At 39.9% G+C, this 60,701-nt stretch overlaps 1 protein-coding gene and 1 long non-coding RNA gene across 2 annotated transcripts; one reads left to right on the top strand and one right to left on the bottom strand.

Moving 5' to 3' along the window:
- The first annotated feature begins 8,009 nt into the window (after positions 1 to 8,009).
- LOC116799141 lies at positions 8,010 to 9,715 on the top strand. Its single transcript, XR_004360999.1, has 3 exons — positions 8,010 to 8,121; positions 9,122 to 9,230; positions 9,618 to 9,715. It is a non-coding gene; the product is annotated as an uncharacterized LOC116799141 (long non-coding RNA).
- Positions 9,716 to 15,398: 5,683 nt separating this feature from the next.
- On the bottom strand, positions 15,399 to 60,334 carry ANKRD33B (ankyrin repeat domain 33B). The gene is made up of 4 exons (XM_032712015.1): positions 59,833 to 60,334; positions 30,705 to 30,834; positions 25,293 to 25,433; positions 15,399 to 18,542 (listed from the first exon to the last, which is right to left on the bottom strand). The coding sequence occupies exons 1-4, from the start codon at positions 60,262 to 60,264 to the stop codon at positions 17,701 to 17,703; spliced, it is 1,545 nt and encodes a 514-aa protein (XP_032567906.1). The 5' UTR covers positions 60,265 to 60,334; the 3' UTR covers positions 15,399 to 17,700.
- Between the last annotated feature and the right edge of the window lie 367 nt (positions 60,335 to 60,701).

Here is a 60,701-nt window from a genome sequence, read left to right as displayed (position 1 = left end):
CCCAAGTGTCACATCCATATGTCTTTTAAATATCTCCAGGGTTGGTGATCCCACCACTTCCCTGGGCAGCCTGTTTCAATGCTTGACAACCCTTTTGGTGAAGAAATTTTTCTTCATGTCCGATCTAAACCTCCCCTGGCACAACTTGAGACCATTTCTTCTTATCCTGTCACTTGTTATTTAGGGAGAAGAGACCGACTCCCATCTGGCTACAACCTCCTTTCAGGTAGTTGTAGAGAGCAATAGGGTCTCCTCTGAGCCTCCTTTTCATTCTAGATTTTTCAAAAGACGTCTTCTTTCATTAAAATTTTGGGAAAATACATGTGCATGGTGTCTGGCATGCTGTTGATTGAGTTGTCCTTAGTTATTTGAAATTCCATGACCTTGCTTTCAGCCGTGTTACAAATGTTATTAGTAATTAGAAATTAAATTTACTTCTAATGTCAGTGATATGGTTTACTCTTTTGTCACCAGATCTCTTGAAACAGAAGTCTCGTACTTTAATCTGCGGTATTGTGATCATTATATGCTTTTGGCTGTTTAATGAAAATATTCACAGCAGTCTTTCATACAAAGCTGAAGGGAATGAGTGGACATATATTTTTATCCCTTTGGAATAACTTTACTTTGAATACTCTCTATTTTCATGGAGGAGGGAGGTGTGGGCTTTATAAGCTGTTTCTTATGTCCCCTTCAGATTTGGGTATATTAAGTTTAAAAAGATATTTAAGTCTAGGCTAATACCTTATATATTGGATTAATACACATAATTGCATTTTAGAAAATGGGGTGTGTCAGAATGGATACAGTTACTTTTACAACAGAACGAGATGTTGCTGGTCAAATGCTGCGATGATGTAAAGAATTAAGACAAATCTCTGTTTTAGTTTAAATTCTTTGCACACTTCCCTCATAAAATAAAGATGCAAATATAATTGGCTACAGCTAACATCTGCTCTGTAAGGATGCAGAGGGATGTAGATCATAGTGACTGGAGGAGCCTCGATGAGAAGAAACTGAGTCAAGTCTACAGCAGTAAATCTTCAGATTTCTTCAACAGATGGGTAAAGTAAATCTGCATTGTAGCTGTAACCTTTGGTAAGCGCTGTACATGGTTGTATTATATAAAATAGTAAAGGTGATTTCTTAGGGAAGTAGAGGTTTGTATTTTGCTTGTTGCTGCATTCTTGGGTCTCCTTCAAGACGTGCATTTATTGATTTTCCTCATCTCCCATCAGAAAAGAGACTGCATCTAGTATATACCGTTTTTTGAATCTTTTCATAAAATGGAAGCACTAGTATTTAGATAGAAAGCCTAAGAGGAGAGGTGGAATGCATTGTATTTGACAAAACTCCTCATGAACAAAGTAATTTCTGTTTCCTTTTGCTTCAGAATGCTGATCTGAGGTGAGAATATGATACATTTTTCTGAGAATGTAATTTATTATTATTTGGAGCTGATGGGCATGCATGGATGCTGTTGATTTTTTGTAAAACACACTGCCAACACTGCCAGTGACAAAGCTGAAATGCAGATACAAAAGCCGTGGTAAGCATAGATCTCGCAAGTGACCTTGAAAGAAGCCCTGTAACATAATCTCTGCTGTCCAGCTTACATTGGAGGTATTTTTAGAAAACTTGAGTGTCTGGCATTCTGTAGGTCAGTCGTAGCTTTAGAAAAAGAAAAGCATTAGTAATCCACAGTAATTTTAAGGATTATAAAAATTGATCAGCAGTTTATTGGTCACTGTCACCATCAGCAAGGACACGTCACATTATCTTTAGTGTATTCTCACACTGACAGGACTAAAGCTGGTTCAGCAAAAATTTTTTTATCCTTTCTGGCTCAGAAATAAGCATCAGGTTATGAAGGTGTGTAAAATGACTTCTTACAAGCCGCTTGTAGTAGGCTGTCTCAGGTGTCAATAGGTATCTGATACCTCATTAAGATGGATAATGACATTGCTTTCTTGCAATTATTTCTTTCACTCAGTGGAGTGAGTTCACTGGGGAGCTCAGCAACTAACTTGGCTTCCTTCTTAAAGCAGAAGGGGCTCTTGAAATATAGAACAGTGGATTTAGTTAAAGTGAAAAGCAAAAACTAGCTACTAATCTCTGCATCTCTGCATGCTGGTAGTGGCTGAAATAACAAATATCTTGCTATGTTTCAGACATGACTGAAACCATGGGTACATTCAATGCCTTTCTAAGTAAAATTGCAGCAGCAAGCCAGTGTCTGGGTCTGAAGGAAGAGAGGCATCACCTTTCTCCTTGTTTTATTCTTTCTTATGAGCCTACTGTATTTAACTGAAAACTTTGCTTTGTATTTAAAGAAGTAATGAAAGCAGCCTTATTTCTAAAGTCATGTACACCTCATCTTAAGCTTTATTTAATTTTTCAAGTGATGTATCTCACTCTGCAGTGGGGGCACATGCCGGTGGAATGTTGCGCACTTCGTTTTAATTTTTGATCTGTTTAAATCTGTAGTGAACAGGAGCTGTGACTAGAGCAGTAACCCTTAAATATTAAAAATAAAATAGTAAATGGATCAGCATAGAAGTAGATTTAGTTGTGCTCTGTAAAACTTGTTAGAACACGATGACAGCAAAGAAACAGAGCTATCATATCATTTTAGAACTGTATACTGACCATTTCTTACGCTGTTCAGTGACCTCAATTTCCACTGCCTAATCACATACTGAAAGGACAATGATTTGTAAATCTGCATGTCTTTGAATCTTTTTGCTTGGGAGAGGCCTTTGAATGAGTAAAATCTGCAAATGCAAACTTTAATAAACTTCTGGTTCTTCTAACCTACAAGGGTTAGCAAAAAGAAATATGTATTATCTCGTCTTTGCCGCAAAAGGCAGCCCTAGGTGTATGTGTGTGTAGGATGTGGAACTGAGACATATTCTAGTGGAACTGAGACCTAATTATTATTCATGTGCATGAGTACCTACAAAGAGAGAGAACAGTCAATTTCAAAAACTAAGATGTAAGATTTTATTTACTCCAGAGGTTCTAAGCAGTGGCAGATCAGATACTTTGGAACACAGAGTTTGGGTGAACACTTATCCTTTTTGCAGCTAGCTTTTCACTGTGTTACATCCGAGTTGCTAATAGAAAGGCTCACATTAGAAGCTAATTCCTTACCTAATTCCTTCCCTCTGGATAAAAGATAATGAATAGCAAATTCAAGAATTCTCTTTTAGGGTCTGATTTATTATCAGAACATAATAAATATTAGCCCACTGCTGATGTGACAGTTGTGACAGCTGGAGGGGTTTGGAATGAAAGGCTGAAGCCTTAAGTAAGTGTTTCAACTGAGCTTATTATGAGGATGTTGCTTAAACGCTCGGCCTCGCTTTCCACCGCACCAAAAAGAGCTCCTACAACATGCACACTGGAAACTTCATAGTACGGGAGCTCTACTTTGCATTCTGATAGTTGGTTCACCCTCAGCCAGTTGTTGCTAAGGTAAATATTTATAGAAAGTATAGAGTGTGATTGGACTGTTATAATGACTCATCCCTTCCCCCCGGGGTCACACCTTTAGTTTGTTTACACACCCAGTTTGGTACCTAGCTGTCATGGTGTGCAGGCTGTGTCACTTTATGATGGATGGTCCTTCACAACAGGAATGATTTTGTTCCGTGGGTGCAGATTAAAAGACAGAGTCTTAAAAGGCAAAATCTATACATTAAATAGTATGGAAAATTTTACCAGTATCATCTAAGCAGATCTCTTCTGGGAGATTTAGGATTTCTACAATTGTAGGTTCCTTCAAGGCAGCTTATTTTCCATCCCCTGCAGGCCACCAATCTTTCAAATGATTTCTACTTTGTGTTTAGAGTCCTATTAACTTCAGTGATACTCTCCAAGGAATTGAGGTAAATTCAGATTTATTTTGCAGGATTGGAGTGTCAAACCATGAGGTAGGTAGGGACCTCCAAATGTCTCTCTTCTCAAACACTGTAAAGCCTATCAACCTGAAAAGTGGTGGAGGAGTACACTTGCAGGCAAATCCTTTCCTTTATGTGAGCTGTGTTTGTGGAGCTTTGCAGAGAAATGCTGGTGTTAGATGGTTGTGTCCCATCTTCAGTTATGCAGCTTGGTTGCTGCTAAGCCACTTTTTCACGGTCGATTTATGGGCTTTTTGCTGACAAATGGCTTATAAAGCCCTGGCTTCAGAGAGTGAAATGAAATTTGTCATGCAAAATATGACCCCAGCCTGTTGTTGTGTAGGTCCCATGATTTCCAAAATAGGAGACTGGAATTCAACAACGCTCCTTGAAAGATGGAGCATCTGTCTGTGCAGTGCTCCTTTCTGGAACAGCAAGTTTAGAAGAAAAGATGATACGAGTCAAAACTTGAGTTCTTTTGAAAACAGTAGAAAAAAATTCTTCAGAGTAAATTAGCTTACTAGATAGGAAGGGGGGGAAAAATAACTATTGTAACATACAGGTGTACATGTACATGTTGTATAATGGTAAACTTGATTTTAATAACTAGGGGAAAAATATGCTAATTTTGCCATTCCTAATAAACAAGTGCTCCTTATTCAGCAGAAACAAACATAAGCCCTACGACAGCCCTTTCTTGAGGTATGATATAAACATTATAAATAAACATATATTTTTAAAAAATATATTTTTAAAAATATATTTTTAAAATATATTTTTAAAAATATATCTCTAACTCAACCAGGGTTACTGGTCTGCAGTTTCTCCTTTACTTATGTGTTGCTTTGCCTATAATAAAGCAAGACTGCAAAGCAATCGGTAAGATGTCTGCTCAGCCTGCAGGTGCTATTGAAATGTTTTGAATAGTCAGATTCAAGCAGGAACTTCACTCTTGATTTATAGTCCTTTATGTTCTGAAAATACAAATATTTCTGTGGCTAAGATTATTGAGTGAAAAGATTAAAGCACAGCACTTCAGGGAGAAGAGATACACCAATTACCCTGAGAAGCAATTCTAAACAGCATTAGTGACCCAGCACTACTACTCTGAAAGGTGTCTAAATAAAGATGGCACCTTTGTGTTCATTATAAGCACTGCATTTTGATAGCTTAGCATTTGTACTCAAGGTAAAATGCTAGAGCTGATGTAAATGGAGAACATTACTTTGATAGCATTATAGTTCTAATAGGTAATATAAGCTACAAGAAATGAATATGAGTCCCGTGTATTTTCAGACATATTTGCTGGCATTAATAACAATAGAATTGAAGACTTTTTGCCTTTCATCAGCTGTGCAGCAGAAACTCTTCAATGTAAAATAAGAGGTGAACTTGGTTTTATTCTGCAAACTTAACAGAAATGCTTCTTAAGAAGGAATATTCAATCCCTTTACAGCTTGTTGACAGCATCTGCTGGAGTTGGCTGGAGCATTACTTCAATGTAATCAATGCAGATTTGGGTGAGACTTTTTCTGGCTTCACAGCCCTTCCCATCAGCCACAAAAAGGGAGGAAAGAAAGAGAGACAGAGAAAAACACCAGCTAAGGGGGAGGAGGAGGGACTTCACTTGTAAGCAAAGCTTGTTGGACCTGGAGTCACTCTGAGGCAGCAATATCTAACACATAGGTCTGTGTCATCTGTTGGCATCTCACTTTTCCAGTGCTGCCACTCTCAAGGACAGCCTATCATGCCTGGCTCCTGCATGTGCCTCGCAAAGCCACAGATTAAATTTGGTGTAGCAACTGGTACTGTTTTGTGGTAGGCTAGACTCCTTAGTGGTAAAAACTCATCCAGGTGTGAGGAGGTGACTCAAAGCAGTGGCTGGGAGAGCATCCTGGGGAGAGACCTCAGGCTGAACTCGCATCTTTTCACTCCCTAAAACTGCCACTGAATGTGAGAGTCGGGCAGGCAGTGGAGATTCACTGAGGGATGGTTTGGAAGACAAGCAGAATGTAGGGAAGATATTAGCAAAAAAATAATGTTGTGGTGCTGCAGCAGCTGGGCTGTTCTAGCCTTGATATTTTGAGAGGGAAATGCTACATTTCTACTTCTTAGAAATGCCTTGGAAGTGTTGAACCTGGGGCTGGAAGGAGCAGAAATGAGATCTCTTAAGGAAGGTGCAATTCTTAAAAGGAATGGATGCAGCTCACATAATTATGGATGATTACTTTGTCTAAGGCACTCAGAGTAAGCAAATCATGAGCATGTATGTTTTGGACACAACAACTGGGACGTGCATGAGAAATACACGCATGAGCACCTAGCTGTGCATTTGCTGTTGCTGACATCCCAGGTGGGAACCTCTCTGCAAGGGGAGAAATGGTAACACCAAAGCGGCTTTGCTCAGAAATTTCCCCTGGAGTCAGCTAAGTTGGGAGAGTCTAGGCATGACAGACATCGTACATCAGGGAAAAAAACAATTAGTTACTCAAAGACAAGGCTTTTCAAGGCTACCTTGGAGCAACGACAAAGCCTAAAAGATGTTATAAAGTAGCAGTGGTTTTGAGCGTTCTCAAGATCCTTTTGTGTTAGAGGTGAGTCTCCTGGTGTTGTTCTCTCCCAGTCAGTTCTATGGATGATGCAGTGCACAGCCTTGGGTCTTAGCCAGAGACCTACATGGAAGACCAGAATATGATCTCTGTACCTTTCCTTCGTGAGGGTCTCTGAGGTTCACACCCCAGTGTTACTGATGTAGGAATTTGGAGGGCCACTACCAGGGCCACTTTTCAGGACACTGCCTTGCACAGTCTTTGGGGGTCAGGCAGCTCAGGGAGCCCCAGCACATGAGGCATTTGTGGTGACCAGCAGCATCCAGCTGTCAGACACTACTCTTTAGGAGAATCTGGGAAGGCTTTTGCTGGTGAGCAGCTGACAGGAGAGGGGCCAAAAAATGTGTTTTCTTCTGGACCACGGGATATGTTTTGAGTTTATATCAGACATAAAATATGGGGTTACACACCGCATGTGACTGCGTCTTCTGGTGATGCTTATGAGTAACTTAAGAAAAGCACACACTAAGTCCCTCAATAAGCAGTGTTTACAGCAATGCCTAGAGCATGGTCTTTAGAATATGGACTCAGATTTTAAGGGATTTGGATTTCTAGCCCCTTTCAGTGAAAGCTTTTGTTATCTTTCATGGAAATTGATTGCTTACCAGTAAAATCCATGTGGTTTATTGTTACAATTTAATAGGGTTTGCCTGTGCAAACAGATGTGAAAAAGCCCTTAAATAGCTACACGTTCTGCCAGCATCCCAGCATTCACTGCCCAACTCAGTAGATATTTTTCTCAAAGGAAAGATGTGCATATAATTGAAATTAGCAGAAACACTTAGCAAAGAATCCTGGGAAAGGTATGAGTGGCTCCCAAAGAATTTCGCAGATGTAGACCTTGCTGTAGAGGTGTGGATGTAGTATGATGCTCAAGAATTCCTATTTAAACTCCTGCAGTGTAACCAGTGCAGTGATGTACAGGTTTTCTGACTGCCTAAAGCTAGCTTTAAAAAAAAAAGTACTCTTCACGTATCTTAATAGCATTGTTGGCTCCAAAACTCAGGGTTAGTGAATGACAACATCATTAAAACTGAAGCTGAAAGCAGGGTAAAACACATTCAAGTTCATATTAAAATAAGATGACTGACTCCTGTACTGACCATAGTATTAATTTTTCTATTTACTTCAATAACTTTGTATAAATCAGATGAGAAAGTGCTGTGTTTCCTCCAGCCTGTGACAGTGCTTGGGCGTAGCTGACTGGGTCATCCCCAGTGCCTAGTTTATCACCACCTGCTTCATGCTCACTCATGACTCTCTCTTGGTACCTAGAAAGGTTTTACAATCCCATCCAAACATCAGCATTCTCAACTACATTTCTGGACAAGTACAAAGGAACTGAGAAAAAGCTGATGCTTGAAAACTGCACAGCCTATTTAAAAAGCAGCCTTGCCCCAACTAGAATAGCTGCTATTCTCTTGAAACATTTATTAATGCATACTTAAGGAACCTTGCACTCATTTCATAAGTTTTGTTATCACAGGATTGGGTTGGTTTTGGTAATTGTGACATGACCAGCACGTCTGCTCTGGCACAGGGGAGAGACCTTCAGGCCCCAAAGGTGTCTTCACTCTTCCCTGGGTCTAGGAATCCAAAGGCTATTTTGAGTGGATATAAGTCCACAATTCTATAAGAAGACTCATGTCCATACATTAATGTGATTTTTAAATAACTGGTGGGGGATGATCACTGTTAAATTAGATCTTGACTTTGTTTGACTTACTGGTGCTTCTGGGTTACTGCTGCTGCCTCTCCCTCCTCTTTTTCCCTGCCTTGAGTTCATTTAATTCCTTTTAAGTGTCATCCTCTGATGTGTCTTCTCAGCTGGCACAAGGCTTTCAGAAGAGCCCAGCTAATGGGAAATGGCAACACTGGGATTTAATGGCATTTATACAGCACAGACCTGACTTTTGCTTTCATAACTTCATAAATCTGTTAAATAGCCCAGTAGAATCTTCAAAGGCTGGAACTCTTAACTCTTCAGAAAAGTAGGGCATGATGGTGCTATATAATGCAGAACGTTTTAGTCTTGCATTTCTAGGCAAAGCTTTCAGTGTACTTTTTGCTATAGAGCAAATATTCATTTACCTAAGGAGACCACTTAGTGGGAAAAACAGACCAAAAATACTATCAGTTTCCTATTATTCAGAGAGAAGTATACCGTTTTATTCCCCATGGCTTTTGAAGAAGGATACCTTTGATGTTATATATCTGTACTGTAGAGAATACATGAGCACTCCTGCCCTTCTTTGTCTCCAGAAACTTTATGGGTTCAACCACTCTCCAGCCATGAGCAGCACATGATCTACTTTCTGAGTGTGTCTGGCCTAACCATCATTTGACATCTGAAGGCTGCCACTGGGACCACCTCAGGCTCCACTCTGGCCCCTGCTGTCCAAACTGCCTCTGCCATCTGTAAAGAGCTTTACGTGGTTTTCCAAAGCCAATAGATGTCATGTGCTCTGTTTGCTTGACTGACATAGTTTTCATTATGTGGTTTTGTTTCTGTGGATTTTCCAATCCGTCCTTTTCCCTCATTACGTGATAACCAAGAGCTGACCTTATGAATTAACTTGGGATTTAGAAAAATATTTCTCTTTAATTCAGGGGGAAACTGAGGCACATAGGAAGTAAGCAAGTCTGGCTGGACCAAGTCCTGCACTTGATTCAACACAGGAACAGCTGCAGCTTTGATACTTCTGGAAATACTCAGATGGTGATGTTGGCTTTAACTTGTTTTCTTCCCTCAGTGTTTTCTTTAACCATACCTTTCTGTGGTGGTGGTTTTCTTTCTCTCATTCAACCTCACATTCTCTTTATTTTAGTCATATGTGAGTTGACTGGTGTACAACACAGCTCTTCACATGGCCTCATTTTGTTACTTTTTCAAGTTAACTAATTCTTGCCCTGAGGAAATGTGATTCAATCCTCTAATAGAGGAAGAGTGACCAATATAACATATGTTCTGTGTCCTGGGATAATGGGCTTAGGAGGGAAAGAACCAGAGTTTGCCTACCATATTTGTAGAACTTTCCTACTATATTTATAGATTTTATGCACTTTTTTTCTTTCACACATCCTGAAGCTGGGATTTTTTTTTTAGTGACTAAAAATGGCTACAGTTATGAATGGTATCTACACTTGAAAATTGAAGAGCATACCTGGAGATAAAGAAGGAACAGATGTCTCCAGACAAGACCCAAGTTTAGAGTCTGGCAGGTGAGCTGTTTGTCTGCAGTACATGGTTAAATCCCATGACTGGCTTCTGTACAAGTTGTGTTTTGTAGGAGGCGGCCTTGGGAGGCCTGCAGACAGGGAATTACTATAATCCAGTCTGGATGTCACGAAAGCATGGATTAATATTTCATCTTCTGCCTGTGACTGTTGTCAGGCTCACTTTGTTCCTGAGCTGGGGCTGTGATCTTCAAAAGACAGCCTTGAATTAAAGATTAAGCCAGTGTTTTACTTGATAGAAAAAGAACAGTTCTCTGCAGAGGATGGTGACAATACAGCTCTTAACCAACACTGCATGCAGGCATTTAGAGTTCCCCAAATCCCAAGGTCAGAGCAAAGCTGCAGCGTGGTGCTGGAGCTGGCACGAAGGGAAGGGTCCATGGCAGTTGTGAGACTGATAATTAGCCAAAGGTGAGCAAGAGGCACTAAACTGCTCCAGGAGATGCCATTGACTCTGCTGTCTGTGAGAGAGCTCATCAGTAACCTGCTGTAGAGAGAAACAAGTACCTTACTGGAAAAAACAAAAGCTGCAAGGAAACCAGCACAGGTCAGAAGAAAGCCCGGGTCAAAGCCTTCCCCCAGGTCGAGGATATGGAAAGGCAGCCCTCTTCACTGGAAACAATTTAGTTAAGCTGACACAGCTTTCTGTGTGGAAGATGATTTCGGAGTAAATAATTTATACTGCTTTAACCTCAAACTGGTTCTGATTGATTAAGTCAAGTGAATATTAGCCTGATTAAAACCAACCCAAGAGAGTTTGTGCACATTTGTTCAGCTTAATTTTCAGTTAAACCTGCTCAACTGGTTTTTCTGGTTTTGTTTTTAAATATAGACTAGCCCTTGTCATGATACGTGGCTATTTCCTCTTTGGACAGCTGACACACAGCACTTTTCTCTCAACTTTCTCACTAAGCACAGTAGCTTAGTCAATCAGGGAAACTCTAAGACAGTTCAGGATATTTAAGGCTCATAGGCAGGCAAATTGTTGGGCAAGTGATTATCCAAGAATGTGGAGAGCCCAGTTTGAGCATACAACCAAAACTAGTGCCCATCAGTTATCATGACCAAAACAGCTGCTGTCACACAGCAAAGACTGGTTTTTGAGGATCAGCTACTCAGCAGCTGACAGTTTCTTCTAGCAAAGAACAGGGCAGATATAGGAAATCCTATATAAGCCTAGATAGGCTCTTGCTGGAGGTCGCCTTGTACTGGCCGGGAGACCACAGGCAAACACCACTCACTGTGCCCGTGAACAAAAACAAGGGATAATGTAGTCAATCATGCAAAGAATAAAACTCATGTTTTTCAAAAATCACAAGTGAAAAATTGATCATGCAAAACATCCGCAAAGAATGTTTTTAACTGAGCACATTAGTTGCAATTGAGTTTACTAAACAAATTTTTGAGAGGAAAACAAAGAAAAATTAGTGTAATATGGCTGGTCTGTTTGGTTCTATTGCTCACCAAACAAATGTTTTATTTCACTCACATGGATACACTTCAGGAGGCTGTGACTGCAGCTTTTGGAAAAGGATACCAGGTGGTCAAAGGCCACACTTCCCTTGCACAGAAGCTGGGTAAATGCTGCATGACAACTATTCGACTACATTTCCCTGGGAAAGCAGCCAAGCTGATCATACAGCATGTCTGCTTTCAGTACAACTATGTTTGTATATTCTTTTGAAACACTACTTCACCTTGTTTTGGAACAGAACTTTTAGTGGGGCCATTACTTAAATTCCCCACTTTCTTATTGATTTGTGTCCTAGTAATGCAGAACATCCCCACACTACTGGCTTCTGCAAGAAGCTTCAGTATAATGGCAGCAAACACAAGTAAACCTTAACTCCTGCTGCCGGATGTGGTTGGAAAGTAAATATTTTATCGCCTCTGTCAGCAGAAAGCTGTGTATAGAGATTCAGAAAGCAGCTTTGGTGGTTAAAGCTGCACTGAGCTGACTTCAGTTACTATGGCACCAGGAGTAAAAATACCATGGGCACACACATGCATGTGCACACACACGGAGCAGAGATGTTGAAGCAATTCCTGTGCCCCTTTCTTGATCCGCATTTAAAGGAGCTCACTGCATGACCAGTGCCTTATGAGAAATCACTGAATGCATCCAGGGTGGCACCTGTGAGCATGGATTCTGCACATCTGCCTCTTGAGGGTTTCTGTTTATTTTTTATCTGTTTGGGAGGAAGGGCTTAGGCTAAGTAGTGGGAAGCTGCTACAATGGGAAGGGGAAAATGAACCACCTGAACCCATTTGCCCAACCTCCTGTTTTCCTGGGAGCAGACTGAAACAGCAGCATTTGGCCCACTAATTATCTGCAAAGTGTGCACAGTTTTATAGCCACAAAAGCATCCTATGACCATTGTAAATTCAAATGTGCCAAGACAAGTGGCAAATTTAAACCTGACTAGGCAAAACGATTATGCATAATAACTTTAATTATCCAATGAAGTACAATTTTTCACATAATCCCCTTCCTCTTCACATGCAAGTGCTCCAGTGTTCAGTGAAAAGGCAGCTGGTCTGTTTTCCCTTTGTAGCCTACATATTGTTCCCTGAATTTGTTCCTTTCACAGAACAATTATTTAATACTAGCTTTTTTAGAGGTGGTCATCATTAACATATTTGAGTGCTCCATATTATCACTAGGAAGTAAGAGGATTTTTGTATGTATATATTTTATAAATTTGTAAACTTATATATAAAACAATTACTTTATATATGAAGGAAAAATGTGTTGCCAATAGGTAGTTTTATAGGTAAGGTTTAATTTAATATCATTAAATCGTTTAATTATATAGGTATTTTATAGGTAAGGGTCTGATTTGGAGCATCCAGTTTGCCAACTTTGGGATATCTTTATTTAGTGTATTTAGCATTTTAAAACACGTGTTGGTCTAAGTATGAATCTGGCTGATTTTATGCTTCCCATTTATGCTTCCCAGTGATCATCAGCTCCTCAGCCAATGCAAAAAGGGTCCAGAGTTTATGAAGTTTTCCATAAATGCTATATTTAGCTGTACATAGGAATTCTTCAGAAAGAAGAAAATTCCTGTTCTCCAAAGCAAGATGAGTTGACCCTTCTCATTTGCCATGTGGCATTCTCCAGGCTTCCTTGTAATACTGGGATGGCCTGTAATACTCCTAGAGGTGTCTATGAATACTTTTTCTTTTCTTACTTGGATGACTTGAGAGCTGTGATCAGAAACACTTCAAACACTACATTTCAGAATACAGTTTTCCTGTATTGTTCCTTGGTGGACTTTCCAAACAGTCTTTCCCTGGAAGTAACCCCTACCTTGACCTTCTGCAAGCAGAAAAGGTGGTTGGGGGACATGATACCTGGGGATTTGTAGCAGGGTTTCTTTTGGGTTTTTTTCATATGGGTTGGGGGTGGATTCTAGAGAAAGTGTCTCCAGGGTCATCAGACAACCTTTACAGCTCCTGAGGGGTATCCAATTGAACTGAGCTGATAACAGGACTATCCCTGTGTGAGCTAGTTACACTGCTGAAGTTTTATTTCTGAGGAAGCCTTTGCCTCACAGCATATTTGTAGCCATGGTTTGTGTTTCCCAGCCTAAAAAATGACCTCTTGGCCTGCCTGTTAACAGAGAGGAGCAATCTTAGATCCATTTAAAGAGTATGTCTATACCAGAATCAATTACTTGATGTCTCCTTTTCTGAACAAGATTATTTCAGTTTTTCATTGTGTGATCTGTGTGTATCCTGCAGCCAGCCTGCCACCTCCCTGCAGGCCGCCTCTGGTCTTCAGATCCTACAGGCAGCATTATTTCTCTAAAGGGCAGGCCTGGCCACCTTGAACATCTTTAGCACAGGTACACAGGGAAGGGCCTATATTATGTTCCCTGTTAATTGTTGTTATTTTGGCTTTGTGTTTGTCTTAACTCATAACTGTTGGTAGTTGGGTTGCTCTGCAGTCTGGAGAGGGTCCCTGGTGGTCAGCCTGCTGGGTGACAGGTTTATTTGACTATCTTGTTGTCAAGATGGCATTTTCCTCAACCCCTGATCAATTCTGTTACAACTCTGTCCAAAATCACTGCTGTGTAAATATTCTGTAATATTATTAATGTTTTTAATTTATTTGTTTTATGTTCATTTAATATTTATTATTCTTTAGAATACTTTTCTTTAGTATTTTGCAGAAAACTAGTGCAGCAAGATGCTCGGTTTACTGGGGGGCAAGCAGGAATACATGGGCTGAGGAGATGGACACGAATGTCCTTTCCAGCTTGTTGCCCGCCCACCTGTGGCTGTGGGGTATCCAGACAAACTGTGGAGTGTTAAGTCATCAAGCACAATGAGCAGACCTAACAAAACCAAGCTGCGTCTCATGAATTACAGAAAAGGGAAGGCTTCAGTTCAGACCATCTGCAAGTCAGCTTATTCTACATATTGGGTTCTAATTTCAGTCTTTTTTGGAAGTGATCTGCTGAAATGTAGATGATAAAAAAGAAATACCCTCAAAGAACATTTCATATCTGTATGCCATTTTTCTATTCAAGGTGGTTTTTTACTGGCTGCCGTAATATCTGTCCATCAACAGGACAGCATGAGAATTCAGGACTATTAAGAAAAAGACATTCAATGAAGAAGCCCAGTGAGGATTTTTGTCAAGGCTTAAGGAACAGTTTTTCATTGGCATTAAAAAAACCCCTCTAAATGAATAATACATAGTGACACAAGGAGGCAATTATATGTAATTCTCTGTTCCCATATGAAAAACCTTCCATGGTAGTCTCTTCCTTATGACATCGTTGCTCACCAGAGATGAAACCACTATGTAATTTTAGAGAATGTTGGGAAATGCTTGGGCTTTTCACTTTCCACCATCACTAGATTAAATCCCTGCTTCTTACTGCAGAATTAAGTCAGCCTATTGGACTGGGAGCTTCCTGGTGAGTGAGCATTGTGGTGACATGTTCAGAGTGTAGTGAGGAAAGCAATGGCTGTGAAGGAAGAAACAACCCGTGCTCTGGTTTCATTCACAGTGTTCAGAAGTATCCTTTCCACTAATGTGTGAGACTGCAGCCTGGTATTGAAGGCACGTAGAAAACCTTCCTCAACCCTAAGAATCAGTCTCCCTTTTCTCTCTGTGGGAGCATCCTTTTCCAGCAGCACCTCTTCCTTCCCTTCGTCCAGCTGCCAGGAGGTGCTGCCAAGGGTTTGCATGCTCTTTTTTAGGAGGTAAACCATGCTGGGAGGCAGTGAGGCAGCAGGGGAGGAAGGCAGTGGGGACCTGTGCCTGCATTTCCAAACTAGCAAGTGCAAAGCTTTACACAGATGCACAAAATGGAGTCATACTGTCCGTAAGGCTGCCAAGGGACCACCTGTTTACAGCAGAGCAATGTGGCCGCAGGCCAGCAAAGCAGCGACTTCTCTCTCAACCGAGATAGTCAGACAAAGCCCAATGGGGGACAAATGTAGTGGTTTTCTTTTACTCCCATGGAAAAATTCACAAGGAGTGGAAGTTAACCCACAATGACTCCTTCCAGGGAAACCAAACTGATTTCAGGTGGTGCTGATGAGTCCTTTGGTGAAAGTGAATGGGCTTTTAGATCTCCTGAGAAGTGAAAGGCAGCATCCCCAAACCCCTCTGAAGAATAAGGTTGCCAAATAAGTTTAACAGCTTGTGCCTCTTTTAATGGAAATATCACATATTTATGCACATAAACACAGTAAAGTACAAAGGATTAGAAAATGGGCTTAATTTTCAGCCCCCAATTCTAACATACTGTATGTTAATCCCTGAGAGCACCTGTCAGTTGTCTGTCTCTTGCAAGTGATACTGGAAGTGCAAATTCTAGTGCTCACCTGCAGCACAGGTTGCTTTTCAGATACTGAATCTGAGTGCTAATCTTCAAAATGCTAGGTTGGCAGTAAACAAAAATTATTAGTTAAACCATTCAATCCAATTCAATTCAAAATCCATCCCGATACCTTTGCCACAGACAGCTAAAAGATTGTCTTCCTACTCTCCAAAGTAATGAGTTCAGCTTATATTCTGGTCACTCCAAAGCCATTGTAAAACTGGTGCCTATAAATTCCACAGCACTGATGCACTTGCAGACTAAAATCCTCTTTATATTCACAGGAAGTGTATTAGCAGGTGCATATTCCTCCAGCTCCGACCTGGGAGTGTACCTGGCAATGCAGTCTGGCCAGCACAGCTACTCCAGCAAGAAGTAAAAAGAACAAGCTGTGTGCAAAATCCTTGTTTTAGATATCTGTCATAACCTCTGTCAAGCCCTGACACCACAGATGCGAGCTGGCAGTGCTGATCTGAGCGCTAGTTTTCAATCAGCTGAATTTATTTCTCCCATGACATGCACAGTTTCATTACAAATTCAGTGAGACCACGGCCAGGTTTTGTGCTGTGGGAGTAAAGGATGGAAAAGTTTCCCCTCTCTTTAATTAAAGGGAGAAGCCAGTGACAGCAGCAGGTGGGGTCTGCCTGGCTTCCAGCACAGCTACACCTTCAGGAGGACACGCCACAGCACATTTCAGTTCAAACAGGCACAAAACCTGAGCAAAACCTTACCCTGAGATGTGCTGCATGACTTGCTGTTTGTGTTTGACCTCTACTTCTATGAACATTGTCCTTCTTCAGCAAGCAGCAGGTTTACAGCCCTTCCTTATCAGAATTTGCCAGGGTTTGGCAGGCTGCTCAGGCTGACTGCTGGTAAAACCAAAGGAAGCCTTAACATGGACTGCAAGAACCTTCAGCAACCTGTGGGAACTGCTGCTTGGAGATGCACTTACGTACTAGGGAAGGTTTTCTCCCAGTGTTGAGAGAGAGGGGTGAGGTACTGCTCTCCCTGGGCACCCAGAGGTGTTGTATCAAAGATTACAGTGACATCTGACCACATTAGTGCCTGAGCTACCTGATACTGCATTTCTTAGTATATAGCTGGACTTGATACCTGGGAAAATTGAACTTCTTCAAGCTGCATAATTTTCTTGTCCTGGCTATAATCTGGAAAGGCTCACAATAAACCTGGTTTTTAAAACAGGAATTTAAATAACAACCTGAAAAAAGCCCACCTGTGCCTCATCATCTCCCTTATTTCACATTTAAATGCAATGACAAAAAATTCCCTGAGACTAAAGAGGAAACAACAGATAACGGATAAAGGGAAACCTAACAGGGGAGGCAAATCTTAGGTGATGGTGGCATTCAAATCTTATCTCAGCTTCTCTGTTGCTTCAAAGAAATCAGTCCCTGCCCTTGATTTATACCTGCAGAAGATGTGAATACCTCAACTGCAGAGATATTTCATATGCAGCCCTTTTTATATTCAACAGAGCAAACAATATGCACTAAGACCTGTACCCATACAGACTGTATAGAGCTGTACAGTTTAATACCTATCCTTAAACTTTGTTTACTGGAATAGAAATAAAGTGCTTAGTATATCCAAAACAATTGAAGACCTGGATTTTCACTGCCACCAACACTGGTATGTTTTAAACTTTTCACTATTACTATAAAACCTTGCAATACATCTACCTATGGAAGGAGAGGAAGGAATGTCTAGTGTCAAAAGCACAACTCCTTCATTTTGTCCATTACAAAATGAACAAACACAAAATATAATCCTGTCACATATATGTTGTTTTTCAAGCTGTTTCTCAGTCATTCACCTGGAGCTGGTAAAACAGGAATCTGCAAGAGGACTGCACCACTTAGAACTTCCTCTCAACAGCAGACAGGTAAACTTAGTAAGTCTTCCACCTCAAACTACATTTGTGCTCCAGCATCAGACATGCTGTGGCATAACCCTTGCTGTATTTATGCACTTTAAAGGCCAGTATTCCAGCTCCATGAACAGTGGGCCTGCACAAAGGCATTCAGTCTGTTATCTTGCTCAGATAACAAGACTAGTAGCTCAAGAACCTTCTAAACAATTGCCTTTAAATCAGGTCCTGCTTCGGGTAGGAGACACCTGCCTCAGCTTTTGAGTCTCTGCTGCTCTATTCTTGTCCTGTTCCTCTGCCTTCTTCCGCTCCTCTTTTAGCTCCTTGTATCTCCATTTGGGAATCTGCAAATAGGGATCATCCTTTGCACTGCTCCTCCTTCTCGCCTTTTCTGGCTGGAAGGTGGGTGGAGGAGCCTTGCTGACACGGACTTTGGGGATGACAAATCCTGGCCTGACGCTGCTCCGTCTAAGCAGGTGAAGCGGTAGGAGGCTTGCTTTCCTCGTGGCTACTGTGTTCACTGCAAGGCTGATGGGCTGCAGACTGGCTCGACGTTCCTTCTTCTTGGGGATCACTGTGACTTTGGAGTTCTGAAAAAGCTTCTCGTAGCTGCTAACGTGATCTTTATCTTGAGATCGGATCTCCTCTGCTCTCTGCTTCTTAAGGATTTCCTGCACGGCCAGTCTGCGTTTACCGACAGAGGGTGGGCTGCCTGGGCACACAGTCCGGCATGCCAGAGCAATGAAAGGACTGCCCAGGCTTGTTGTCACCTTCACCATGTGGTCAAGGACCCCATCTTCTTCTGGGCCATAGAAAGACCGGAATGAGACAGCTGCCCGTACGCACTCAGAAATCTTCTGCAAACAGCTTTTCGGCTCTGCAGCCTTGGCAAGAAGTTCTTTCATCTTTGGCCATTCTGGTTTATATTGATCAGAAAACTGTTCTGGGCATGGCCTGTCCATCAACTTTTGCATGATGAAGGCAGATTCTGATCTTCCTGTGAAACAAGCCCATTCCCATGAAGTCAGTCCACGGCTTGGGTCAGTCGCATGGACATTTGCCCCTCAAAAAAAAAAAATCAACAAAAACCAATTAGTGTTAATTAATGAAGTGCCCACACTTTTGTTGCTATAATCAGAGGTGAGTCCCTGCAAGAAAATGTCATATAAGATACACAGTAATATTTGTATCAAAATGAAGATGAACTAAGGACAGATCAGGTTCCTCATATTCAGAACTCCTGATTTATTTAAAACAAACTAAAAAATAATAAAGCTGTATATATAAAATTCTCTTAATACAAATAATGAAATAATGAATTTCAGCTGCACTTAATAATCTTGACTGGCATTTTAAAATCCATTCACTTAGCTGACAAGAAGAGAGTGATGAATATGGAAAGAAGCAATTCTGTACACAAAAATCCTCCCTATATAGAATACTGGACTTTGCACTGATCACTGCCACTTGTAAGGGAGATCTTGGGCTAGTGATCACAAGTTCCATGAAAATATCAACACACTGCTCACTAGGGGTGAAAATAGCGAATAAAATACAAGGAATTTCTAGAAACGCATTTAAAATGGAGAAAAACAGAAAGAAAAAAAAAAGGGGGAATAAAGAAAACAAGTGTGCAATTCATGTTCTCTTGCCCCAAATCTTCGTTCACGAAGCCCAGCCATGATGGTGATGATCTCTGAAAGGACAGAATGGAATTAGGAAATGTTGCGAGGATGGTAACAAGGGTGAACAAATATAAGGAAAGTTACCATAAATGTCAGAGAGTAGATAATGAGTGAGATGGACCTTCAGCCTGAGCCCAGAACAGCTGTTTTCATCTACCTGAGATTACCAGCCCTAAGGAAATTAAGTAATTGGTAGCAAAAACACACTGTTACTGCCAAGTGGACCAGCCATGAGAGGCAGCTGGGGCACTGGTTAGACAGCAGAGGCCTAGACATCTGAAGTACAGTCTTAGGTCCTGAAAGAAAATGATTTCTAGTGACCTGTCTTCCCATTCCCAATTTATGTTCTTTATCCCTCAATTCTGACATCTGTCCCTATCACCATTCTTTTTTTTCATATGTTTCTCCATCCCTCTCCATCTTTGCCTTCCTTTTGATCTCTTCATGTTCCCATAAGCCCCCAAAGATAGGTTTCTTCCCTTGTTCTTCACTCTTATGCTTTCAAGTTGCATTACACTCTTCTCCTCCTTTACAAGTTCTTAGTACTATACCCACATTCCTTGTCAACCAGGAAATTGCAGGGAAGTCCTCTCAGTTATGGTATTAGGGTGGGACTGTGGGCATTTGTCAATGAGGGTGGCATGTGCCCAGTTCTGCTTACACAGAAGAGTTCTGTAAAGGACAGCAGAAGCTCAATACAAAGTGCACTTGTGGAAGAATTGCTACAGAACGAGCAGCAACAAGTAGTTTTGGAAGCTGAAGCTAGCAGGACACTGTTGCAAATGCCCAACACATTACAGCTGGTGAATGCTACAGGGTGCAAAAGATATGTCCAAAAACTGGCTTGCTGTCAACAATTAAAAAGAATCTCATAGATGTGTCAGGGACTTGACAACTGGCACATATCCTGTGAATTGCACCGAAATGACCCTGGGCACGCCACCTGGGCACACACATCTTGATGTTTTACAGTATGTGGGCATGTAGGTGAATGAATTAAATCAATAGGAGAATGAGTGAATATGCTGGTTTCAGGCAGAGATGTTCTTAAGCTGAAAATACTTTGTTTTATATTCTACCTTTGAACTTCGACTGATCTCAGAGGGAGCTTTGCACGCTCCAGTGTGCAGATTTCGTTCAGCAGGTCTGTAGCACGCTCCCTGGGACAGGCACTCTGCCCAGCTGCTTTAAATGTAACTCAGCTTTGCAACATTCAGTCACAGTTTGCACGTTACTGGCCCTGTAGATTATTTCTGGGTTCCTTGGAAGAGTTTAAAGCTGGAATATGAACAATGTTTGACTTACTGAAGGGCTTCTATAGCAGATGAAGCACCGTTTTCAAACAGTAAACACAAACAGACCTACACAGATCTTTCCACAAAAGAAAAGACAATCTATCCCATAACTTTGGAAGAAGGAGATGTCCAGAGATTGAGACTTGAGGAAAAGAGTAGAGAAATACCATGATAATTTTTTTCTTCAGGGTAGATTATCTTAGTGACAGCATTTCAAATTAGAATAACGAGGAACTTAATATAAGGAATGGTAACCAGGAATTGGTTTGTGATGGGTTTGATATAACCTTCCCCACAAAGGAAGTTTTGGCATTACAGGAAAACAAAGGAAAAAAAGAGAGCATGGGGAAAGTGATCAAAAGCTCACTTTTAACCCTATTAAGTACAAGCTGACTCCTAAGTCAACTGAGAAAATTGCTAAAAAGAGGATGCTAGAGACACAGATAAGAGTGAATATGGACAGAGATAACCTAAGCAAAAGAGCTGATTTCAGTTTAAGTGTAATTTGAGTGAATTTTGCAGAAAGGACAATTCAGAGAGAGAGCACAGGCATACTGCACGAGTCAAGCATGGGGCCCACACTGGAAGACAGAAAGAAGGCAAGGAGGAGGAAGAGTCAATCAAATCAAAGAGTTCATTAGCTCTGAATTGAAGAAGGGATTGCAAGATCTCAGAGGCAGCAGGGTTTGATGAGGTTCATGACTGCAGAAGTTCCAGTTAAACCACTCTGGGGAGGAAAAAAGACATACAAACATACACCCTCCTGCTTCACTAGCCTGTTTTGAAACTTCCTACCCAAAGTTCCTACCCTTGAATCTCTCACATCTCAAGGTAGCCTCTTGCCCTAGTTCCTTCTTAACACTTGCCCGGATCTGTCCTCCTTCCCACTAGAGGTGACTGGGACCAGGCAGACTATGTGGAAGTTGTTTCCTTGTTGTACATGTAACAAGCAAGGAATTAATACAGGGAGAAGCTAAAGGAATTGTTTTCAAATATAAAGTTTAATTCTCAGCTTGTAAACAAGCAAGAGGTATAGACAGCTGTTTACCATTATCTTCAAGAAAAAGTAATTCCAGCTCTGATATGGTGCATCCAGGAGACCTTGGATCAGAATTGTTAAAAAAGAGCAATGTGGGAAAGTGCTCACTGGGGGTTCCCCACCTTTGCCTGGGAACTGCACTCAGCTCTTTTCCTTGTCTGAGCTAAGCGTGGCCATGTGCCTTGCTGGTTTGGACCCTGATCCACAGACTTAATTTCTTGTTTGACCTCAGGACTATCCCTTGTCACCTAGACTGCCCAACAACCACTGCAGTATTGGCTGATCCTGTCACAAGCCCTGCTCTGTTCCTTCGAGTGCCTTTGTTGATGAGGCTAATGCTGAGGCCATGCTGTCACCATTGGCTCACCTCCCTTTGAGGAGTAGCCTGCTCCTGACAGATAAGTCCCCAGGGCTTTTGGAAAGTTTATCTCAGAAAACAATACTATGGAGTATTGAAATCCCAACCTTTCAACAGAAATCAATGCTCACTTTGTACCTTGTATCACAAAATCTCTTCTAAGGTGTGATTTAGTATAGTTGTATTGATTTTCTGTACAAGTCAGGAGACATTCCTCAACAAAACTGTCATTCAGTGGAATGCCTTATCTGGAATAGGCATGAATAGTCATGTCCCTTTGTAAATGTGATACCTGTCTTATTGAACTAATTGTCATTTCAGTGTAAGCATAGCCTATAAGTTCTCTTTTAGGAAAACTGCACTTGCCACTTGCCTTGCTTTTCCTAAAAAGTTGCCCTGAAGATCATTTTTCAGCACAATTAGTTTGAATAGACATGCTCCTTTAGGATATCAATATCGTGTTTTATTAAGAAGGTTGAATGTCCCTTGAGATGCAAAACTGACATCCTGAGTTTAAAAATGGGGAATGAGGAAGTTCAGGTATTGTTACCACCCTGTTTTATAGGCAGTATTTAAAACTCAGTCTCCAGATCTGCGGCCACTCTGACAACTTTACTAAAGCATCACTGAATTTACACTGGAGATTACAGCAGGGCTTGACACGTGAATAACAACCAGCATTTCTGGCTGACTCGCTTGATGAGTGCTGGCAGTGGCGCGGTCCTGGCAGCGCAGCAGCCTGTGACAAACTGCCGATGAGAGACTGAGTTCCCCCTTACTCGCTGTGCACTCCTGAATAGCAAATTCACACGTTCCAAAGACTCACTTTGAAAGAGCAACATTTTGTCCAAGTGTCTCAGAGTGCCTTAATCTTGTAGTGATTGACCTTGGCCACCCTCCAGGAACTCAAATTTCAGAAAGAGCAGTCACTTCAACAATCCAGCTCCAACCATCTGTCACACATTGCTGTTACCTTTTTCCCCATCTGACTGTGCTACATCCAGCATTCAATCCAGATTTCAAATCCAGCTGGGAAAGTGAGTTATTTTGCTTTACTGACCTCCTGCATTGCTGTAAGTAGCTGGCCATCCATAGAGGTCTTACCCAAGCCGCTGAACAACCAGTGGGTTTAAACACCTCTTGGCTGTAACTCTTCTCTAAACACACATACCTGCTTTGTAGCTGTGCAAGTTGACCCACAGCTGATTATGGGTGTTCCTTCCTATGTTGCCATGCATTTTTACGTTTTAACAGAACTTTGCCGGTTTATTTGTGAAATCGATTTTTTCACCAAATCTTTTAATAACAGTTCCTTTTACCTTCTTCAGCACAGTAGCACTTTATTGTCAGCAGTCACTCAGTATTCCTTAAGTCCCAAACAACTTCTAAATCCATTCTGAATGAACATCTTCCTCCTTCCATTTCAGCAGACTCTGCAGTGCTAAAAAGTACTCAGATATTAAAATGGGTGCAGGCAATTTACCACACTTCCTTTGTGTCCCTTATTTTGAGCTGAAAAAGTGAGGAACTGCAAAATACTCACCAAAACATGTATATAAATTGCAATGTAGAAACTCAAGAGCATAACTCTAGACCTCTTTAGTCAGTGGATGATCTTTGGTATCCTCAGTATCTGATGCACAAACAGGCTGATACAACTTTCTGTAGGTAAACTCAAGGTAGAGGACAAGAAAGCCATTTTCTGGATGGCTAAAGGTTTGTTCTCCCCGATATTCTGTTTTCTTTTGAATCATGAAAACAAGAAGGTGGCTATTCAGATGCCAGAGGCAGCAACCACAACAGTGAACTTTGATGTCAGTACTTTCTGTACAAGAATCAGAATAACAAGGACTGAGTTATCTACAAAGCTGAAAGGTCGTGAAATAGCTTCTAGTGACCCAAACAGAAAGAACAAACTTCCATCACATCTGTAGTGGGAATAATAGAAGGCTATGACACTGTAAGGCAAATTAGACAAGTCATAAAGTCTTAGGATTGAAGTTTCTTTTTAAGATTCATAACGGGCACTGGAAAACTCCAGACTAGCATCTGCACAAAGAATGTGTTAGTCCAGAAAGTGCATCTGTTTCTAGCAGTATGTTAGCTCTGACAGTCATTTCAAATTTTTTTGTCATAAAAATTTAACTCCAGAATTAACGATCTAATTCCAAAGCCCTGATTCCAGTGTAAGAGGCTACAGAACCTTGCAGAAAATGACATGCCACTCACCACATCATCTAAACATTTTCTGTGTCATATCGATGTCTAGAAACTGGATAGTATTAAATGAATTATAGTAAGATCACTACGCTTGATGAATTCCTGTGGCTTAAAATATTATGATTATGAGTGGTTAGACTTCCATGACAGCAAAATCACTGAAATGAACTACTCATTCAAGATCTCTCTCAATGAAATGGACTTGTAGGACTCTTGGTCTAGACAATAACGATATTCACATATCATTTGTTATAATTTCCATAATATCTAATTTGTGTCAAATATCTGCAACTGAAATTCAAGAATATATACTAATATAAGCTAGCTATGTAATTAGTATATAATGATTTATATACAAATTACTCAATATTAAAATACCATACAACATTGTGGCTGAATGATGCTCTATGCTAGGATGACTCCTGTAGAGGCTGTTACCCCTCCAGAGGCCTTCTGAATCTCTTCTCCAGGACCCCTTCAACTCACAGTGCAATACAGCTGGAAATTCAACTGCAGACAATAGCTAATAGCAAGAAACATAATTCCTGTTCTCAGATGTGAAGAGAGATAGCTGGGAAGAGGTGGACCTGCTCATTTCCTGTGCCATGACTCCCTCCTTGCAGCAAAGACAGACCTGCTTGTGTCCTGTTGCCCATAAACCTGGAGACCAAATTCAGAACTGTAGAGGCATTAGAAGAAAATCCACATTACCAAATTTCCCACCAATCTTCCCTGTGGGATATGGCTCCTACACCCAACTCTCCTGATGGGAGCCAGAGCCTCCAGAGCTCTCCAGTCCCTGCCCCAGCTGGAGGCAGAAGTGGAGGTCTGGCTGTGGTCTCACTACCATCATGCAGGCAGCAAAAGACCTGCATATCTTCCCTAGCTGTATAATGAATTTCATTAACTCCTTTTCTACAAATTTTGATGCTTCTGCTCCCCAAACTCTCCTGGAGATAATGAATCTCACCCTGACAGCTCTTGGAGAACTCCTGGATGAGATTCTACAGGCAAACTGAGTGCCCCTGAACCCGCAGCACATGCCTTCACCACCTTGTCTATGACTTATTTAAAAGCTGCACCCATTTCCAGGGAAGGCTGCACCACAGCTCACAGAGCAAACATCTCAAGAGCCAGTTTTCTTCTTGGTGTTTGTGTATGACTGTCTAATATTTAGTTAGATGAAGACAAAGAAGCAGCAAAGCACTTTGCATACCTGCCATCATCAAGGCCTTCACACATTCCGTTCGGCCCTGCATTGCAGATTTCATCAGTGCTGTGAATCCAAATGCATTCCTCTTCTCAATATCAAGCCCAGGAAAATAGTTCAACAAATAGTTTGTAATCGTTATGTGCCCTTTAAAGAAATGAAAAAGCAGAGAAAATATGTCACAGAATGAAGGTGCTCTCTCAAGGTTAAACCAAAAATTACTCCTGTGGGTTTGATAACTGCAAAATGCAGATAATTAATAAGATCTGTTTTCTTTGTGTACTCTTCCAGTCATTGCAGTTATCAGCCTTTGGCCTGAGGGTTGCAATCAGCCTTAAGTGGCACTGACTTGTGACCAGAGCGTTGGGATAGAAGGTGAAACAACTTCTCTCAAGTTGTTCTCCTTTTTGAAAAGTCAGTTAAAGGTAAGGGAATAACTGAAGGCCAGAGATGGTTCACTCTGATGTTGCAAGGGGCCCCAGTTTCTTGACTCAGTGAGTAGCAACACAAAGGGAATCCCTACATCTTAAGGAAGGATGGTCCATCACCATGGGTAACTGACTGCAAAGGTTCACCTTTTTCCCTTCCCTGGTAAAACTGAGCCTTACAATCATGGTGCTTCATTAAAAAGTGATGATTACGTATAGTTGTTTCAGCCAATAATACTTAAAAAACATGTCAGGCCTGATATGAGAGAAAAGACTATTTTGTGTAGGATCCCACATTTTTATTTTTCCATCTGACAGTGTAAAGCCACTTGTCTACTCACCAGTAAGAGGAAAATGATGTTCAGTTTTGGTAGTAAAAAAATTCACATGCCTTGTATGCCAGGATAACTGGTATCAACAAGGGCCTACTGAGGACCTGAAGACATCTCTGGCTAAATGGTTGGAAGATCAATTAAGACATCAAATCTTTATAATTGGACTCTCAGGCAAATAGCGAGTGCCATTATGACTCATTTAAAACAGTTTTCCCTTCACTTGTCAATCATTTTATGATGCTTTGATGCTTTATAAAATAATGCAGTCTGTCAGGCAGCTGCAACAATCACAATTTAATTACTAGGAGCTGTAAGAATATTCTCTCGTATCACTCTGCAGTCTGTGATGCATGACATTCAAATTCAGCTAGAAATGGTACTGAAGCAGATTATAATTTATACAGGGCAATTTAAAAAATCTATAGTGTCACATCTGGTCCAAATTTAATCAGCAGTCACTTTGTAGCAACACAGTCCTGCACTCACTTTGAAAAACAAGTTAAGAAAATCTTTACTGATTAATTTAAGATGTTTTGCAGATGTTACTCTTTTTCTCCTATAATTTTTTATGCTCCGCTACCTTTCTGCATAACTGGAGACTCTCTTGAAACCTGAGCATATGTAGAGATAGTGCAGACAAACTCCAGAGTCTGAGAAAACCGAATAAAGAATTCCAAGTACCTTGTGCAGTCTGATGAGAATAAAATATAAAGATTCAGCAAACCACAACAAGAAGAACAAAGCAAAAGTGAAACTGGGTTCAGGGCAAGATCAAGTGACCTGGTCCTGCTTACTCAATACAGAGGCTTCAGCTCCACTGACTTTATGGAATAAGATCAAATCCTAGCAGGGTATTGGTTACTACTGGGAGAGTCTTTGTGCCCAAATTGTTTTGCACGACACCCTCTGTTTCGCTGATGTAGAGCATGTGTCTTCATGAAGGCTTTGGAACAGCTGAAATACTGCTTTTTGACCACAGAAACCAGAGACAAACTGAAACAAGGAGAAATAATAAAGTGGAGGATTTTTCAGCAGTTATTACATCACTAATGATTTTCTTCCCTTTGTCAAAAGTATAATTGCAGTAAGAGATGTTTTGCAAATCTGGGGTGATGCTAAGAGTTAATCCTGAAAGACCTTGCTCAGCCTAAACTCTCCAGGGGACTACAGATGGCCTTAAATGAGACAGAAAAAAATACCAACAATAAAATAACTAAGAAAGTTAAGGAGTTTGAGATTCTCAGAAGTTTCATGTCTCAGGGATTCCTTAGAACCTCTTCAATTTTATTCTGCAAGATCTTCTATCCTCTGAGGTTTACTTCAGATTTCTGGTTCAAACAAATCTAAAATTCAAAGCAAAATTCAGAGCTGCCAAGTTTTTGTTCAATCCCTGTCATACGCTTTTGATTTAAGGCCATGAAGTTTGCTTTGCTTCTCCTGTGTCTGGATGCACTAGCAGTCTGTACCTAAATCATAAACCAGGTGAGTCTTCTGTGATGTAAAGTCTGCTATGAAAGGCATATGCAGCTCTAAAATAAACAAGCCTGGCCTCAGCCAGGTTTGGGATACTGAATTCAAATCAGGTTTTTGCTGTTTGCAAGCCAGATCTATCTTCTACCAGAACTGGCATGCTAAAGGTACACTTCTTCTCCCTGGGAGCCATACTTAGAGATCAGCACAGATGTCTGTAATAGCTTAATTCACTTAATTGCTGCCACAAAGGAAATGCCTGTAATGATGACAATATTGCCTAATAATCTATGTAAAACAGGCAGAAGGATAAGCTGCGTAGTAAGGAAGATGCTTTGTCAAATAACACTGCTATTTTGAATTGTACCTGCAAAACACTTTTGTTTAGTTTGTGGGTGGTGAATGGATGGAACAAAAGACACCCAGCATGCTTTATCCTCTGGGTGTTTTAGGTGTTTGTGTTCTCATGTCTTTCTTAATGAACAAAAGCTGGGATAACTTCCAATTTTGTGTTCCCAGCTCTACAGCCTTGCCCCAAACTGGTCCCTGTAATGTAAAATATCTGTACTCTGTAAGCAAATATGATTCTGAACACCAGTGCATGCCAATTACCTTACACTGATGTAGCTATGTCCCCATCAGCAACAGAACTGACACAAAAAAAAGAGTAATTTTCCTCCTTCTCCCTTTTCTTTTTTAAATCACTCTCCTTCCTCCCTTTCTTTGCACTTGTTATTTCAATCTCTTGTTTGCATCAATCCCTGCTTTTTTTTCTGCATTGTCCTCGTAATGATGTTTAATGATTTTGCTTCTGCTTCAACAGCATCACCATTCATTTCTGGGCACCACCTGCTGCAGGCTGCAATGAATTTACAGTTTTAGAAGGCAAGCTGTCTTTGAAAAGGGATATAAGAAATAAGAAATATTGAGAAACCAAATGAACAGATCAATTTTCGAACCTGAAATTTACACACAAAGCAGGACACTTTGTGGTTATTTTTGAATACCAGTAAGCTTGTTAAGAAAGTACTGCTTTTCACTGATCTGTCCAAGCTGTCTTTCTCAGGGCAGCCCATGCAAAAAACTTCAGCTTTAGATACTTTTTTTGAAGGATGAGAAAATCTCAAATTATCAAAAGCAATATGAGAAACTGAATTCACTTATCTTCTGAGACTCAGATTTGATCATTGCATCTGGGCAGTCATTAAATGGCATAAGCAAGTGTGGATTTTAAAGTCCACTAGCACAAGTAAATAGACCTCTCTGTCATTTCCCTTGGCATCTGTACCTCATAATACAAATGCAGCCTCTGCAACATAAGGAACAATTCCTCTGGACTGCAGGTTTTTTCCCATCCAGCTCCTCTTTAAGGTCTGGACATACATGATAGCTCACTTGGCCAGTGGATCATAACAAAAATAGCAGTACTTTCTGAAACATTCTAATATTACCTTACAATTAACTGAAGTATTGTGGATTTGCTATTAGACTTTCCATAGGAAAACCCATACTTTTGGTATAAATAACAGTGATCTCAGAATAATTTATTTTGAAAAAAATGTTATATTTCCATGGCCTAAAGTTAAAAAAAACCCCTACAAATAAATTCTCCTCTAAAGGCAAGCTTGAATAAGCTTTGCTTCCAGATCTTTATAATACACTGCTCAGCATTACTACTTAACCTTCAGCAATAATTAAACAGCATCCATTGCACTGTAGCTCCTCTGATTGCAATGTTAACCTCACAGTAATCTCTATTAACACTACAGCATCTTGTGATAATTAATTAAATAACTAGTGTTAACACTGTAGCTCAGGATTATCACAGGCAGAGGAAAACATCCAGGTTGCTGGGGGTTTGTATAAGCTTCTGCTGACTACAGTCATTTCCAATTGCTTTGGGGATCAATAGCAAGTACTGGCAGAGAGTGTCAAGTGAATGTCAGTCCGCTGGATTAATTCTGAGCTCATTATCATGAGTTATAAAGGTCAGGAAGGAATGAGCGTTAAATCTTTTGTAGTCCAAATTTATATTAGGGCAGATAAATAAAAGTAGATTAGTGTTTTGGAGACTTCTCCACTTTCTTTGGAAAGCTACCATAACTCATGACTTTGCTATGAATGTGACTACTGTGGTCACAATTGTTTCTTCCAGATTCGAGACCCATCTTGCAGTGACCTGATAAAGACTAGGTGTACGTTTCCCTGTAAGTCACTGCCTTTGAGGAGTGTGCTTGAGGGATGCAAAGGAAATCTGGGATGCAGAGCTAGGCAGCCCTTGGAAAAGCTTTTAGACTACAAAGTGATGATGGCATCCTTGGCAAAATTTTTCCTGATTTACGTGCTTTGGCACTTTGTTAACTCTTGTAAGAGAAAACTAAAGCTTCCCTTAAAGATTAAAGCGCAGCCTTTCAGTTTTAACAGAAATAATCAACTGAGGGTTTTTAACTGTACACTGGAAACTAGTAGCTCTCTTGGTAGTTTCTCTTACATTTAAGTGATCTGATACACTGGTTCACTGAATATTACCATGCTGAGAGGTATAAAAGAAAACCTGGGGCTAAACCTGCTCTCACTCCAGTTTGCATCAGGATTAACACAGTTGATATCAATATCAGTCTGTTCTAAAAGGAGCACTGGCAAACACTAAATCTTGTTGAGGATTTCTTGCTTTTAACTATGCAGTGGATGAAGAATGTCTTAGCAGATAAGGTATTTGTTAACGATGATACATTTTCCTACAGTCAGGAATTACTACAGACCCACCGAGGTAGGTGTAACAAGCATGGGAGAAAATACATAATCAGCAATAATACAGCACATTACACCTCCACAGTGTTCACTTGTTGTTTACCCGAGCAAACATAGAAATAAGCTTAAAAGAACAAAGCAGTATAATATTGCACACTTGGGACAGGATTTTCTTTATTTTTTAAGTTAAAATAATTAATGGTATCTACTAGAAATGTATAACTTCTGCTGTCTTAATTTACTGGATAAATATTACTATAGATTAATTAGTTGAAAGAAAACAATGACAAACTTACTTGGGAGTGGGTTTGGCCAGGATTATTTTACACATATTAATTTCTTTTAGCGATTTGAAAAACAATCCTAAAAAAAGTAGCCAAAACACGCACTTCTCCCAAGACCCTGAGTGTAAGAGGTGATACAGAGAGCCTTACCTGCCTGTGCAGCTGTAATTAGAGCTGTGTTCCCTTCGTTGTCCTGCCAGTTCACATCAAGGTGAGGGCATTGTGCTAAGGCTATTACAATATCCACATAACCTTGGTAACAGGCAATGATAAGACCATTCTGTAAGTAAAATATAAAGTGAGAGTGAGGTTTACCAGACTCAAAAAAGTTCAGTGAAGAAGCATACTAGTCTGCTTCTTCATTTATTTTTTTTCCAGACTGAAGAAATGAAAAGGTATCAGCATAACTAGTGATTAGCTCCAGGCACAATGTTCAGATCTCAAACACTCCTTTTTATCTCTGCCCTTTGGCAAGTAACATTTGATACTCCTCAGCAATACCTAAGAGAGTAGGTATTACATTATGCTACATGCAGAGTAACTGCTTATAAATGGCTCATGTTTATATGGCTATATACTCTATATCCAAATGAGAATAAATCTGTTTTTATTGTATAATAAAATGAAGCCAGCAGGTAAGATGAACTGGACCTGCTCTGAATATTAATTCTCTGAAAAATGACTACTTCTTCTCTGAAGGGGAAGTGTTAGACAGGAGTTGTGTTCATACTGCCTGTTGCTATCTTTAAATACTTCAGGTTTCCCATTAGAACTGCATCTCCTTTTTTTTTATAATCATAAATAAAATTAAATTGCTTTTAGAGTTCCTGCTTAATGTGCTTTATGACGGTTGGAATCTGTAAAACTTCCAGGAGGAAGCCAAGATAGGAGGTAAACCTTGTAACTCTGCTTGGTACCCAGATAATGTTTCATTCCACAGGGGTAAAACTGACAATTTCCCTAAAATACAGCAAAATACACTTGTCATTAATTAAATGGAACTACAGTACTTAATCCTGGCTGCTCACTTGACCACTAGGATGAACGCCACTGTCTCTGGTCCTTGGGATTACTTGGGCAGCATTACTGCATAGGGCTGATGGGTTTAGAGGAGGGTAGGTGCAGATAAATTAATGCTCCCTGTGCTCCCTCTTCACTGCCAACACATAGCTCAGTTTTCTTGAGCTCAGCATCAGTATCTGACTACCAAAAAGAGAAGAGTAGAAACACAAATCCCAAACTCTGGTAACCTTGCTTGCCTGAAATGCACTCACACAGATATGTCACAAGTTCATAACCACAAAAGACTAGCAAGAAGGAGAACCTGGTTATGAAAACAGAATGGACCACCCTGACTCCTCCATCACTTGCTAAGCAGGTCTTACCTACACATTCTCTTTATTTCTTTTCCCCATGGACACTACTGAGACAGAGACATTCATGAAATGAAAACTGTGCCTTCTGATTTATTATCATTATAACTATTTAGTTAATATTTCAGTGTCCTGCTCCACTATTTTCTGGATAGTTCTGTTGGCTTAGGTGGCAAACAGCTTCACTGCCAACTCTTTAGGCTGTTCAGAGGCTATGTAGGTTATTTCTCAATTACATCTTTCAATAAAATAATTACTCTGATTTCTTTTATTCTTAATTCTCCCTTGTCCTCATCATGAAGCAACACGCACCATTGCTTTATATCTCTCTTTCCTTGAGAAGAGCCTGTAATGCTTCAAAGCCTTCTATTGAAATTGTACAGAGGATTCTTCTAAAAGTAATTTTTTTCACATATATATATAAGTTTTCACTCAAATGTATCTACTTTCCTGGTGGGATTGTTCTGATTAATCCCAGTTTTACTACAATGTAATAGCTTTTAGCTTTTAAAAAAATGTGTCAGTGTCCACTTGGTAAGAACTTCAGCATTATTTTAGTTTCTTTAATAATTTCATTTTTCACCCAATGTTGAGGACATAGTCCTTTACAACTCCAAAAGCTCTGCAGATTTAAAACACTAGCCAGTCATTCAGTAAAATGCCGGTTACTAACAATAGCAGAAAACTAAGTCTACAAGAATTTTGAGACCTGAAACTCTTGACAATAAGAAGTGAGGTTCTATTGTTCACTGAAAAAAAAGACATTTTTTAAGAGAGTGGTAGTTCCAAAAACGTTGTAAGAATATTGTCTCTAATGGATAAAAACTGTTTCACCCAGTGTCTGGAGGATATTTTTACAGTGTATTTTCACTGAAAAAATTTGTCTTCTAAAAATATTTATCAGATGCTTAAAAAAAAAAGTTCTTTTTTTGATCTCTCTGTAAAAGAAATGCAAACTTGTAAATGAGTAAAATTAAAATATTGTGAAAATACAGTAAAATTTTGTAAAACAATAATAATGAATTAGGTCTTTTTTGTGAGAGATTTTTGCATTACAGTGTTTTGGGACTTTTGTCCTACTTTTAGTGGGTATGTCCATCAGATAGGATCTAATGCATCCAATGCTGGCATTCTGATTTCAGCAGATATGAGTCACAAATTATCTCAAAATCCATCAAACTCATTCACCGTTCTGGGTTTACAAACCAGAAGGATTATTAAGGTATCAACATTTTCTGAAGTTTATTTTGCAAAGATGCGATCAAAGACTGCTTGCTTAAGGGTAAAGAAAGACAACAGAGAGTAGGAGCTTCCTGAGGGATTACATGATGCAGTAGCATGAAAAATCATTCTTGAAGGATGGTTATACAAATCTGAAGTGGGTCAGATAAGAGTGTGAGAATGCGACATTCAGTGGAGTGTGTGCCCAGCCACCTCTGGTTGAGAAGAAAAACAAGCAATCGCATGAGGACATAAAAACAAATCCCTTCTCTGCCATGTGGTTACCAGCACTGTCCATGGCTGTAAAGCTGATGTGAGTGCTCCCTTCTTGCCCTCACCCATTACATGTTCCATAGGGTGAGACAGACTGCTTGCTGAGCAACTGCTTTCCTTTGCATAACACTTTCAAATGTGTCAGATACTGAAATGGGCTTCAAGAGGCTACAGCTTTAGAATGAAAGTTGCAATAAACTCCTAGATTTGATGGTTATGTCCCAAATCCTCGTTCAGTGATACTATGATGATTTGTGGTACCAAGTTGCTTTTTCTTTCATCTTTTTTTTTTTTCTCTTTGTGTCCACTTCTGGCCCTGTCTGTATTCTGCTTGCTGAAAGGTAGTCCAAGCAGATCATCCAGGATGTACAATCAGTCAATAACAATGTGAGTTATTAGTCTGGAATCTTTAAGTTCATACACCAATAAATACCATAATATATTAAAAACTCCTTCAACAGTCCCAATTAATAAATATAAGTGATACAAAATTGCTTTCAACAAACTGCCTTTTGAAGCAATCAGTAAAGCAGTAGTCTGTATCACAGCAGTCTGGAGGAAAATACAGCTGTACACGTAATGTCTTTTAAAAAGATAAAAATAAATTAGTTTTAGTTAGAAAATACCGAACCTGAGCAATCTGATTACTCTCAGAAAAGAGATGACATTAATGTTCTACCAAAGCATCGATTATTCTACTTCTCATATGAAGGGTCATGGTGCAATTATGAAGTGGTCAGTGTACATGGGGAAAAAAATGTATTTTTTAAATTGAGTTTTACTATTATTTTTGTCAGTAAGATCCATTTTCAGAAATATTCACTACAGTGAAAGCTTTAGGAAAAAGGAAAATTGGTGATTCTTAAAAGTATGTCCTTTCCCTCAGACTTCAACAGCCTCCTTCAACAGCAATCTTTCTGCTCTCTTCCCTTTCATATATCCACAGCCACCACTTATTTTAAATCATAATAAAAACTCAAACTATTCCCATTAATATATAATTATAATAATCAGTTATTCGATGGTACAACTGTACATATGTCACAGCATGCAAGCACAGTATCCCTGTTTTTCAAGGACTTGCTCTCTCCCCATCAGTGGCCAGAGTTGCTCCCAGAGCAATGAAAGAGAATAGGCAAAAAAATCTGTTTTAATCCTCTGTGCGGAAGAGACCTTAAATATAAAAGAAGATTTGCAATAGATCCTATTTCGTTTTTCAAATATCTCATACAGACTCTCTGTGACAAACAAGAAAGCATGAGCCAGCCATCACATCAACTGCATTAACATTTGCTGTCTTTTTTCCCACATAAGGGGTGGTTGAAAATCAGCTCAGTAACTTTTTTTTCCAAGTAGAAACCACAATACTCCCAGGTGTTGAGAGCTCTCTCTTTCTTCTGTGAAATATTTGGCATTTCACAGAGTTTTCCCACAGTTTTTCTATAATATATGACATACCTGATTTTTATATTTTTAGTATAGTTTTGAAAGAACCCCCTTTGTTTTGAAGTGACAGAGCAAAACTAACGATACTTTATTTGGAATACATGACAAAACAGTCAGTCTGGGATAAACTACTTATTTTTGTAACTAATTTTCTTATTTTCATCCCAGAGCACATAAACGAATATTTCAGGCATGGGACTACATGAAGTTAATCTGATGATGCAACACCTTCCTTGAGCAGTGAAACTTTTGATTCTGTTTAAACTGATAATTCTTCATGTGTCTTTGATTTCATGTAAGACTGGAATAGTGCTGCCATTATGAAAATAAACTCTGTTTTGCTCAGCTGTGATGACATAACATGCCTAAGTGAAGTCATGGATATCTCAGGAGATAATTTTATAAATCAGATATTATGACAAAATTACAGATGTAAGGCTATTTGTCCACTAGATCATTACAGATAATAGAAATCACAAGAAATATTAGAGGATCAGTATTGAACTCAAGCTGAACAGCAAGCAAATCACATACAACATGCAATTAATTTAGCTTTTAAAAAAATCTCTTCAGGCAACTTATTTTCCACCAAAATGCTGAGAATGAAAACAGTTTATTATAGGTTTTTGCCTATTATCCCAGAAAAAAATGAGTCTGGCAAAAGACTAAATTGATATTACCCATTGCCCTTCATAAGCATCTTGATAAATCAACTGCCCAGTTTCCTTTGCATGCATCTGTAACTATTAATGACTATTCTGCGAGGTTGGTTTACCAGTAATGATTAAAACCACATGTAATTGAATTAAGTCAGATAATGATTCATTGTAATCCATAATCACATGCAAGGACAACTATGAAAATTATGTCTAAGTTAAAAACATATTACACAAAAAAATATAATTAAATGGAAGAATAAAAAAGATAAAGGAGTAAAAAGTTGTGTTTAAACTTTTTCTTGTTGATTCATTAAAATAATAATTCATATGTTTTGTACAAAACTCACTATTAGAACTATATATAGGTATCACTCACTATAACATAACTTATATACAAAGCAAAAAAAAAAATAAATTAAAATAAGGTCAAGTATCTAAAAATAAATCTCCCAAAGTCATTTGAGGGAAATTCTGATGTCCACTAGAAACTCTAAAATTCTCTTAACAGAGATTCTAAATTTACATTGTGCTAAGAGCAAAATTTAGCACTGAGCACCACTACCAGCTATATACTAATTTATGTGTCATGGACAAAACTCTCCAGATTGCATATGGCAATCTGAGAAACTTTCATAAGTGGATTGAGCTTGTATTATATTTGGCTTAGGTTGATTAGTTCAACAGTGACTGGAATGAGGTAATTATTCAGGTCATCAGTCCCATGAGAAGTGGTGTTGATGTGCTGCAGAAATCCATCAAGTACATAAGCTTTAATATTATCTGCATAAAATAATTTAGGCTGACCTTTTAGAGAAAGGGCTACAACAGCTTAGTCACATACAAATTTGTGTTGGGAAAGTGACAAAAAAAGAACTGGGAATTTAAATAAATTTTGTGCTACTGTTGCTTAGACAAAACCCCACATGCCTGGAGTGGGTAAGGGAGGAGAATCTAATTTTGTCAGGGAAAGTGATCCGAGAAATACAAAAGGGTATTCAAGCAGAGATGAAATATCAGCGTGCTAAACTCACTGCCTGCTCTGCAGAGGAACATAATAGCCAGAAGCACAATCCTGTATCCAAAAGCAAGCTCAAATGGCGCTGCCCCTTCCGGTGCCTGAATACTGAAGGTGTAAAATTGCTGCCTTTGCTTTGCAGCATTATGATCACTCACCGATTCATTTCTCATCATGAACTGCACTCCATTACATAAAAGCACAGGCTAGTCCATAGACACACAGATGATGACCCACCATTCTTCCCCTCCATTTTTTTGGATAGGTTCAAATTCACTTATTTTGTAAACACCTCTTGAATCAGTCAGGTCACATGTCTTCAAGTAAAGGTATAGCTTAGTATATGTATCATCTCTGCAGTAATCCTTACTTAATCTATTCTAATCCAAATCTCCATGATCACCTCTAAAAATAGTCCCAGGAAAGTTCGTTTTCCTATACCTGCAAAAGCTTGCATTATGCAACGAAGAAAACTAGTGCCTCGTGTAATAAATCAGACAACAGGAAATAATGTGACTTTCCTTATTTACTGAAATGTACATTGGCCGATTTGGTTTCAGCATCACTGGTGATATAAGCAGCTGGCACAAATCTTGGGAAGTAAATTCCGAGAGCCATAAGGGATGCACAAGACAAATAAACACATGCTGTGTAGTCAGAGACATTCCAGTTGGTGGGATATATAGGAAATTATATTTTTTCTTATCATATGGCAATACTGGTACTTACAAGGTATTAACCCTCCTTTCTACTTTTTTTAATATCAAGACACATAATAAAAGCAAATAGGAAATCTAAAACCCTGGAGCTGATGGGGATTTAAGGGTCGTACACTGTTCCACAAGAGGACGGAATACATGCCCAGCTCCTACACTGCCCTATATCTCCCATCAACAGCCATCTAGTTGCCTCTTGGCACAGCTCCCTTGATCAAGTTGGGGCGAGAGGACAACTGAAGAATCAGATAATTTTCAACCTGTGGGAAGCCTGATGGAAGGAAAACTGGACCATTACACCAAAAGTAGTGATACTTTTTTTTCTCCTTGCTCCTGTGGGGAATTCTCATCTTCCCATGAGGCAAAGTCCAGGTAAGACAACACCTGGGCACTCAGGAGCCCTGCACCTCATCCTGCCCCTCTCCCCAGATGCTCCAAGAGCCATGGAGGGCGTCTTCTCTCTCACACTCTTTTTCTCAGCATCTGCTGCAACCTCTCCCCCCTCACACAGCTCCACCAAATCACACCATGTACAAAGGGCTGGAGGGCTGATGAAACATAGAAGATGTTTTTTGACTGTATAACCTGACCGATGGCCAATGCTTGCAAGACCTCTTCTCCCCATCACCGGAGAAAAGGGCCACTTTACTCCTCACTGTATCATATCTGCTCAACAATCCTTTTCATGGCAGAAGCAGGACAGAAGCAGAGGACACTCAGGATTACATCTAACAGTGGAAACAACCCCGTAAAAAAATATGAGCCAAGGGACACTGTGCCAACTGAGTGGCAGGAGGCTGGCTGCATTGCCAGCTGTTTTCCTATGAGTTAAGCTGACCTCGGTGATGTTCCTTGAAACAGCAGCAACTGGATCTACATTGTCACATGAAAAATCTTCTATTGCTCTTTCCTCTCTGCACCTCAGCTTGAACAGAGGACCTGAACATGTGAACAAGAGCTAGTTGCAGCTACAACTAACTCAGGCCTATTTTAATGCTAAGGTGCTTGAGTTAGGAAATTTAATGTGATTCCATTAAAACATATTTTAAAAAAAAATTGTTCAGGATGTTAGCAGGCATGCACATTCATGTTCAGGACCAATTTTGTTAAAATATTATATTATTTTGCAGTGAGAGCAGTAGAGACTATATTAGGAATGTACTCATCAGTCTGAAGTTCCAACAGATTGGAGAAGTTCCTTTGCTAGTGGCAGAGAAGGTTGTGCAATCAAGCAATATACAGAATCAAGAAGTATATATGGAAAGAGTGGAATCTGGGATCATTTTCCCTCAGAGAGATATCTCATGTAGTGCAATCAGTCCAAAATAAAGCTTTCCAATGTATGTGAGATCTCTGGTCATAGCAGAAGTCACTAAAAGGAAATTATCTTAGGATTCAATATCATGACAAATCAGCCCAGAATTCCATTTTTGGGAAAGGGTTCTATGTTCTGTTTGGGGGATGCCTGGCTGTAAAGGACAGAAAATAGTGTGGGAAGATGGTAGGGGAAGTAACACAAATTTTACCAGGTTAAATTTCTTATTTTCATTTTATTTAAACTGTCATGTTGGTTACAACTAATAAATAGTGATGATTCCTCATAAATAATGCAGCCTTTACTAATCCTAGCTTACCTGTTTGTACTGCATGTAGTAATCAGTGTTATACTGTCAAATGTTTGTGCTAAATTTTGATAATGTTGACAGTAGTAACACGTGATACATGGCAGCCACATTTATACAGTTCTCTTTGCTATCCATACTTTAGTATCTGTGCTAAACACAGGTCACTCTGCACTAAAAAAGTGAGAGGTCTGGCTTCAGAAAAGAATGCAAGTTATCTACTGTGAGGGTGGTGAGGCACTGGAGCAGATTGTCCGGAGAATTTGTGAATGCCCCATCCTTGCAAGTGTTCGAGGCCAGGTTGGATGGGGCCCTGAACAACCTGGGTGGCATCCCTGCCCATGGCAGGGGTTTGGAACTAGATGATCTTTAGGGTCTCTTCCACACCAAACCATTCTCTGATTCTATGATTCTATGTTCAGAACTTTAATGAGGGGATCCTGATCTAAACCCTGGAGATTTTGATTTCATTTCTTTTTCTTTCACTGGCTTGTTATGCAATGCTCATAAAGACTTCCAATGGCTGGAAACCATTCTGTGAACAAGGATGATGTATTTCTGGATCCTTAAATGAACAGCACATTATTATGCTTTACTTGGAACAGGTGTTTCCAGCTAGTGATAAATTCAAAGCAGCAAAGTGCTGACTGCTTCCTCCTGTGGACATCTGAGGCTGGGAGCACCTGCTGCTTTGGCCATTTGCTGCAGAAAGCTGCAACAGATTTGGGAACCACTGGAAAAAAGTGTGTTTGTAATGAAGCTCCAATTACACCTTTCTTGGAAATAATTATATGTAAAACATTTTTGAAAATTTTTCATTTTCATTAAAATCTGTTGTTGCAATTGTAGTCTTCCTATCATTTATATCATTGAAGCATTTTGTTTATTTTATTTTCAGAAAGACAAAACCCCTAAGAGGTAAACAAAATGACAGTCAAAGGCAGATCATCTAACAGCATAACCCAAACCTGATGTGACCTGTATGCAGTGCACTCACTCACCATAAAAGACCTTAAGGGAAACCAGTTTAGATGTGAACTATAAGTCCTGTTCCTGACAGACTCTACTGATAATTTCTCTCCGGATCTCTCTCTCTCTCTATATATATTCACACACATTTAATATGAAAAGGAGAGTTTGCAACGTTTTAAAAATATATTTTGTAGCCCGTTCACGCCGTAGCGTAGCATATTAGAAGCCATATGAAATACATTTTGTGCACTGACATAACTCCGTCAAAAAGAGCTCCCTTTGGCTTTAAAGTATATGATTTAACTCCTCTCTGTGTTTAATAGGTGCATTTTCATTTTTGTTATGTTCTGTCAAACACCAGCAGGCCAAAGCTTAGATCTGTTGCAAGAGGCTAAATAGAGTGTTTGAATACATAGGTTTTCAGGAGACCTCTTCACAAAATCTTTGTAAAGATAAATTTCAATTTGACACTGGGCAAAAGATGAATGTACAACCTTCCACTCTGTCAGAACTTATCATTGTATTTAATCTGTGTCTTCTGCAAAGAATATTTTAAAGGACTCAAGACATTTTCACTGTGAAATTCTCTGGAATGACCAGTGATGAGGTTGCAAGCATCCTCTTGTGGCAGTGAGCTCCCACTGTTGTATTAGGAGAGACCTTCCCAAGAAGTTTCTTTTCCTCCAACTTCTGTAAATTCATTTTGCTTCTGTTTCTCTGAGGCTTTTGGTTGTGAAATCAAAATCTTGTAAAGAAAGAGCCCAGGAAGAGATCTGTCCATCAGTAGCTAATCTGCCACTGGGGAAACAAACAAACAAACAAACAAAAAAACCAACAAACAAAAAACCCAAACCCAACCAACCAACAACATCAAAAAAAGCAAAAAACCAAACCAACAAACAAAAAAAACCTAAACAAAAAAAATCATCTCTTTCCTCAGTAGGAAATCATAGTGATGAAGAAAAATACCCATCAGGATGAAATCTCTTCCTTTCAGAGGCCCTGTGCTCACCAAGAAGAGCAACTGCACACCCTTCTTGGGACACCAGGGATGGGGAACTGCCTGCATGCTACACACAGTGCTGCATAATGGGTTGTAACTAGATGAGCTTTAAAGTCCCTTCCAACCCATGATTCTATGATTCTAAAATACCACACATAAAAGTACCATCCTATTTCCTCACCTTTAGATCTAATGAAGCGGTAAGAGCAATAAAGGCCCAGTCCCCATCTTAGACTGCCATTTCACATTAAGCTTCATAATGACATCAGTGTATACATAACACCCTCATTGTGTCTTCTTCCCAACCAACCCTGTGCTCTGCTTCTTGAACCTCACTGCTACCTTTTCTACAACACCTCTAATAATAATCCTTTATCTTGATTGTCGGTCTTGTAATAATAAGCTTATTGATCCTGGAATTGACTTAAATGGACCAAGAAAATGTGGTAAACTTTCTTCCCCAGTGAAAACAAAGGTGGGAAAAGACCAGATGTCCTTGAACAGCAGAATGAGAAATGATTCTCAGATGAGAGTATTTCTCCCATAAGATTCACCTTACATACTTCAGTCTAGAAGTGCTATCACATAGCAACAGCCAGAATCCTCTTTTCAACCAAGAGTAACAACACAGTAACACCAACCAGTCATTGTTGTTCACAGAAATGCAAGGCAAATCCTGACATTCAAATAGAGATGTATGTTGAAATATTACTGCAAGGTGTGAAATAGGTTCTCCACCTGGACCAGGTGTTACTATTTTACTTCTATCAAACAAAGATCCCACTGACGGAATTTCATTATCTTTCCTCTTCAGATTATCATAAACTAGTGCAAAGGACAATGGTTCTTTGGATGTCAGAGTATCCAGGTTCTTGAAAGCCCTTATTGTTTGCTTTCTACAGTGAAACAGCATCCTTCATCAACGATATGCATCTGTTTTTACCTAGGCTGGTTTTCCACTCAGTTATGCCCATTCTTGTTCTTTCGTGAGTTCTAACAAAGTGAAAGGAGTTTTTTGTGCATAAATATGAAAAGCCTCTCCTGCTTTTCATTAGAAAACAAGATTTTTGGGCAATATATTCCTCTGTGGTGAATTGATGGGAGGTGTCTGTTTTTCACTCAGGGATCTAAAGTGGATTTTGGTATGTGTGGATTAGTGTTAAGTCTCGTGATTCTAAAAGGTTGCAATCCTATAATCCCACAGCTCAATGCAATGCAGCTGCTGTGGAATATCACAGATGACCCTGCTGGAGGCAAAAAAAAAAATGGATTTTTATAACTGTTACTCCTTGGATTCAGGCTTGTCTTTCACTCTTTCCCACCTATGTGTGGCTTATTACTAGTGCTCCACAAATTGCCCTGAAAAGTGGGTATCCATAAAAGAAAAAAAAAACAAAAAACAAAAAACAAGAAAATAAAGAGCCACTAATAACTAATTTTTTAAACACAACCTTGATAAATTCACACTCTCTGAATCCTGAAGATGTTTAATTCTAGGTGAAAACACTACCTTCAAACAAAGTATGCGATTTTAAAGTAATGCACCGTGACCAAACACCATAAATTTCATTCCCATATTTTTCATCTTTTATAACATTTAGAAACACTGATGACTATGATCACATTTTAAATTACCAGCAGAACATGTGATCTGTATTTCAGTAAGACTTCTGTTTTTTATGTAAATGTGCTTTGGTCAAGAGCAAACAGGGTTATGCCCTTGTGACTTACACCTACACTGTCAACTCTGAAATGTTCATGGCTGGTTAGCAAGCAGGAACTCTTACTATAAAAACCATCAACCTACAGTTGTGTCTATTTAAGTAATAAAGAAACTAGTAGGCTGCACAAAGCCACTGGAGAGGAAATTCAGCATGCCTCAGGCTTACCATTAAGGACTGGTTCCTTCCTGAAGGTTTAGCATCACCCTGTGAAAAGTGTTCTATTTTAACAAAAGTCAGAATCACAGTTTTGAAAGATCAGACTAGCACTTGGCTAAATCAAGAGCACTGCTGCTACTGGCTTGCAAGTCCTACTGAATAGCCTCACATTAATTTAGTGCTGTATTTAGGGAATGGGCTCATCCACAATGTTAATTTGAAAGAGGGTCAGCTCAGTTTTTTTGTTTGAGAAAACACACACTGTGACATGGAATCAACCTGTTCAGAAGGACCTTTTTTCCTCTGGTAGCTCGCTGGTTTTTTACATTCAACTTTTAAAGATCCTGAAGAATGTGTTTAAAAAGCAGGTTTGTGGGTTTTGAAGTGTGCATTCCCATTTTAAATTTCTCTCTTGTATTATCTCAATTGGATCAATAAGGATTAATCAACCGCTGCAGCTGTAACAGGTATCAGTGTATGAACAGACTATTCGGGAAAGGTGAAAATCATATTTGGAATATCCAGGTGGGACACAGTAGTATCACCACGCTACAGAGCTGTGACCACCCTGTTTATCTCAGCTGAGCATCTAGCTCCATGCAATAAAGGCAGGAAGGCATCTTCTGCCTCTGTGTTTGAATCTAGGAATCTCATCTTCTAATGAATACACTCCATTCATCTAAATAATAAAGAAACATAGGGAGGGATTGAACATTAACATACCATTGAATTTGAAGATGATAGAATTAAATATCTGGGGGAAAAAAGAGAGAGGAGCAATTTCAAATTTATATTCAAGTACTTGGAATTTCTAGATACCATCTGCCTTTGTAAAAACTGCTAAATCATTAATACAATATATACACTTTACAAAACAGTTTCAGCCAAACAATCCAGAAACAGTTCTTCTACTTCATAAAGTTGGAGAATATTGGGATAAACTGTAAAACAGCTATTATTAAGTCAGAAGTCCAAGAATTCAAATAAACAATCTACTTTTTAATTTAGGGACCTATATCTATGAAAGAAATGGTAGACATTTAAACCACAGTTTTTTTAACAAAAATCCAGCTTTTGCTGAAAAGAAACATGCTACAAAAAAACCAGCATGTATCAAATAAATCCGATGGAAGTTTTTCAGGGCTGTTTCTGGTGAGCTTGACGCATCTCTCTGCTCCACAACAGCTGAATTGCAACAGAGTCTTTGGATATGTCAAGACACTGCTTGACTGTAAGATGGCATTTTTGTTGATAGCAGCTCACTAATGAGAACAGTATCTGAACACATGAAGGGACCTTTGAATGATGCTCCAGGCCTCTGAAGAAAAAAAATTTTAAAAAAGGATAGCTGGTTTAAAGGGAATTTTCAATATACAGTTGGAAACTAAAATTCATCACAAAAGCTTTCCAATTTCTCCAGCTGAAGATTTGCAAATGAATACCTTTATCTTTTATACAGAATAAAAGGATACAGAAATACAGAAAAATATTGTCTACCTGACTGGTTCCACCTCAGTTTGTGACAGCTTTTAGTGTTCACAAGAAGACTATATCCTCTTGTATACAGTGTTGGCCAAACATCACAGCTGTTTTGGACTAGCACTTTCATACAGCCAAGCATTTATCTGCAGCCATATTATTTATGTCTTGAAAAAATTAGGAATTAATGAATGGACCTGCACATCCATGAGCAGCCTGTGTTACTTTCCAGGATTTTCTGTTACAGGAGGATACTTCCCATCGGCTCAGTATGGCATTAGGCCACACAAACTGTCATGGCTGACAGGCTATTAGAGAGCTCCATCTAAGCAAACAGGTTGGCAAGTTCAGGATTGAAGTGTGTTTCTACCAAAGGTATAAACAAAGGTACACCAGCAACTGCAGAGATTCCTGTACGGTAAATGAAAGCCTTTGGTAGAAATGGGATTTAGTTGCTTAGAGAGACCTGTCCATTCAAATAGTATAGAGGTGATTTGTAAACACAATTTTCTTCCTTTCTGTGGTGCCCAACTCCAAAGCAATGGAATTTCATAAGAGATGAGAACAGAGAATCACACTTATTTTGAAGAAATATTGCAAAGAAGATTCCATTAATATTTGTGCAACTTTTCTATTTCATAAAGAGCATGATAGAGAAAGAAACTCCTCAACCACTGGATAAGGATTGGGTGGTTGGCAGCAAATAGGAATAATTAGAATAAAAAGCTAGGATGAAGAGGTATTTCTACTTTTAAAAAGAAGATAGTACAGGCTGGTGTAACTAAATATCCTATTATAAATTTGGTGGTTTGTTACTAGCAATGTATGATATTCTTAACGTAAATTTTCAGCTGTGCAGCCCAATTACATACATTACACTGAGCAAAAACCATGACATTCCCACCCCATAAAGAGTAGCAGTCATTTTTCTTGTCCATTTAGCAGTCACTCACAGGCCACATTCATGGATAAATCAAGCAGTACTACAGGAGACTGAGGCAAAATCAGAAGACTGGCATTTCTGGATTTGATTAATGATTAAGTATACCACAATTAAATTGCTAAATGGTAAATATTTTGCCTACATTTATTTTTTCTTGGCACTTCTTTCTGTTTCATAACTGATCACGTGGAACACTAGCTGTCCTCCTTCAGCAGCACACCTTTAGAGCACCCTTAAATCCATCTGTGTATAGTCTGGGAACGCGAAATCTCAGCAGCATTTAACCTCCACTCAGAGCTCTCCACTGAGCCTCAGCTTACCAGCCTGTTTGCTTAGATGGAGCCCTCTAATAGCAACAGCTCAGCATAAGAGTTTGTAAGGCACAGCAGCAGCACAACCTACTGCCAGCACATGCCTTGTCTTGCCCTGTGGCCGGATGCGGACTTAGGAGTGAGTCTTTTCTCTTCTACAGAGCCTATGACACCACCATGCTGTCCTTCATTACCACCAAATCTACAGAGGAGCTATTTCTTCAGCCATGATCTCTAGAAGCAAATGCACTGAGGGCTGTACCTTCAGTTCTGCATTTTTTTAATTCCTCTAATGTGCATTTTATCACCCAATGCCGAATGTCTTTTTTCCTAGGTCTGACTCTCAACTTGTTCTTTTGCCAAAGAAATGTACAACGAATACTTTCAGCTCTGAAAAGGTAAGAAGTGATGTTCTAACTACGTAGACTTCAAAGTCTCTGAGCCCTTTATTTCACAAAGAGTATTCTACTTGTGACTGAAGCCCACCAGATTGTGCCCAATTCAACCCAGTGAAAGCCAAAAACCCCTTCTATGTCTCAGTTAGAAGATAGTTGTCAGATGAAATTGCATCAGCTGCACAAAGGCAATGACTCATACAGTAGCAGTAAACTGAAGGACATGTGTACCTTGATTTCAAAGACTCTTTTTCAGGTTATGATCCTTTTTATTTCTGAGTCGAGTGGAGGGGGGGGGGGGAGTGTCCCTGACAAAGTGTGTGCTAACTTATCCTACTCAGCTGGATATTAGAAAGCATCGGGAAGAAATAAGCAAGGTCTTGGCTCTATTGGAAGACTAACAACTTATAATTTCCTTCTCTTTTTAAGTTCACGTACAAGGAAAATAGCTTTTACACCCAGATTTGAAAATTATTGATTTAATAGCATTTTACTTTCCATATATTTTCATTCATTCATATTAAATTGTTTGTGGCATGAGGAACCTCATCAGTACATGCCTCTCCCATCATATATCTCTGGCCTAAGTCTTTGCTTAAAGGATAAAAACTCCTATAAGCTTAGAGAGATTTAAAATCTTTTCAGAGAATATAAAATCAATTTTCTTAGTAATTCCTGGTTTCTCCTGTTAAAATTTTCATCAGTGTTTCAAAATGCCTTGATCTGGAGATAGGCTGGGAAGTTGTCAGTTTCCACTGGCTTTTATTTTTAATTCAATAGGAATCAAGGTGGCTTACGTCTGTGTAGAAAAACTGCAGTGTAGTAAAAGCAACAGGAAGGTCTGTTGAGATCTTCCTTTACTCACATTGATGAGAAAGGCAACATTTTACAAAAATGAAAAGAAATGGAATCCAAAAAAATATGAACAAATATGGTCACCTTCCACTTAACAAGTTCATATTTCTCATGATCTCAGAAGATATGGTTTTTCATTTATCTTTTCTTTTTTTTCTTTTCCTTTTCTTTTTTTTTCTTTGAGGAGTGGAAGCTAACATTTTTAGAGGGTTTACAATAACTAACCAAATGCTGCAGTTTCTTATCCTAGATGTTCTAAGAACTCTGTATCTCTATTAGCTAAAGAGATCACAGAGTAGTTGTGGAAGAATGATAAAACTTATGTTTTTCTCCTTCAGTTTTCAGGCACCTGGAAATAGTAACAGGTTTTCCCCTAACACATAGCATTTTCAAATATTTTTCTAGGTGTTTGGAGTTGTTTTTCTATTTCTCTGACACAAAATAAGAGAATGCTACTTGGCAATATGGTAATAATTTTAAGAGCAGAAGATCTGGTCTTTTCGTTTCTACTTGAAAATTATGGGCAGGCTGTTTCCTGTTACCCTCAGAGTCCAGCTCCTTCAATCCACTTCTGGAAAGAAACAAACTATACCAAATATCCAAAATGAAGGCCTGTCACAATTAACTAACATCAGGATCAAAAGCCTACAGCCAAAAATCCCCTTCTCCCCCTTAACATTTGTAAATCTCACATTGTATATTGGCACAGTAGAATTTCTGTAAATAAGGTGATTATACTGATTGATATTGCCCTGTAGCAATAATCTTAAAAGCTCAGCCAATACAGGTAGACTTCAAAATCATATAATTAAGAATGATATTATGACTGCAGTACCACCAATAATGAGGTAGAGCCATTCCAGATACACTCCCTGAGGACTTTGAAATCTGAAAGGAAACAATAGGAAACAGCTCAGGGAAGGAAGAGAAGCAAGTTTGTGAAAGTATTGATGACAGTATTTGAATAATTTTATTAGAGTTTACATCACATAAACAATGCTCACTAGCTTTTTCCTCTGTGATAAGCTGCTGAATTCTATAGGCTTTGCTATTTCCTTTACAATGCACACTAACAATTTAGTAATAAACCAGAACTTCTGCAATCACTGTATTAGAAATTGAATTTACATGAGAAAGAGGAAAATATGGTATTTTTAGACAAGTACTCAAAATCTAAACTGAGTAACTAAGCACTATTTTAAAAACCTCCTCCCCAGAGAAATGTGTTTTGTGGATGGCAAGGAGTAAACAGAAAAAGAAGGTCCAATACACACATTAAACTCACAACTGCAAGTAAAATTACTATTTTGTGTTACAGAAACATCAGTACTGATTATTATTTTTTCTAAAATTGTCAAACAATTACAATTTACTCTTACCATTTATAAATTCTCAAAACATGAATTTGGAAATATTTTACCTAAATTTTCAAACTCTGCAGATTGACAGATGAATGAGAGTAGGCTAGCATTACAGGATTGTGAACTGTACTCTTCTGGATGCCCAACTTGTCCAAAGAATAATGGCAGTATAGAGAGCTAGATGCTGAAGGCCTTAAACACACTGTCTGTGTTACCCTCTAAGCAGTCCAGTTTGAAGCTGGTGGCCCTCATGTCACTCTGCTGCCACAACTCACACTGGAGTCACTTGTTCTTTCCATCAACACTAAAGGAGCCCCTGTGTTTTTAAAATCCTTCCTCTCTGTGATATTTATCACTAGAGCACACATATTTATGACATTTATTTGGTGAGGTTAACCTGTTTTGCCACATGGTTACCGTCTATGTACCTACTACAGGAGGGTAGTTCCTACTGATCTAATATCAGGTACTAAAGCTCCAAAGGAAGATCACAGTACTTTTTGCTGACACTTGACAGCTGGGGGATTTCACAGTTTTAACAACAGCAGAAAAGAGAGTGTTAGACCTGAGATATGAGAAGAACTGGAGAACAGTATCACCTTATTCGAAACCTTTGGGTTATTTTTTTTTCCTTATTTGAACTCGGATCCTTAGAGGATGATAAGTGATCTGTGAAATGCACAGTAACAATTCCATGGATGTATACCTGAATACCTCAGCTCTACCAGCACCCATCTATGAATGGAGCCTCTGCTCATAAATCAGCTGTGCTGACTGTAATAAGCATAAAGTAGGTCAAGCTAAAAATGCCCAAAGAAAGAAAAAACAGCATTAGCAAGTGAAAGACATTTCATAATCTCGTGCCTTAGAAGAAAATAATTTGAGTGATTCATTTTAAGAGAAAGACTGACATTTATTCACCATCTCTCTTTCTTTTTTTCTTTCTTTTTTTCTTTCTTTTTTTTTTTTTTTTTGTTCTGGGATGCTGATATTAGAATCAGAGAATCGTTATGGTTGGAAAAGACCTCCAAGATGATCAAATTCAATCTTCAACCAAATGCCACCATGTTCACTAGACTGTATTGCGAAGTGCCATGTCTACTCATTTCTGTAACATTTCCAGGGATACACCCGCGGTGACTATACCGCTTCCCTGGAAAACCTGTTCCAATGATTCATCATTAACGCCATTTTCCCTTGTCTTGTCACTTGTTACCTGGGAGAAGAGGCTGACCCTCACCTTACCACCTCCTTTCAGGAGCTTTAGAAGCTCACTGCTTCTAAAATGTCTAAGTTGACCATTAAATATTTCAATGTCTGCTTCGTGTATCACTAACAGGATGATTAGGAGGCAATGCATAGTGGGAAGGGACTATGATATCTGATTGTATTTTTGAAATTCAAACGCAAATTTTTCAAACTGTTCAGGCAACTATATATATTGCCACAGTTGTAATTTGGTGAGGCAGCTCTTGCCTGTCACATTTAATTATCTTGCTTTACAGGGAGTTTTCCACATATATGTAATGGATCCCATACACTTCATGGGAAGTTTTATGAAGATAAATATTGCAAATGCACTGAAACATCTGACTTCAATAAACTGCCTACATGCTATTTCAATTCAAGTAAGGTACTAACAAGGTTATCGTGTACTTAGTACTCAGTTCAAGTTCCTATTCCACAGGCAGTTCTATTCATGGGTATCTTCACTGATGGTACATCCCTGTTGCATCTTCACAAGAGGAAGAGTTTTCTGGACTGCAAAATGCCCACAGATGGTACAGCATCAGTGAAATAAAACAAAAGAAAGAACAACCATAAATAGGTGGCAAGGAAGATTCAGTCCCACCCTACATAAATGACGGCAGGACACAGTAGGGTTTCCATCGCACTGACTAGTGCTAGCAGAAGGTTAATGGGGCACCCCAGAGCCACCAGAACCCTTCTGCATAGATGCTGCTTGCAGCCTGTGGGACAGTCTTTACCTGGGGGATTGCACCTGTCCCTGAGGTAAAAGGGAGATGCTTTCACTCCATTCCCAGGGACCTTGAAACTAAGTGTTTTCCTTCCCTGTCACCCATGAAAAGGTAAATGGTTTTGTTCACTGCTCAAACTATTGGCCAGGTTACCCTCCAGGAACATTGTGTGTTTAATTCCAGGCTGGCAATTCTGCCTGGGGAGCTCTGCTGGAGCAGCATGGCAGAGCAGTGTCTCTGAAGAGGTTATACTGCCCAGTTTTCCCTGCAGATAGGGCTCCCCTAACACAGCAGTGTCCCTCCAAAGTTCCTGCAGCACAGCAAGGAAAATAACCTGTTACTTAGCAGATATAGGTTTCCTCTGGCTGCTGTTGCTCCATACATCTAGGCATTTACTATGTAGTACAGCTTGTCTCAGTGTAACCAGAAAACTCCTCTACCATGTTTGTATTTTTAATTTATTTTTTATTGCAGAGCTTAGAAGGGCTCTTCAAGTCTAAACACTAAGATCTCATTAATATTTGTGATATGTCATTTTTCAAAACTGGCCAATACTTGTTATCCTATACTCTTTGTCTAATAAGCTACTGTTACTTCATGCTCTTTATAGAAAATCTTTCTCTGTAGAAAGAGAAATATTTAAATTAACTCCTTTATGGAGCTGAGCTTTGACTCTTCCTTCTCTAAAACCTTCATCAAACCCATGTCATACTTGCAGATAGACAGAAGTACTCTCCCACCTTTTAAAGAACATCTTCCCTTTTCTTCTTCCCTTTCCACACCTAAAGACACTTATGAATACATGGCTACCTTTCCTGTGTTTCCCAATCACGTGGCAAACAGGTGATCTGAGCCTTTTTACTATTAGCAAGATAGCTGCCTACAAATAGCAAGATACCTATGTTTTGTAAAGAAAAAAGAAGAAAAAAGAAAGCCAAATAAAAGCGGGGAAAAAGTGCCAAACCCTGAAAGGTTGCTTTTATGAACAGATTGAATATATTCTGTTAACTGCCACTTTTCCACTTCAGAAAATTAGTAACAATGGCTTATATGTAGGGCTCTCCTCCATAGCGATAGAAACAAAACTTCAAAACTTCCCGCAGGACCCAGTTCTGAGGCGGGGTTGCTGCTGGCAGCATCTCTTGCCACCAGCAGTTGGTCTGTCTACACACAGGCTGTCCTAAAGACAAGGACTCAAGCACTGAGAGGCAAAGAGGCAAAAGACCAAAAAAAACCCTCCAGACCCTCATATGCGAGAGGGTATTACCGGATCAGGCTCGGAACGTTATACATCTGAAATGTGTGAAGCAACAAAAGCCCAACGGTGACTCATTCCCGTTCTGCATCAGCTTGCTTTTAAATTGCTCCCTGTGGAATTTAACAGACATAATAGAAAATAAAAGAATTGAAAAATGGGAACTATTTCCACATAGTGAGTTTTTCCCACAGTGGATACAATTCGAATTGCTAATTCACTGACAGATGTGCAACCACAGACTCTGTGACAACCATCCTCTTCTTATGGTACTTGGTAATTTCTTATTGTGACACACTGAGTATGCTAAAAGATTATATTTAGCCAAGGTTGGAGAGTTTCCATTTTTGTATTTAATTAAAGAACCCTTAGAAATGGATAAACTGAAACCTATGTGGCATAACATTTTAAATAATTTAAAAGAATAACCTTTTGAGAGAAATTTTATTTGTGAAAACATTAAAGGTAAACTCCTGTCTCTGATAAAGCTTGTGGGAGTTCTTTCTTGCTTTCACATTCTCCAGAGATTTTCTTTTCTATTTAAAAAAATCTACCAGAAGTTTTTAGTATATCTACCTCTAGTTTTTAGTGCAACTCTACCTCAATCACACAAGATAAACCTAATTCCACAGTGCAATAACAGACAATACAGAAAGAATATGCAAGAAAACTGTTAGCAGGCAATATACTGTCAATTGCTAAAAAAACCAACCAAAACTAACCAGAACATAATAACTTGTATAAACGAAGTATAAAAACTGGAAAAGTTAAGAAAATTAATGATAAAAATACCAATTTTGGAAAAACTGGAGCATTCTATGATCTATGTTATCCTACTTGGAAGCTATCTTATCATATCTGAAATAAGTCTCCAGCAAATAGCAATTATACCAACTTAAATAGCTATTATAGCCTCTTTAGTAGCAGTGTGACTTTCAAAACACAACAAATCATGCTAGTTTGGGCACTTTGAATTGAAAAGCCTAAAAACCAGTGGTAAATTAGGAACCTGGGCCAAGCACTGCCTACGTGGTCATCATTGGTCCACAGCAGAGAGGTTACCTCTGAGTAGCTGGGCATGAGCTCTCATGCCAGAAATGGTTTCCTCTGGCAATGTACTCACACACTCCATGCTCATCTAGCAAGATTTTCTACAAGGCTGCTTACACCTTCCAAATCTACATATATTTCAAAATTAATTGTGAATTTTACTTGGTGATGACATATTACTTCTCTTTTGAAGAAGAAATATGTGTTTTAATGAAATGTAATTTAAAATAAACCTGATGAACATTAGGCTCACCTGGCAGGAAGCAACCAGCACCTGTAAAGTCATACAAGAGTTTTTACTCAGTCTCACTATCATTCTCCTCTGTGAAGATGAAGTACTACCAACATGTAGCAGTATGACAGTAAAACAGCTGATTTTTGTGGGTCTCTGTTACACAGCAATCTTTTCCAAAATGTGTAACAGGGCTTTGCTTTTTTAATCTTTCTATCTCTCTCTTCTTGAGTAGTAGAACAGATTTTGAACATAACAGTACCTGCTGAAACGTCTGAATAGTTCCAAATAGATATTTTGATTATTTGTACTCATTGTTCAACATTTGACATTACTTATTTTCATAGTTTATATTCCCAAGCACACACACAAGACTGTGTGACTACAATTAGTAAGATGACAAGTGCTTTCTGTGCCGCACACAAAAGTGAACATTAATGCCTCTTTCAAAAACCTTTTTGAAATATGCCTTGAAACCCAGTAACAAGTCAGACTGAGTGAAAACCAAGCAAAACTCACACCTTTGAAAAGGGAAGTCCCTGATGAGGGGCTGAGCATCTCCCTCCCTGCCTTCCCATATGTCAGTGTTGACTCTGAGCCTCCGAGAGCCACAGCCCACACCACTGCTTCCAGCACCAGCAGGAGCAAAGCACATGAGAGTTCGGCTCTTCATGATGCTGAAAGATGTGGCACTGGAGACCTGCTGTCCCTCGCAGCTGGCACCTGGATTCACCGCTCCTGTGGTGCTTCTTAGCAGGCAGCTTTGAACCCAGTGCTTAAGACAGGAAAATTTCTTCTTTCTTCCTCGGAGCCCTTGCCTTGAGACCTAAAGCCTTGATAGATGAGGCACAGATGTTGCCTTATGGCAATTACCTTACGGGTAAATTCTTAGCTTGGAGCCAAAGACTTTAGGAATTTAGGGGCTTTTGAATCCCTTTTGTTTCTCAGCATACTTAAAGCCCAGCAGCTCCTACAGGCTACTGAAACTAAACAGGACCCACTTTTTCAGAGCAATCAAATAGTTCGTAGCAGTGCTATCTGTTTTAATTTCCCAAGATTTCTCAGTAAAATTTCCCTAAAAATTTATTGAGGAATCTTGGGAACCTTTACAGGAGGAAATTAGTTGCCAATATTCCTTCCTGAGTATATCTTAATGAGAATATAAATTTTTATTTCCTAATGGGATGAAGGAATTAGCAGTGTCACTTTGTGCACTGTGAAATAAAGCTTAAATATTCTCCTAGAAAAAGGCAGTAAGGCAACTCAAGGTCACATGTTATATTAAAAACACCATTATATATCTGTCATAATTACTGATGACAGATTTCCCAGACAACCAATCTTGTTAGATTATCATTACATTTGAAAAGTAGCTATATTTTTTAACATCTGGAGTCAACCTGTACCTGGGTAGCCAGGATCATCCCTGCATCTCTGAGGAGCTCTGCAAGTCCACATGCTTGATTTAAGACACCAACATGAAACACTGCTTAAACTGGAACTAAAGGTTGATATGAGCTTTACTTCTGTGCTACTATCAGTCTGAAAACATCCCTCCTGTTCCATATACTTTGCATTAAGCAATTTGTCAATATTCTTCAAGGAAACTACTCTTCATCTGGTTTCTCTAAAAGTTGCATTACTTGAAACTAGATTAAATTTGTACAACTTTCTCATGTGGCCTTTAAATCTGTATCTATCCATTTCAATAAGAGTTACATCTATTAGCTGATGCTGCTTTTGACACTAAGTACAAATTATATCTTACTACCTGTCAACTCCATGGAGAATGCAGCAGGTCTGGCCATGCATTTCCAGCAGTCTACTAAAGACCTGCATTTCCATTCTTTATGTCTGTGCACCCTCATGGTCCTTATTAACTCTTCTCTTTACTCCACAGAAATTGTGTTCCATACATATACTTTTTCTTCAGTCAAGTTATTCAGTCAACTTATTTTAAAGGATATCTTCTTGCGCCAGGTTTACAAAGGCATTACTCGCCTTACACTCCAGATGAATGCAGACAAGGGCAAGCAGACAGCTAACCTGCCCACGCTCTTCTGATAATGCCTCCAAGTGCCTACTTGTATCAATCTGGCCTATGCTCTGGTTAGCTCATCAAATTCCCTCTTAGCCAGCTGACTTCATATTTTCCATGCTCTATCTCCTCCTTTCTGATGGCTTCTCTTGAGCTGTAATTACTGTATTTGAAGAGTTCCCAATTTGTTGTGAGCAGCTTCTGTATTTTGATAACTATTATTCCTTGCCTTTCTTGCTTACCTCCTTTTTAAGCACAAACACATATTTCCAGGGGTATTTTTTACTGTATTTCCGTATTTCTGTACTTCTTGAAGGATTTAAATTAGATTACTTTTGCTGTCAGGGTCTTTTTAAAAGTACTTTTACCCTAAAAAATTTCCTTTCATGGTTTAGAGTCTTGATTTTAAGTTTCAATACAATTGTTCCCATGAGAATACCTTGTATAAGATAATAAGAAGGAACTGAAACTATGAAAATAATAATAATAATTAAAAAAAAAAGGATTCCCAGCACTGTAGCAGATGATGTTCTTCAAAGCCTTTCTCTGACATGGGATGTCTTACACTATGTGCCAGCACAACTGAAAAGCAATATATGACAGGGAGTTCTTCATCCCTCACCACAAAATGCTGGACTGCTTATTTTTTATTTTTACAAGTTAGCATTGTAAATATAATGAAAATAATAAAACAGGTTAAAGGAGTGTTACACAGGTTCTGGCATTTTTTTGTGATACAAGGCTTCCTAGAAAAGTATTATCCAGCACAATGTTCCCTCATCCAGAAAGTGGGAGCTGAAGCACTGCCTCCCTGTCCTTCACAACCAGTTGCAATTTCACAAGCCTAGCCCTTTGGCAAAGACAAATTCAGGTGTCAGCCCCATGGAGGATTCACTTGTATGTCTCTGTGGAAAACTGAAGGACAACACTCCCTAAATTGGCTGAGTTGCCTGAAGAAGTTTGTTGTGGTAGTTCGGAGCCAGCGGGCCACTGTGCCCTGCTAAGGAGCAGTTTGCAGCATAGGGCAAGGAGACCAACATGACATGCCTGATGCCTCGGATACTGTCACAGGTCCAGCAAGGAAACTGGATGAGTGATGCCATTCCCAAACAAACATTCACAGTGTACAGTGCACAAACAAGCCTAGGTTGCATTCAGAGAAACATTTCCACAGTTATCTCCATAGTTACCTATGGGACTGGACAAAAGACTCATTGAACAATGACATAAAAAAACAAAAAGCTGAAAAAGACTACAACAGAATATTCTCACACCCAGATCACCTCTAAAACACAGGCTTACAGAACACCTACTAATACAGGCTATACCACATGGAAGGTTAACACAAAACCTTTCTGTGGATTAGCTGCAGTGACTATTTTCAATCTGGCAAGGGAATGTTCTTTAGCTTCTTTTCTTTCTCTCCCCCATCTCTTAATGCCTTTGCTATTGTCATGGCAAATTTCTAAATTTGCTCGCATTCTGCAGTTAGATAACACCAGATTTTGAAACTCTGTTTTTCTGAGTATATTTATAATCCTGATCACCAGGCAAAATTTGATATTAAATGATGTTAAAATTACAAGACACAAATATCTGAAATTCTAGAAATGTAGGTAGTGAGGAGGCAGAACCAGTCTCCATGCAACACAGTGAAAAGTAGCACCATTACCCAGATGACACTATAGTCTCAGTCAGGTCAGGAAATTTCATCAGAACCATGATTTTATTTTCCCATATATATTTTCAAATCCCTCTCTAGTGCTAGCTTGCGGCAGGTAAATGCATAAACATTAATGAATGAGAGGTCACTCTGCATGATGTACAATTAGTGTATTATTATGTCATAGTTATTTTCCAATTATTTCAGTATTAGCTTGAGCAAGGAGAGGAAATCAGCAGTACCAAGCCAGTCTTTCAGGGTTCCGTATACAGACAGCAGTACAAGAGAAGATCGGGGGATCAGCCCTTTGGGGGTCCTCCACAGACAACTGTTGTTGTCTTGACTAACGAAAACGAGACAGGGAAGGTACAGTTCTTCAGGCTACATGTGGTGACTAATAAATCAGATGTTGTGAAGTCTGGTTTACTGCAGGAAGGTGAATTTAATGAAAAATTGCGCCTGGCAGGAGGTTCTGCAGCTCACAAAGTATGGGGAAAACACGCTTCTGAAGAAACAACACAAAAAGCCACTATCCAGCCTTGGCAAATTGACTCAAAAGAGACAATTGATGTATTCTGACAAAAAGGATGAAAGAAAATAAGTACGGTTGCCTCTGGATCCTAGTATTTTTAGGACTAATTCCTTCCAAAGGAAGGGCGGTTTGTGCCCAATTTAGGGCATTTGGAAGTTTCTTCTTCATGTTACATTTTAGGAGCAGAGTTTAATCACTTTCAAAATCAAAATATGGTATCATCTTACTACAATAATCTGTTACTTGCTTTGCCTATTCTGAAGAAAGCCTGATTTTTATTTTGTGAAAATGAAACCTTACTGTACTTACCAGAGGTTATCAGATCAGGATGGTGAAAATATACTCAGTTGCACAGCCCTCTCTTCACCATCCCACTTCTCAAAAAGCAAGTTATTCTTCCTTCTCTCTCCTACCTCACAGAAAAGAAACAAAAACTTGGAACAAACAAAAGTTTGGCTTATTTGTTCACAGTGTAAAAAAAAAAAAAGCTTTCCGATAAAAGCATGCAAGATAGCATTGTAAACAAACATTATCCTGGTGAAACAAGATGCTGAAAGCCACCATTAAAAGTTTCAGCAACCAAAAAAATTCGTTAGCATCACTGGTGTATGTAACTTTTTCTGTAACTTTGTGGCAGCAAAATTGTTTTGTTTATGGATAATGTCCAATGACTTTATATTTAAATTCAAGAGCTACAAAAAATCCACAGAAAGTGCAATAAAAGACCTGAGCAAAACTTACCTTTTGTCAGGTAAAGTTCTCTGAAAAAAGGTGGTTTTCCTTTGCAAAATAATGAGAATTTCCCTGATGTCCTGAGGGGACATCAGGACTGTAGTCCTGAAACCTGAAGTTTCAGCTTCGTGGTCAAAAGGTTTCTCCCATCCCATTCACATCTATCTGGAAAAGATAGACTATTCTGCTCTGAACCACTGTGATTAGGGCACTTCTGTGAGGGAGGCAGAGAGAGCAACTGAACTCATGTCTCCCACATAATTCATAAAGTTTCAGAAGTTGCTGAATTCCAGAACTTCTTTTACTTTGTTTTCATAAAGAATGGAGAAAATAGAACTTGATGTCAGTGTTTAATTGTAGGTCAAATGGAATATTTGTCTAAGTAGATTATTTTATTTTATTTTTTTACAGTATGAACAGAGAGGAGAAACTTTCTTTTTGGATTCAAGCTACAATTTTCTTTCCTTTCTGTGAAGCTGGAGAGATAAAGAGCAACTTCTTTTTTGGGAAGGGGGGTGGTGAAGGGAGAGGCTGTCCAAATAAGTAAATTCATGGTTTTCACAACCCTGATCTGATCACCTCTGCCGAAGGAATTGCTGCAGGATGATGGGCTGATACCTACACTAAGTTTTCTATACCCCTTGACTCACCCCTACAGGACCCCAGCCCTGAGGTGGGGGATCTCTGGAGCTTCATAGACAGCTGCTTACCCTCTGTTGGGTGGGAAGGCCACCTTTTCAGAGAGGACAGCTCTGGGGCACTTGGTCTTTTATGCCATGGGTATGGTGGGGCCAAACCTCCTGCATCATCACACACTTGAGACACACTGAATCAGCAGACCTCAGAAACAGCTGGAGCCCAAACCCCCCCACAGTGTCACAGCTGAGTTTGGGCTCCAGCTTAAGGACAGAACTAATATAAAGGATAGGTATATCTGCAGGATCTTCAAAATCTCCTGTAATGAATATTTGGATCTCATGTGTTACCAACTAAAATACAACCACACCATACCTTGGCCTGGGCAAAAGAGTTGAGTTAAAATATTTCTGCCCTGTGTTGCTCATTCCCACCCTCATGCCATAGGTTGCTGCTCCCTCAGATATGCTAATACAATCTTTTATCTTTTTCAGAAATTTACAATAAATTAGATCACTAAAAATCTGTATTAAAACCAATCTTTTGGAGAGGAAATAAAGGTATTTGTATGAAAAATCTTACAAGTACATACATCTAAAATGTAAGAAAAGCCCTTCTCCAAACAGCACCAAACACAAATTATGACATTCTTTTTGAAGTAAAGACCACTTATGTTGCTAGAATGTGCAAGTCACTTGCCCAATTAAAATAACACAGGCTTTCCTTCAAAATATTCCTGTCACAGACTAGTCACAGAAATGTTTTGCAGATTGTTTATGCAAACTAAAAGTAGAAATTTCTTAGTTTTAATACAAACTGTAGTGATAGTTGTGAAAGGAACTGCTGTTGCTAGTCTTTAATATTGCTGTTTAAATGTCCCGCTTACACATTACCCGGGACATCTTTCTCAAGTTTTCAACTTCTGATTTAGTGAAGCACACTTCTGTCCTTGCAATTAACTAAGTAACAGGTAAAAACTGAATCACAAACCTTGTACTGACACAGACTCCAAAAATAGTTTACCAGCAACAAAATAAATATCAGGAGAATACTGCAAATTATGATTTCAGCACAGGAATACCCCAAGCCTTGCTTGGCATCCTAGGAAATAGGAGCAAGCTTACATTTTGGGGAGAGAGAAAGTTAAAAAAAAAAAAAGTAACCTCACGAACTTTTATCAGTTGTTCAAATTATCAAGGTGAACAGTGTGAAGTACTGCAGGAGATAGACATCCCAGATGGACATCCAGAAAAGAGGAAGATTTAGTGATGCTGAACACAACCATTACCAGCCACTCACGTCCCCGATAAACTGTGGGAAAAACAAAACCCAATTCAAAACTGATCGCGGGAGAACTCAAATCTCAGCCTTTCTCTAGTCCCATAAACTGGACCTTCCTTAGCAAAGGTGGAAAGTCATGCCTAGCAAGGCAAAGCTTCACGCCCTTCTCTGCTCCTCGCTGCTTGGGGTCCCGTGCCCCAGCAGCACCCCAGCAAATGAGAGGGGTGTCACCCAACACACGTACGGCTGCCCCCGCCCCCCTCCCCTCTGACTCTGCTCCACGGTGCGGGGCAGAGGCGGCGCGGCAGCCAAGCCGTTCTTCCCTCGGCTCCCGGGGCGCGGCACGGGATGCTCACCCGGCGGTTGCGGTCGGCCTCCCGCACCTCCTCCTCCCCGGGGCCTTGGCGGATGAGCGCCTTCAGCACGATGCTGTTGTTGGTGCAGCAGGCTCGGAAGAGGCTGAGCGCCTCGGGGCTGTCGCGCTCGTCCCCGTCCTGGGACCAGGTGTCATCGTCGTCGTCATCCAGCCCCAGCGGCGGGTAGAAGGAGTCGTCCGAGGCGATGCTGCAGGTGTCGGGCAGCTCGGAGAAGTCCTCGTACTCCTCGCAGTCCTCCTCCTCCTCCTCCTCCTCCTCCTCCTCCTCGCCCGGCCCCTCGGCGGCAGCCCCCTCCGTGCCCTGCTCGGGGCTGCTCTCCGCCTCCGCGCCGGGCATCTCCTCCGCCGCCGCCGGCGCGGGGCAGACCCTCTCCCCGGCCAGCTGCTCCCCGTGCCCCGACAGCAGCACCATGTCGGGGCCGGCACCGGGGCGCGGGAGCTCCCCTCCGCCCCGAGGGGCGCCCGGCCCAGCGGCCAGCGGCTCCGCGGCCTCGGGGCGCTGCCCGGGGGGCGCTCACGGCGCCCCGCAGCCCCCGCCCCGCCCGCCGAGCGCTGCCCCGCCGGGAGCCGCCGCTCTTCCCCGCGGGGGGCGAGGGGTTCCGCTGTCCCCGCTCACGCAAGTGTCAGCCCGCTCCCGCGGGTGGCCCCGCAGCAGCCCGGCGGGCCCCCGGGCCGGGACATGCCGCCGCCTGCGGAGGGGCTTCCCTGGGGGCCGGTCCGGGCTCGCTCAGCGCCGCCGGCCCGGCCCAGGGGAGCTGCCGCCGCCGCGGAGAGCGGGGAGAGGCTGCGGCAGGCAGGGCGGCTCTGGGGAGCGCAAGCAGTTGTCAAAGTGCCGGCCCGTAATCCGCT

Source organism: Chiroxiphia lanceolata, chromosome 1, assembly GCF_009829145.1.
Source record: "Chiroxiphia lanceolata isolate bChiLan1 chromosome 1, bChiLan1.pri, whole genome shotgun sequence".
NCBI classification, from domain to species: Eukaryota; Metazoa; Chordata; class Aves; order Passeriformes; family Pipridae; genus Chiroxiphia; species Chiroxiphia lanceolata.
This window is presented reverse-complemented; position numbering and strand designations above follow the sequence as displayed.

Excerpts from the sequence above, each read along its gene's own strand:
- ANKRD33B (XM_032712015.1), bottom strand. The coding sequence starts at position 60,264 with ATGGTGCTGCTGTCGGGGCACGGGGAGCAGCTGGCCGGGGAGAGGGTC. Across the intron at positions 30,835-59,832 it reads AGGCCGACCGCAACCGCCGG|AATGGTCTTATCATTGCCTG; the intron begins GTGAGCATCCCG and ends TTTTACTTACAG. Across the intron at positions 25,434-30,704 it reads AATTACAGCTGCACAGGCAG|GGCACATAACGATTACAAAC; the intron begins GTAAGGCTCTCT and ends ATTTCTTTAAAG.